Raw genomic sequence first — 72,089 nt, forward strand, 5'->3', positions numbered from 1 at the left:
ATTTTTTTGTTATTTTCTAATTATCATCATTTTTCTTCAAAACTAATTGACCTATTGGCTCGTGATTATTGGGTTTATTACCAGTCACGAGTACAAAACAAAATACCAAGTTGTACTCGGGTAAGGCCTACTCTGGGACCCAAAGTCGCCGTAACTTTGGGCGACTTAAGGCGACTTTAGCTTATTTTGTCCAAAATTACGGGCGATTTGGGGCGACTTTGGGCGATTTTAGGTCCCAGAGTAGGCCTAGGGTAAAATCAGGCCACGACACGTTTGCTTGTACGTACACAAAATGTGGGGTTGGTTTGTTAGTGTGATGATGTTCATATAACAAGCTCCCCCGGAAAATTTTAAATTTTTAGAGCATTAAAAACGCTATTTTAGGGAATTCTGGAGGAAATTTTCTGTCATTACAACACTGAATGGTGTTTTTTATAATAATTCCTTGACATTTTGTGAATTTAACTGGCTTTAACACGCCGACTTCAGGTTAAAATAGAAAATATCTATCTCTTGGAAAAAAAAAAACTTCTTTAGAAACTGGCTTTGCCCAAATTTCTATTGCTGCCCAAAAAATCCGAGTTGCCCAAAATTTGGGGGGGCTGCAGCCCCCCCCTGCCCCCCCGGCCCGTACGCCTATGCACTTAGATGGTTTGTTGTATGTGTTGTGCTACAGATTTATTTTAACAAGGTACATGTGTATAGAATTTTGAATTAATTTACAGATTCGCCAAAACAATATCCTGCAATACAGCACATCACTGAACTCTGCATGAGGCTAGGCTGTCAAGAGGTGTGGGCTGGAATGAACATCCTGCAGTAACTTGTATGAAACACATGATCAGAAAAAGAATTTTATTTCAAATTTACTCTCATTTCACAAACAGTGAATATTGCTCTCTATAAATTGACTTTTAGCAGACCAGTTGTACAGCTTGAAAAATAAAATATTTGGAAGTTATTGTTATTGACTGCTGAAAAACAAAGAGTAAAAGATAAACAAGCTTTAAGGTTCAGATCCTTTAATCCAACATGGCCACCAAATCTATGCAGGATGGCTGGCAATGTATAGAGATTATTTAAAAACGAATTAATAAGGCTGATTGATGATTTTTGTGGAATGTAAAGGGGTAAAGACTTTTTGGTTGCAAGTAAAGATACCAGAAAAGGAAATAAGCAGCAGTTTTCATTTGTTACATGTATCAGGCCTCTAAATTGATAATAAATTATGTTGACTTTACTGTTTCCTGCCAATTTCAATTCTTAGAAGTCACATGTATGAGGCATCTGTTAGTTTCTTTTAATTATTTGCCTTCTGTCACAGTGTCTGCCATTCTTTAACAGAGAAAAATGTATGTCGAATAATACCACTGTCCTGTATAAAATGGCTGAGTTACCTGGTTATTAATTAAAGAACCCTTTAGCAAATGTGAAACAGCTTGGTGAAAAAAAAATTCCCTAGCTTCTTTCCATTACCAGCTTCTCAGCATCTTAAGGTACCTCATATCTTGTTACCACTATACGTGTCTCTCTCAGGGGTTATTTATCACTTACCAGCTAGAATTTTAAACATGACTCAACTATGACGTACGTTTAACAGATTTCATAGACAATTACAAAAATTGTCGTTTGTCAGCAGACATTTAAAATTTATTTTGGCTAATTCTGGGCTATCAGTTTATAATATACTACATTCACGACTTTGCTCATAGAGCCTTTGATTTATTTTTTGCTCCCAGACTACTTCTTGAAGTTATGGTTTGGGCCGACAGAATCCATGGGAGCGCTTAGTGGATTATTTTGCGAAGGGGAGAGAGAGAGAGAGGGGGGGGGGGGGGAGGGTAATAAACAAATGGTTTGTCGTAACGCCGAGAGAAACCCCGAAAATATATGCCAGGTTAGGTGACAACAAAATAGCTGACTGCTTTTTTTGATATTATATTTCTTCAATTACTTTTATCCTATTTCATCGAGTGTGTATGATGTACAATAAACCAGACTACCAACGTAACAATTAACTTTTTTTGTTTTATTTGCAAGCAAAACACAGAATGTTCACATGTCCCAGTCCTCTGAGCCATGACAGCGATCACTAGTAACGCTGTTGTTTAACTTTGTACAATTACAACAAAAATGTTACATATAGTACCTGTGCGTGAGTCAAACATGGCGGCAAGGGAAGAAAATGTTAGTGATGATCAAAACGCTACGCTTAGTCGATTTATTTACAATGACAATGGACACTTTTAAATTTTCCTTATTTTGCATATTTAAGCTTAGATAGTTAACACACCCTTAGCTGACAGTCATCCATGCTTATATTTCACATAGAAACTCCAGTCAACACGTTATTAAGCAAGCGACCTCATTCCAATATGTCAACCGCGTCGTATTAAATAAAAAGCGCATCAAAGCAGTTTGCAATCGTTTCACGGAGCTTTGAAGATGAAGCAATCCATCACGTTTATATACAACTGCTTTGTGTATATATAAAAGTTTTTGTAATATATATATATATTACAAACAAAGCGATATTCTATCAATGTTAATCTTACGCGAACGCATATAAAGAGAATAATAAGAAAAGTAACAACAGCTTTGGAAGAAAACGAAAAAAAGGAAAGAATGATATAAAATGAAGTTTTTGGTCTGCGCAATACTGCAATAAGGTCTTTTTATTACTACTGCTAGCATTAACACCATTGACTTGAGATGTCCTCACTAATGTATTTTTCTATTACAAACGTAACCAAACGTAACACAGCATTGTGAAAGGATCCGAACATCTATGACATATAGCAAAATTTGATATTAAGAACTTAGAGGTACCTTAACATAAATATTTTTTTAGCGAACTAGATTTAGCAATGGTTTATTCAAGATTAAGCAGGCTGTTTCAGGCGTACGGTTAATTGAGGGAAGCGCAAATAACGGTGAGTGAAAAAAGACAAGGGTTAGTTGGGGAGACGGGCCCCTCTCCCTAAGCCCCTTGCCTTTTTGTTCATGCGGCACCCCAACTAACGAAACGCCTGGAAGAAGCTAAGATTGAGCTACTATTACCTATTGTTTGATTTAGCGGATTCTTCGATTGATTTTCGTGATCGTCTATCGTATTATCTAAGCAAATTCTAGCAAGCAGTAAATGCTAAAAACTGTAACTTTAAAATAATCATCTTCGGTTGTTGATGTAAATGGAGCACACTGCAGCCTCAAGACAAGTGGAATGAGCGCTGTCCCTCCAAAGCTGCCAGTTTGAGTTTACTGGCCATGATGTCTTTACTGGAGTAGTCTGGCAGCTTCAAGTAGTTAACACAGGTCATGACGGACGGCAAGTAGCTGTCAGCACACAGAGGAGGCTCAAACGACTTGCGAACTATGGTCAGTGGTGGGTTAAGACTGCGCAGGCCTATCACAAACATAAATCAAACATACTGTTAATCAGGATTCTAAGCGACAACCCAGACACGAGCGTTTGCAGACGATTACGATTGAAACGAATAAATCCCTTTAGATGATGATTCCCCTATCCTGAAAATACGCCCACCTTAAAAGCTTTTTAAACAGACCAGGGCTTATCAGTGGAATTTTACAGTATTGTAAGGATCTTTTACAAGCAACAAACATCAAATTCCTTATCCAGTTGGTCAACACTTTTAAAGAGAAAAACGTAATACAGCTGAAAACGAATTCATTTATTTATCACCTCCTACAGGTAACCTTGGGCTGCCTGTGACAAACTGTAAAAACAGTCTCTGCTCTTCCTGTGTGTAACAGCTGAGAATTTCAAACAGAATCTTCACGGCACGGCTGAAAAGATAACAAGTTAGCAAGGCACTTTGTTAATTTTTCTAGTTTTCAGAGAGCCAATGACAGCTAAGCTGATGTGTGTTACTGTGCCAAGTGTAAGTTAGCAAACGTGTTCATCGTGTGAATTCTCACTAAAATATCAACGCAGTGATAAACAGAATAAAGCAAGGGATCAGGTTGGAAATATGGTTGAAAAGGAATTTATCTAGACGCAAATAGAAATTCAAAACGTGATAGAAGAAGAATCGTCTCACCTATCATGGGTGTAGCCATGGTCAGGTCGACAGCTCTCCACGAGACCTGAAGTAGCGAATGTTTCATTAGAATACAGGCACAGACATTACCCTGTAAAATGCCCCCGTCAAAACTCGATGAAATTCTCAGTTATGAAGCACCAATGCAAGTGCAGTTATTGACGGCACTCAGCAAATATTGGCCAAAAAGTCAACCAAAGCGAGGCAGTAACTAACTACTGCTGATGGTTCAATACGCTAACTTGACACACAGGTACAAGATTTTTTAAATCTGTGACTGTAGAACAACAGCCAATGAAATAAATACGCGTCATTATCGGACGTACTAGTGATACAGTCAACTCTCTCTAAAACGGACACCGTCAGGACCGGCTCCAACTGTCCTTTTAAGAGAGGTTTCCGTCTTATAGGGAGTTTAGTTACAGTAAAATGACTGAAAAACGGCAGGGACGAGGCCAACACCAGGTGTCCGTCATAAATAGGTGTCCGTCTTATAGAGGTGTCCGTTAAGAGAGAGTTGACTGTACTATAAACGGTCGCTTCTGTGTCAAGGGTCCTCTCCTTAACTCACACAAGTCATTGCATGTCACATTAAAAGCAGAGAAACATATCTCCAATTTGTTCATAATATGAACTGTCTGCATAGTCTAGTACAAAACACGAAAGTATTGAGCTCACTACGTACATAGTGATTAGTAATAGTAATTATATAGCTGTCAGTAAATCCTATATTGTCAGCGCAGCTATTTTTCCTTAATTTCTGAGAACTGTCCAATTTGGGATTAAATTTGGATAGTTTCGGATAGGACTTTCAGGTAAAATGCACAAACTGTCCAATTTAAGAAAAATTGGACAGTTTTGTCTCAGCCAATCAAATCGAAGGAAAAGCGACATGTGACGGATATCAGCCAATTAGCATTAAGCATAGCGTCAGCCCGGTAAACTTGTCGCATTGTTAGTCGACAATGGCGGAATTTTTAAGGCAAGTTTGCTACGTTTTTCCATTCCTTTTGAGCTTTCCAGCAATAGTAACAACAAAGAGAAATTTTCTACGTTGTCAGAGGAGGAGCTAGCTACACTAAGAAGCAAAAACTGAGAGCAAAATGCCTCTAATAGTACAAAACTTGGGTGAACGTAAGTGCAGCGAAGGGAAGCAAGAAATCTGTCAGATATTCATCGCCACGAGCTGGATGTAATTCTTTGTCGTTTATGCTGAAATTCGAAAAGAAAACACGGCCATGAAGTATGAACGAAATAGTGGAAAGGAGTATGTTAGATTCAAGAAGTTGTAAAGCTCTTCGGACACTTTAACCCCATTTACACGCGCAAAAAAATCGGCACGGCACGGCAAATTTTTGGCACCGTGACCAAACCATTTCGGCACGGCACTACCCATTTACACGACCAAAACAAGAAGGTTTTCTCCCGCTAGGCACGGTACCAATTTTTATATCGGCACCCCTACTTTCCATCGGTTTTCTTCCCGAGAAATGGCAGGAAAATGTTTTGCTGTGATTGTTCATCGTGCTTTCAGTGCAAAACGCGAATTTTATCGGAAAGGAACGAGTTGTCGACCATTCAACATATCGAAGAGTGTTCAGGGGCAAAACAAATCGACATCTGAAAGGAGTTGACGAAATCAGAAGAAGAAGATTGAAAAATAAATAAATGCAGTGATGGTGGAAGTAGCTTTCACACGGCGATTTTTTTAGAGCGGGAGCTTTCTCTTACCATCTGCCTCGGTGGCATTCTCATCTCATCAGAACTTCTCTTTTTTGTACTCTTTTCGCCGACCACGTGACTAAAAGAAACGAAGTCTCTTGGGGCGAGAATGACGCAGTGGCCGCCATTTTCGTGGAAACAACGCATGCGTCACACTTGTTTTCGGCACGGTGCCTCGATTTACCCGTGCCGAGACTACCTCCTTGAGGTAGTCTCGGCACCCCCAAAAAATTGGGCACTGGTGCCACATTTTTTTTGGGACCGGTACGTTTACACGTCGATAATTAGGAGTGCCGTGCCCAAAAATTGTCAGCACGGTGCCAAACATTTGCCGTGCCGTGCCGATTTTTTTGCGCGTGTAAATGGGGTTTTTGTTTACGACTTTCGTTGATTGATGCAGTGTTTTCACTCACTTTGTAGCAAGCTTCGCAAACTCAGGTGAATAAAATTGCACTGTTTTGTTTAATTTTTATTCGTGAAGACAATGCTTTGAGTGAGTTGCATGTGCTGTGTTATGCCTACTATTGTTGAATGTTTTTCCCGCTCTGGACATATAAAAAAGTTTATTATTTACGCTGGATTGACTGACTAAAAGCTATATAATTAATATGTAACCGGACTACATGCTTGTCCAATTTGGAAATAATTAGATTCATAAAATTCCTCTGACAGCCAAATTGGACTCGGCCGTGCCCTCGGAATTTTTTTCATCAAATTATTTCCAAACTGGACAGCATGTAGTCCAATTACGTATACGAATTGTACGACACGAGGTCCAATTACTAATTAATCGTATCAATAACAAAATTCGAGGTTAAGAAGTCGTCGAGAACCTTTGTTGTGAAAAAAAGTCAATTGGTTGTGCAAAAAGCAGGAAAACAGCAAGAAAGAACCCATTCAAATGCGCGTGATTGACGCGCGAATGGCGTAGGTGTTCAATTACAGGTATCCAATTTGAAGTTGCTCAAATTGGATAACTGTAATTGGACTAATTAATCGTATCAATAACAAAATTCGAGGTTAAGAAGTCGTTGAGAACCTTTGTTGTGAAAAAAAAGTCAATTGGTTGTGCAAAAAGCAGGAAAACAGCAAGAAAGAACCCATTCAAATGCGCGTGATTGACGCGCGAATGGCGTAGGTGTTCAATTACAGGTATCCAATTTGAAGTTGCTCAAATTGGATAACTGTAATTGGACATCCACGTGATCGCGCGCCGATTACGCGACAAATAGGCGCGCGCAGAACCAATCAAAATCGAGAATTTTGTTATAGATACGATTAGGTATGGGTAATCAAATGGTGACGAGTGAAATTAGGAAATAATTTCACGCGCGTTTTGTCAAAATTCTTATAATTTCCCGAGCCTTTAGGCGAGGAAAATTATTAGAATTTTAACAAAATGCAAGTGAAATTATTTTCTAATTTCACGAGTATACCATTTGATAACATTTTAATATCATAGGTGACAAATTACGTTTGCAATCTTAGATGTTTTTGACTGGCACATTGCATCGCGAACTCTAAGCTTTGAAAAGTTGAAAGCATACATTCTGCCTAAGTTCGCAAGGTTTTTAGTCTTTGAATAAAACCTTTCAGAGATTCCTTTTTGCCGTTGACAAAAAGTTTCAAAGATGAATCAACTGTCAATTATTTCTCACATTATGACCATAGTTCGTCTTGAATGAACTGAAAACGGCGCCCGTGTAAAACGCTCAAAAATCCGCTCGATGCCATTTATGTACTTGGCTTAAGTCTTGAAGTCGTTTGACGTTTTGAAATATAAAATATCATCAAAAGTTTTAGTACATGGCCAAGGCTAGCTGGCTAAGATAAAATTCAAGCGAAAATGTACAAATTTTAAGCCTTAAAACATCTTTTATTCCGGACGCCATCTTGCCGCTAACTACGTTGCCATGGCAATTTTATAATTTCACATGTGAAATTATAAATTAACGTTGAAATTTCGCGCCAAAATTAAGGAGTAATTTGTCACCTATGATATTATCATATAATAATTGATAGTTGTATATAAAAAAATCAACCTACATTTGATGTCCCATTTCTCAGCCACATTACCACAAAGGACCAGCTCCATCTGTAAACAACATTAATAACAATCACACACAAACACCGCAAATCATTAACTTATTATCAACTTGAAGTCAATATAGAACAATATAACTTAACGTTAACGTTTCCAGCGTTAGCTCTTTGTGGATGAAAATAAATTGGGTTTATTTAAACGTTAGCTCCGACAAAAGGTTAATACTCGAAACTTCAGCCTTCCAACAAAGTGTTTATTTGCCCGCCGATACAGTACAAAAGTTTGTTCTGATTTAAAGTTAATTCTCCTCAAGAGAGTTATATAAAATAGACTAAGACAGTAAAGAGAACTTTCAAGTGAATGTGGGAATTTAAAGAGTTAATAAAGACACATTACCTCAGTGTAAGAAAAGCTAGTTAGGTTTGATAGAGGCAGCACGGAGTTAAAGCCTTCAAGGAGAGCATCCATTTGACGTCTGACACCGGTAACAAGAGTCCACTGTACAACCAGCTAAAAACAAGTTATATTGTATAAACAGTAAGAGAAACTACGCGACTCATTGGCTTACATCAACCTTTTGCTTTGACACTATACTAAAATTTACAGCAACTCGGCATCAAAATTTAATGTTCTTTTCATGACTTTCAATGACTTTAAAAGTGGAATAAAACTTTTGAGTATTACCGCAAAAACAACAACATTATTTTACTATCAATAAGCAGAAAACAACGGTTAACGCTATACTGACAAGAATGATCAGTAAAATTTAACCAAGCCATCATTACCTTGATGTATTCTTCTAAATCATGAATAGTGACCGTGATGTCCTTTCCGCCGCGCTGAAATAAAGAACAACAACTAAGCTAAAATATTAAATTGCTTTTTTTGGTTTATCTATATGCGTTTAGCGTTTCTGCTATGGTCTAAAATACAATGCTTTTAAATTCTGATTTCAAATTAAGAACCCGAGACATTTATGATAAATTAATTGGTATTGTCTTTTCTGCTACGAAGCAAGCATATCGTTTTTGTCTCTCTCTTAGTAAAAGAGAACTCGCGAGCACATGGTATCATTTGTTTTTCACATTAAGACATGTCACATGGTACTTGTTAGTGGGTGTTTGTACCTTTAGTTCAATATCTGGATGACCAGGCAGTGCAAATGACAGTCCCAGATCCTCGATAGGTGTTCCATCCAGTGTAAGACTTTCCACAGCTAGTTGTCTGCTGTCTGCCGTGTGAGAGGAGTCCTGCTCCAGCTGCCGCTTCCTCTGTACCACCTGCTGCAGCTGAGTCAGTGACTGCGCCAGTACCGGGTCCACAGCAGCTAGATCACCCAGGTCTAATGTTCCTTCTTGATTCAGCAGCCATTTGTACAGTATCTGACAGAACGGGATGTCCAGGACTCTAAAGTCCATTATGGCGCGTGCCAGAAATTTGCCAAGGAACTGAAACTTGGAGCACAGCTTGGTCATGCTCGCCACTTTAGCGTTGCGTGATACTGGGGCTGAGTGAATAATGACCCCACTATTAGTTCAAGGAACAAAAACAAACTAAATAAAACACTGTCCGTGCCTTACATTAATTCGTTGTCCTCCAACGAACAAGGCACAAACGTTGTGGAGTAAATGACTTATGAAGTTCAAACATGCATTCATCATGTTCTAAGCTAGTTGCAAAACAAATGCTATTTCTGAAAACTACAATGCCATATACAAGTTATACGCATTTTGTATTTAAAATCATTTGGGTTACCTGGATAAAGACCAGATGGGGAGTAAACATACGAAACGTCATCTCCAAATCCTGCAAAACAAAGAAATAATCAATAATATTCCTATAAAGAATTACCAACGTTGGTCCAGCTGTTAATTTGTATAAGTTTCGTTCAGTTGTTCATGGATTTATAAACGGGTAGTTAGATTTGCTGTATGTAACGAATAAAAAATGAAAATGCTATAAATTGTGAGCGACTTGGCAGAGGCCCTCACATCAATAACGTGTTCGAGGCGTTCAGTTAGTTCAGAGCACCATGGACGACAACGAGTGAGGATGAATAACAGTTAACCTTACGAAGCCATGAATTTAAATACGCGGTCAGATTGTATGTGAGTTACTAAACCTATGGGGTACGGCCGATAACTCGGACAGCCTATCTTTTGGCTTACGATTATCTCACCTATTATTTTGCGGAAAATTATACATGCCAAAATCAACAGTTCCTTTAGGTGGGAGACTCAGATGATTCAAGTTTGAGCTGTGCTATCGACTAAGCATTGGTGTGATTGATGGACGAAACGTGACAAAAAGCCGAGAACAACAAGTTGTAACTCTACTGCAAGTTGCATAATTCAGACATAATACTATATTGAAACCAATGTAGTGATCTTGGTGATACTTTTACTGAATTGCTATAAAACCATCACTGAAAATCCAAATCCAAATGAACAGTTTGCAAAGAAACATACATATAAAGGTCTGCTAAAAATACCAAGGATGAAAATAGAATTACATAGAATAGATTACAATAAATTTTTATATAACTGCAGTCCTTACCCGTTCTTCCAGGAGGCAGCATGTGTTCTCCTCTCCACATCTCCAGGTCAGCACGTTGAAATTCTTGTGAAATCAGAGCATAAAATTCCAGTGTGGGGCCAAGTCCGGTCCCAACCTAAAAACGACAATTATACCTCAATATTCTTTTTTTAAAAAACAAAAAACAAACAAATGCTCCTCTGTGTAGGCTAGGAATATGCTGCTTAAAAATAATGGAAAAGTTGGATGTTTCAGCATCGAGTGGGAGTGCACTTGTCTGACTTACAATGTAGTCTTCCAACTGCACGCATAACAACTGGTGCAAACTATCTACTGTCAACCATCCGTTTATCAAACCGCCTGAACTGATAAAACATTTACGAGAGTGCAGCAAAGCTTACGTTATCTCTAAATACTTAAGTTTAACTAAACAACCAGTAACTGACCTCGCCCTCGTATTGTATTTCCAGTACAGACTGTGAGCTACCAAGTTCACCGATAAGCTTCTCAGCCTGATCTAACAGTCCCACACGAGAAACAGTGTGCTGCAAGAGTAAAGCCGGTAATCATATCACTCACAACAGATTAAAAACAATTTATATTCATTATCATCCCCCCCCCCCCCCCCCCACCGTTACAAGTGGAGCTCGTGTGGCTACAGCTGTTTGAGGCTCAACATAACGATAGTGGAGAGGACTGGAGAGACAAGAGTTTATTTTCCAATACCTTTCTCTTTGACTGTATTAAGTGAATGAAGAGTCAGCTTTATCAACCTCTGGATCCACAGTTTTCCACTTACACTATTGTAATCATCTACTATTGCTGTAAAACAAACCTTTTTTCTGTCAAATCTCGGTGCTACACGATCCGATGCGTCTGTATTCATAAGCTCTGGTAATGTCTCCTGTGGATAGAAAAATTCCCAATATAAATATAAGCTACATGTAAAGATCCTGAGAACAGGCTGCAAGACAGTAGAATAGATGTATACCTGTAGTTTACTGAGAGCCCTGTCTCTATCCATCGCAGTGCAGTAAAACAACTGTTGTCGACATTCAAAAGGAAACAGGAATGGACTGTAAAGAAACAACATGGAATACGTCAACATCATATACTAGAAATAGCTGACACTAGGTTGCCCCCGAAGTTTCGATGATGTTTATCGGTTTTCTCTGCTGTTCATTCTTTTCTACAATTCAGACATTTTATTAGAAATTAATTTTCTATTTTGGATGATTATTAATTATGATACGGTAAATCATTTAATTACAAGAACGCAACAGCATCTTGACATCATTTTGTCATGTTTTGCGTGGCTCGTTTTCGCGACTTCGTCGCTTTGAATGGGCCGCTTCGCGGGCTCGAATCTAACACGCCTGCCGCGAGTTTTAAATAATCACAATGCATCTCGAGATCTCTTTTGAATTTCTTTTCTTGATACCGCATAAGTTTTCTCCATTCAAGCAAAGTTAATAGAGTAGTTTGTGCCTGGTAAATAACGGTCAGTTAAACAAAGGCTTTCTTATCGTAAATCACGCTTCATGACAACGATCAACTTTTTAAAAGGAAAGGATACCGAAAGAATTTCTCACCTTTGACAATGAAAACGCTTGACTTTCTAAAAGTCGCTCGCTTCTGGTTTCCGGTTTCGCCTGCCGCGAGTCTTAAACAATTATCTCGAGATCTTTTTTTTAAGTTTCTTGTAAATCTCGTCCGGAGATAGACTGATCAAGGCTTTTCTCCGTTCAAGTAGTTTGCGCTTGGTAAATCATGGTTTTGGACTAAGGCTTGCTTATCGTAAATCGCAGACAAATTTGAAGATATGGCTTGATATGTTCGTACGTGTTCCTAGACATTTCTTCTTCGGCCACTCAGATGTAAAAAATGTGGACTTTCTTACTTCTCTGCGAGTTACTTAGTTAATTATCGCGAAGTCTTTTCAACAATTGCATTGCTTTCGGCCTTTAGACATTGTGAAATGAATAGGCCTCGAATAAAACCTCAAATTATCTTTTTCAAAATTCTGCCCAACTGCAATCAACGTTTACAAGCGTCGTTTGTTTGCTTGTTGTCATCCGTGCACGTGCTCATGCTTGGGCTGTCATCATTACCCAATCATCGTTTACTTGCGTCATCATTGACCAATCACTGTATGTCGGCATTTTACAACTCCCGATACCTACTTGCGGGCTTTCAGCTTCGGCATTTTACAACTCCCGAGACTACTTGCGGGCAAAAGTTGATCAAATCGAGATTTTTCCCGTATATACTATATATATACTATATATTCGCGCGGATTACAATGATGCCTCCTCGGGTTTTGGCCTCTGGGCCAAAACCCTGCGGGGGCAATAAAACACAGGCATGAGTGGAAGGGTTATTGAGATTCTCTCTGACAAGGGTGACAATAACAACGACAACAATGTTCAGGCTTTGCTTCCAAATAAAAAACATGGCAAAAAAAAAAAACCATCATGTGTAGCTCCGCCTGAAAAAGCCAGGGTCAGGTGGAGAAAAAACAGTAGAGATATAGAGATGACTGATAAGTAAATTGGCATTATAAACAATCTAGAACATACAGCAGACCAGAAAAACTTCAAAGTCTGTCCACTGTAAAAGTATTTTGACTGATCCCGATCGTTTTGTTTTCCCTCAAAATCGTCTCCGATAGAAACAAATAGAACTAGTTTCCCGATAATAAAAGCTTGCTTACCATTTCCGGGGTAGTTCTTCTACCCATGCAGGGAAATTGCCTGTTATTACTGTGATGGGATCTGATAGGAACAAAAAAGAATAATGTTACATTTACATGTATACAACTGCACCCAAGAGCTTCACATAAGAGTCTGTATCTTATACTGAACGCAAACAAAACAAGAACAATACCTTGCAATTGCCGGGTAATTTTTGCCGCAAGCTTATTGTTTATAAATTCATTAGAAGATAAAAACGCTCTGCGGCTTTGTCCCTGAAAAACAGACAAAAGAAAAATTTATATCAAGATATCGTTTTACTATTTAAAGGACTTGAATCATTTTAAACAATAATGACATTGAGAATACTCAAAAGTTACTTTTCCCAGAGACCACAACATTCAAAACGTTGGGCTAACTGAAATAGGCATTTGGAAATGTAACGAAACACTCTCGAGTGATTAATGTATTGCCTCAATCGAAACTAAGCTAAGGAGTACACGAGGAATAAGTAAGTTATCCAATCAGATATCAAAACCATCGTCACCATCACGAGTTTGAGATTGTGAGGCAGATCAGCCTCAAGGTCAGATTTTACAGCACATTAGAACTTTCTGTTCTATTTGGCAACACCATTTGACCTTACAGACAGTAGAGAAGCCTATCATATAAACTTGAGGAACATTTCCACAAAACAAAGTCACGCTCACCTCATAAAGTGTTGTCCAGTGGAGGTTAAGAGCATGCAAAGCTTTCATAAGACTAATCACTTCAATACTTGGATCACTGGTGGCTAAAAATAGAACAAAATGGCAGTAGTAAGTAACATGTTACAGGTAGTATTTGTATACCTATAATAATAATAAAGTATTTTTCGTTGGTCTCACGACGTAGTCACTTGTGATGTAGACTGCACACTTTATGTTTTTGATCAAACTTACTAAAGCTCTGAGGTTCACAATCCAAAAGGAGCTGACTTATGGACACTTCTGAATCTGAAAGAGAAAGAGATCAATGTGAGTGGGTACATCTATTTACCATTTCTATTAATTTTTAAAGCACTATGAAAGCTAGAGGCAGGGGGGATGCAGCAGGTGTCATTTTTTTGGTGTATTTTACAGTGATTGTCTAGAAATGGTACTTATTCCCAAACGTTATCAAAATGCTTACCATCTTCCTTCCATGTCTTCCTGGAGGCTTTTGAAGCAGCACTTGTGGTACCACACCTGGGTTTACTGCTATTAACACTTTGCTGTTCCTTTTGGTTTTGACTCAGAGGCCGAAACCTAAAACATTACCATGGCAACTGTTATGAAAACAACAACGGAAACACAAATAGCAGCAAAAACTACATACAACCTCAGCAACAACAACAACAACCACATCAACAACAATCACAACAATAATCACAACCTCAGCAACAAACACTAGGTTGTTAAACAAGGCAGATTTAGTGTGTGATAACTTTGTGGTTATACTGCCGATAACACTTTACTCAAAGACAAAATCAGCAAGTGTCCCACAAGAGGTAACGTCTATTTGATGTGAATGAATAACAAATGAAAATGGGTGTTAGAAATATATGGGAATTTGCAATAGCATTTTCACAGAGTGGCTCTTCATCCATGGCTCCTGATCATATTGCAATTTAGAAGTGTTGGGTTTTTGTGGAGGAAGGAAAGACAAATATATTCTAGACTTTTATTTAGGAAAGCGTTGGACGATTTTTACTTGTAACATTTTTACGGTTTTTAACTTTTAAGGTTTTTAACTTAGTGCATGATCCGCTTTTTATACAATTTTCATTATATATTATATATTTAGTAATTTTAGTAATTTTAAATTTTTAATTAGCAGGACCCCGTTGCTAACAGTACACATGTACTGAAGGGTTATCCTGGATAAACATTTGATTATTATTATTATTATTATTATTATTATTATTATTACATGTAGGTAGAGAGAGTAGCTTGTGTAGCAATTGTCTTACCATATTGTATGTGTTGAGACCCAGATACTAGGTCTGCCAAGGATGCCCCCATGATCATCATCAAAGTCTTTGTCGTCGTCACACTACATGAAAAACATGTAAAGATACATTTGCAATACAGTATTAGTCCGGCGGCTTAGCTCGAAATTTAAGTTGAATTGTGCACTTTTTGATACAAGCATGAAACTTGGCACAATGAAAGTGGTCACCAACAGAAGTTTTTTCAGATATAGTGCCAAGTCCAAAAACCACCGGTTACCATGGAAACAGTAATTTAATAAAATCAATGAAATTTCGTGAAATATTTGTTGTCTATCAACTTTATTGATCTCAAAATTAACAAAAATAATTTTAAAAAAAGAAAAGGACCAAAAAGGAATTGCGCGAGCGGGAAAATAATGTTACCCATGCGAGGCGCAACCCTAAAAACTAGTAAGAATGGCGATAAAAATCTTAAATGTTTTAAAACTAGTAATACGTGACTCGCAGGGCCTCGCGAAGCTCCGGGTTGGGGAGGGGTGTTATAAATAAGGAGTGATATCCGGTATTAACTGTTGATTTGTTATTGTTGCCGAGTAACGGGCATGCCCGCGACACCCTCGTTCCCAGGTCACCCGGGGGGGGGGCGAGGCAACATCGACAATATGGATAGTGTATTTGGACATTTATTTGAGGGCATTAAAAAAAAAAGAAGAACGAACGGCAGGAGGATTCGAACCCTCCGCCCGCGGGCCCCTGATGGCCCCTGAATATAGGCGTTGAGGGAGTATTATGTGGAAATCAGTGTTATTTTAATCCGAAAAGAAAAACGGTAAAAATGAAAGGCTCAGGATTCGAACCCACAAAAGAAAAGAAAAAAAGAAAAAAAAAAAAAAAACCTAGCCGGATTCGAACCCCCGGCCTCAGTCCCGAAGATCTGATTTCAAGTTCGACGCCTTACCATTGGGCCACCAGGCGCGGCCGGTGACGCATCCGCCACACACCAAGCTCACAAATAAATAAATATATATGTATGAATACGGCCACCTCGCCACAGGGAGACCGCCACTAACCAACCGCCACCAAGCAAGACGCCCGCCCCAAAGAGACTAAGAAATAAATAAGTGAAGTCGAAGTGAACTAGCTGTGGATAAATAAAGAGGTCACGAGGAGAAGACCAGCGAACGCAAAGTCGAGGGCGAGCACCCGCGGGTCGATGTTGCTCCTAGGCCCCACCAAGTAAGCCAAACCAAAATCTTTATAACAATGAGGCGCAAAGTGAGCCAGGAGAAAGGCAGGTGAGTATCTCTGCGGGCAATACGAATAGAGGAGAGAGAGTGGGAAAGATGAGAGTCAGGCCCGTGAAGAGCAGGCACTGCGAGCACTCTAATAGCGAGCGAGACAAAATGCACGGAAGAAGTGAAGCGTAGCGAGGTGAGAGGAGTTGGTGGCGGGGTGGGGGAGGGGGTGGGGAGTGGGAGTGTGGAGAGACGCAGCCGTGAGTTGAGGGCGCTGGCCGGGGAGGAAAGTTAGACTAGAGCGGTGGGGAGGGGGGGCAAGGAGGAGAGAAGTGGGGATGGAGGAAAGGAGGGGGAGGGGGGAGCGAAGAGCAGGGGGAGAGAAGGAGAAGGTCAGGAGTGGGTGCCTTGGACTCTTTTAGGACGTTAGCACTAGCGGAGCAGGAAGGAGGGATGGACACAGCTGTTGCGAAGGTTCACCGATCGCTAGAACGGCCGCGCGACGCTGGACGCAGCGACAGACGAGGGAGCGGAGGGCGAGGAAGGAAAAAAGAGGGGTGGGGAGGGGCGGGGGGCAAGACGGGTGGCCAGGAGGCGGGATGGGGCGGGCCACGGGGGGGAAAAAGCAGCGAGATGAGTTTGACCGGAAGCCGAGTTGGGAGGAGGTTCCCGTTCGAAATCTTGTTTGTTTACGGCTCCTTGAAATTCTTGGATGCAGTTAAATTCGTATTTTATCCGAAAGCCCCAACCAAAAGAGCTAATTTTTTGCATGTGAAACGTAAAATAATTCAGCTTTCTGCTTAAGTTAACTTTTCGTTGATTCTTTGTATTTTTTTTGGTCTTAATTTACTTCAGAATTTTTCCGTGCGACTTTTGCGTATTTGCCAGTTCTCGGCCACCCTGCTCGCTATCACAGCTTAGCGCTTTGGTTTTTAATATAATTTCATCTACTGCAGCCAGAATAAAAGAAAGAAATGTTTTAAAAATAAAGTTCAATTAAATCTCTAAGTTTTGAGCTGACTCTTGTCTTGTTTATTATTTCCACAACACCTAACTCTTTCACGACCTTTCCATTGCAAAGTAAACCATCTAAATGCATTGGTCACACAACACAATTCTGCGGTTTTGCAAGAACCTGCAAATAGGCAAGCAACTAGGCACGTTAAAAACCTTCCTTTCTAAAGTAAAACAAAGCCTCATAAAAATAGTTTGGGATCGATATAACATAAATAAGTTTACAGAGTGATTTTATGACTGTGAAAATTAATTGAGCCTTTTTATACGGAAATTACGCATAAGCTTTTTGGTGGCCGAGAACTGGGCCCACAAAAGGAGATTTTATTTTTATTATTGTTCGGGATAATTAATTATTAACCGGTCGATAGCTTAACACCAAAAAGCTGAATAATGTGGAAAGCTCTGGGAGAAATTTCAAGTTTCTTTGGTTATTCTGAGGAAAGAAATACTAGTTTACGTCTAAAGTGGCCGAGAACTGGGCCCCATACTGTACAACTCCAGAAAACTAAAAGGAAAACAGAGCTGACAGACTTGATGATTAGCGTTCTGTCTTTTTTTCAAGATGATTTTTTGCTTCACGGTTTAACTTAAATTTCAGACATTTCAGATTAACAACGAAGAGTAACACTCATCTTTTGTGACTGAAATCCTAATCATAATAAAATTAAAATAAATTACGGTATTACGAGAGGAAGTCACATCATGCCCTAGCTGCTTTTCATCAGAGTGAAGCAAGAACTAACAACACACTTAAACCACATATGACAACTGGTCGGGAATTGAACACGGGCAACAATGGTGGGAAGTGAGAACTTTTACAACTGCACCATCCCTGCTCCCCAGCGATAGAAAAATGAGAGAAAATAACTGAGCACACAAGAAATTTGCAATTTATTTTTAAAAGTAAACTTCTGTATGAGTACTTGTTTGTAGTAATGTACCTGAGCAAACTGCTTGATAGCTTGATAGACTGTCATGTTGTAAGGAAGTATATGATCTCCTAATAAAATCTCCAATTGATGCCTACATCAAAACACACACATCTTGTTACATATGACAATCAGCTCACTTTTGTACTGCTACAGTTTAGTGAGTTACAAAATTACAACTTGAGAAAGTTAGTTACAAAACAACAGCACCACAGTGTTGACTTAATTCAGTATTACAGTGCAGCATGTCACACCATTGCCAGTTGACAAAGATTGTGAATTACTTTTGACAACTTTGTGATGGCTTTTGTTTCAACTGGCCAATCAAAATGCAGGAAGAGAGGGAGGCGGAGCTGATAGCTGTTGGAGAACAAACATGAAACTTGACAACTCTGCCTCTTACAATTCAAGTGGCAACGTTACAAAACAGCACTGTTCCTATCACTAACCTAAGCGTGAATTTAACTAAGGTCTAATCATAGCTTTATCTAGGCCTAATTTCATCTAATAATAGAACCTAGTCCAAGCCTAAACTAGATTTTGAAAAGCTTGGTTACCAACGATGGCATTGACCATTTAAATGGCATGGAGCATTTTTGAAAGGAAAAGCTGCTACAGCGCACAGGCCTGTAATATGAATGTGTCATAAAAGAAATATTATCAGCAAACCTTGAGTTATTTTGTCCTTGTAGTTCAGCTGCCTGTTGGGACAAGACAAAATTTGTTGATAGTTAAACATGAACAGCAGTACCACAGAGATATGATTTTTGTACTTAGGTAGTATTTCCACCAATGCGTCAGTAGTGTGTCGGCCGAGGCTTTGGTCAACGTGTTGTCAATGTGTCGGCAGGATCTTGGACTTGTTCCCTTTACCCAGATACATGTACATGTAACATATTTATTTTTTGAAAAAAAGAATCAACTACAATAAAAATGAGAACAGTTAACCATGCTTACCAAAGACTCATCAATGTCATCATCTGACCTGAAAGTAAGCACATGGTCAGTGTCTCACTCAATTACTCACATTTACTTTTTCATTATGGCACAAATACATCAAATGAGCCTAAGGTCGCGGGGGACACCTACAGCATGAATAAATTCATGAAGCAAAATTTTGCTTGACCTGCATCTTTTAAAACGCTTATTTCTCGGCCGTTATGGGTGCGATCAAGCTCAAATTTTACAGAGACATAAAGAAATGATAAAAGATTGTGTATGTCATCTTTTATATATTGGTAGATTGTACTTAACGGCGTGATGTAATAGCCACGTAAGTGCCAAATTGGGAAGAACATGATTTTGTGGCAGAGTTTGCGGAACGAGTAGGAGACAGCACACTGTGATCTTGTCAAAAACTAATCAGTCTTGAAATATCTCTAGAGTGTCATAACAGAAGCAGATTTTTTAATTTAAAATTTGCCAGCAAGTTATGGCGGTTTAAATGCGCAAATTTTAATTTAATGCCTTCTACCTCTTTCTAAAAGCCCTCTTTTAAAATTCCGCCTCTGTTATAACACACTACAATATCCATAGTTTACCTATCTGCAGTGGCAAGACATGAAGGTCTGTATCCGCGCTGTATTCTCTGCCACAAAATTGTCGGAAAAATCCAAACTTTGAGATTTCCGAAGGTGTCCCGACCAAAACATGATCAAAGGAGAGATGTAATTATGGTAATTATATTCCACGCTTATATGGTGAGAACAATGCGTTTTTATGAAGGACACGGTTGTTTATGCCGAATATTATTGTGATTACTCTGAGTTGCAGAAACATTCAAATTTGAATAAAAATTAGCTCATAGACTTCCTGCAATCTATATAAACGTATAACGCCAAGTGTTGTTTTAAATTGGTCAAAATATCAAAGAAACAGGAATTTTTAAAAAAAAAAAAAAAAAAATCACGCGCATGCACTCATATTTTTATCCAGTCATGAATATCTCGTAAATTTGTCGATGTCAGTCGTTGCACTTCGTGATACGCTTTAAATAAATGCATAATGATGAGCCTAAGGTGTCCCCCGCAACCTTAAATCTAAAAAGAAATTCCAAAACTATAGTCTAAGATCTGAAGTGTTTCTTCCCTGCTGATTTGTGCTGTTACTCTCATGTGCTCCTAATTGAAATTACCATAATTATTTCAATCATGTTACACAAAAGAAGCCCTCCGGCCCAGGGGGGGGGACTACTCCAGTCTGCTACCATTCAAGTTCAATTGCTTACCCATCATCTTCACTTCCATCATCATCTGGATTCTGTCAGAGAAAAAAACAACATCAAGAAACTGGTTGAAGAAACGTGTACAGAGCAGCTTATTTGGATTTTGGACTAGCTATGGTTCTAGTAGCAAAGGGATACATTCACACTAACCTCTCGCCTCTTTCCATAGCCTCGAACAACTAAATACCTTTCAATGGCCTACGAGTAAGGATAGGTGATCCAGGATTAGATAAGAATCTATGAAATACATTATAAGCACATAAGCACATAATAGGGTAAGTGAGGCTTAGTTTGCTCTTACCTGAACAAGTGCTAGAGGATCAATTTTAACTGGACCACGTTTCCACTGCCGCAAGCCCTCACAATCAGGGTGTCTTTGAAGAAGGCACTAATTAGCAATTTCAATAAATTAGTATGGCTTTCCATCCAGCTACAATAACATCTTTTGTTGCTACATAACAAATCACTTTCATTGTTCTTGTATACTTCTGTTTATGTCAAGGTAGTAATGTTGGTATGGTAGTATGTTATAATTAACCTTGAAAGAACCAATTCAAGATTTTCAGGCAAAAAAATAAGGTAGTGTTTTTGGCTTTCTATAGGGTTAATTAACCAAGAAGAAATAATACTGAAGTCACCAGGAAGGCAGTAATGAGAATGAGTTTATGACTAAAAAGTGAATTTATGAACAAACCTTGATTTGGTGAGAACTGAAGAATCTGAGAGCTTGTGATCCCCTGAAAAGAAACAATCATGAAAGTGAGATGGGAGCTGGTTCATTTTTTGACATTACAGTGGAACCCGGTTAATACGGCCACCAACGGGCCATGGAAATTTGGCCGTATTAACGGGTAGGGTCAAATTTCATGGCTAGTCTACTTCAAGTGACGTCTTGACAGATACATTGTACTTCTAAACAACTGTTCTTTAATAAACATCACGACTGCAAATTTTTAAGGGGGTAAAATTATAAAGGTTGTACAGGTTGGGTTTTCCGAATGTGACCGTTGGCCATATTAACAAGGTTTTATTATAAGAAAATGTAAGGGCATTTTGCCGGGACAAACAAAAGTGGCCGTAATAACGAGGTGGCCGTATTAACGAAGTGGCCATAAGGCGGGGTTCCACTGTATTATTGTTGGATAGAAAATTGACATGTACCTTGCCGCAACAGCTCCTCCTGGTGTGTCGTGAACTTTGACTGGAAGCTGGTGAAATAAAATTAATACACAATAATTATTAATTTTAGTGTTTAATTTTTAAATACTAAAATTGTCCAGAAGGATGTTCCAAATCAGGTGCTGAACAGACTTTGCTGTGAAATTGTGTTAATATACTGGTATCACTTTCCAACCAGCACCATTTCAATGGATGCAGAATAGTTCTTAAGGTACAAGTATTAGCTATCTATTCACCTGTTCTAGCTGGTTAATGCACAAATGTAGTTTCTGTATCAGCGCAGCCATGGAAGCTATGTTGGGTTCACTCTGCAAAATAAAGAACCAAATCAGCTGTCTTATTTCACACAGTGATTTTCCAGTCTCCTATTTCAATAATAAAGATGATAATTAGACAGGAAGGCTCCCTTTACATACTGCAAGTGGTTTTTAGGGATGAAATGTCCATAAAGCTGGTATTTCTAGGCATTACCCAGTATTTACCTTTAAAGCAACTCAATCTTATGATCAAGTATACTGTTTGGTTGTAAGATGGTTCAAACCAATAATTTCAATCATGCTCAGCTAAAATCCAGCCAGCAAAATATACAGCTTCTTGCAGAAATCACAAAAGACAGTAGTTATAATTAACAGTGTTAAAGAACAGTTCTGTACTTGGGGCGAAAAATGTTCAGTCTATACCGGTATTTGGTTCTGGAATAGCTCAACATTTTACAATTATTATAGAAGAAAAAAATACCTACCGTAATTTTCAAATCTTCAGTTGAACTTGTCTCCTGCGGTAGAGAAAAAAAAAATGATAAAGTTTACTGGTGTGGTAAAAAAATGACAAATGCTAGTTTTAACATTATACTAACCGGCAATCCCATAAAAACATGGAAAAATATTCTAAGTCTTTTTTCCTGAGAAAGAGCATCACTGCCTTCTGTAGAGGTTAGATATCTGAAAAAGAGGAGAAAACTATTGGTTGACCTAAGACCTACAATAACTATGACAAAACTAGCCCTGTTTTAACTTAACCTTTAGAAAATAGATTTTCAGATCTACTTAATCTAAGCAAACAACATACCTAAGGAGATTTGGTACCAGTCCACTGTGAAGGATCTCAAATGCACATGCACTGTTGTCTTCATTAGTCAGGACACCGGAAACTTCCTGGTCACATGATAAACAAACAAACAAGGGTCAACAGTGTTCTCCCTTATGATTAGAAATAGAGGATATTACATGGTTGGCGGAGATATGATTTATCTTCGATGTTCAAATCGATATCTCACGAGTGAGCGCAGCGAAGAGTGGGATCGATGAACACGAGAAGATAATTTCTATCTCCAAGCAACCATGTAATATTCTGTTTATTATATAAACCTACTAATTACGATTTTTTGACGATTTTCCGAAGATCGTCGACCATTTTCCGAATATTCCGAAGATGTGCAAAATGTTGTCCGAAGGTCGTAATCCGACATCCGAAGATACCGAAGATGCCGAGGAAGATCCGAAGATGTTCGATCATGATTCTTTGCCACAGCGACAGGGCAAACTTGCCAGAATTTCACGAACACATGTGAAAATAATTTTTTTCACGTGTGAAGATATGATTTTTCGTGCCAAAGATTTCCTGGTATTTCACTGATGTTTATATAATAATGTAAAATAATTACCCAGATATGTGCAAGTATTCAACTTCTCAAACAAATAAACCAAAGTGAAAATTGAACCACAACACTTATCAACTTAGGTAGTAGTTAAGACGAAATCCACCAGGAAGTTGAGTAATATTTATTTAAATTGGACAAAAATCGACTACCAAAACAATTTAAATCCTATTGCATTTATTTCCTACCCTTTATTAAAGGTAAATATGTAAGTAATTATCCGTGATAACACCAACAATAATTCCTTATCAGAGTATGAGAAAATGAATTTCAAAGTTCACAAATTATAGGCAAAATCTCATGTGTAGCTATTTTGTAAGTCGTCTTTAAGCGATTCAGTGGAACTTCGAAATTGGTTTTCAATGTTTGGTGATGTTAGAAAAGATTTATTTTGATAAGATATTTGAAGCAGTAACACAAAAGTTTTCAATCAGGTGTAAATGATTTTGGTACAACAATTTCTTATCAGAGTCTTAGAAAATGAAATTCAAAGTTCACAAGCTATAGGCAAAAGCTCACGTCTTTTAAGCGATTCAGTGGAATTCAGTGGAACTTCGAAATTGGTTTTCGATGTTTGGTGTTGTTAGAAAAGATTTCTTTTGATAAGATATTTGAAGCAGTATCACAAAAGCTTGCAATGAAGTGTAAATAATGTTGGTACATAATTTTGTCCAATAACTACTCGAAGTCCTGGCGGATTCCATCTTAATTTCTCAAACAAAAATACAACATTATTATTTACCTTGAGTGCTGATAGAAAATTTTGTTTCTGCAAAAGGAAGAAACAAACAAGAATTATTTAAAGTAAAGAATCACATTTTTTGTGGTAATAAATCTGGAACAAAGGAAATGGACAGTCATTAAACTAGTTGACCTGAAATTTCCTTTGAACTAAAACATATCTTTCACAATTATCATTAGATTTCCAACCATTTGATGGAAAATGCTTAAATTACTGGCTTCGTGACTTTTTTGCTCAGCTTTAAAAAGGGCATTTCTATAAGGCATATGCAAAAAATGGATGCAAAATTGCAAAGATATGTATCAGCAGTGCCTGTACTGTACACAGTAATCATGAAGCTCAGCCATTCAAATGAAACAAGTTACACACACTTACATCTAAAGTCAATTCTTCTGAAGCACTCTTTAACTGTCGCAGCACACTGAGTGCAGGGTGAGAATCTCCCTTTTGTTGATCAAAGTACTCAGCACAAAACTTTGATGCTGCAAGACAAAGCAATTTAGACTGAATTATTGCACACACATAATTATTTTCCTATGCATCATTGATGCTTGCAAACCAATTAATATGTTTTACCTTGGTCTTTGATCCAGTTCAAAATCTTTTCTCGGTTTTCTGAAATGCTGTTCCCAGCTGATGTCTCCATCTAAAAAATACACAATTACAATCATATATTACACAACATTACATTATTTTTAATATGTGCAAAGTTATTTTCCTAACAAATTCTCATCTGACAGGTGCTTAAAATTTCACATACAATGAACACTGCACCTTCGCTGGTCTCTCTGCGAGTAATGTGGATTTTGAATTCAATCTTGTTGATGACTGAGATGCCAGAAAAGCAACTCTGCTTTCATGGAGCATTGTCTTTGAAGACGGTCCGCCAATCTGCTGCCGATTAACTTCTACATGTGCTTCAGACGTGCCAGGAAAGCTTGTGGCCTTGCCTCTGCCAGGTCTTTTGGAATAACGCTTCCTCCGCAAGACATCTCCTAACCTCCTGCAATGCAGAAGTAGCAGATGTTAAAAATATCAAGACATTTCAGAAACACTTTTCAAGGATACACTGAAACATTTCTGCAGTTAAACACAATATCAATCATTAAAATTCATATGGAAATGTCAGTTACAAGCACTTGCAAGCACACTGAATGCTGTCATGACTTTGGTTCGGTATATTGTTTGGCATACACATCAGTGATGTTTTACTGAGGAAAATTTGCCAATAAGCCTACAGGATGATAGTTGAAAAGATGCGAAAAAGTCAAAGTGTGGTAGTTGAGGCCTTGGGAGAAAGATCTATACCTGGCACGTTTCTGGATAGACTTGAAGGGGTTGTGATTTTGGTTGTGCACAACGACCACAACCGGCATATTTTACGGCACAAGTTTTTCTGTGACGCCACATACTGAGCTGCAGAGATTTACTTACTCTGGAAACACTTATGAAACACTTAAAACCATGACAAAAACCCCCAGCTACCTCTAAAAGAAGTGAATTAAACACAGCACAACGCCCACAACAGCCACAACCAGCACAACCTCCACAACCAACACAACGCCCACAACCAGCACAACCTCCACAACCAACACAACGCCCACAACTAACACAACCAACACAACCAACACAACCTCCACAACCAACACAACCACCACAACCAACACAACCACCACAACCAGCACAGCCTCCACAACCAACACAACCTCCACAACCAGCACAACCTCCACAACCAGCACAACGCCCACAACCACCACAACCAACACAACCTTCACAACCAGCACAACCTCAACAACCAACACAACGACCACAACCAACACAACGCCCACAACCTCCACAACCAACACAACCTCCACAACCATCACAACGCCCACAACCAGCACAACCAACACAGCCTCCACAACCAACACAACCTCCACAACCAGCACAACCCCCACAACCAACACAACCTCCACAACCAACTTAACACCCACAACCAACACAACCAACACAACCCCCACAACCAACACAACCTCCACAACCAACACAACCTCCACAACCAACGTTAAGGCACAACCAACACAACCTCCACAACCAACACAACCTCCACAACCAACAACCAACAACGCCCACAACCAACACAACAGCCACAACCAACACAACCTCCACAATCAACACAACCCCCACAACAGCCACAACCGTACAACTCGGTCCAGGTAGATTTGGCAGAGTTTTGTCTTTTTGTGTTCTTTTGTACAGTATTTTAGTTTAACTTCCTCGGTTAGATTTTACAAGTGATTGGTTATACTGTACTATGGAAATAATGGTTTTAGAGTTGATATTAAGTTAGATAAACAAGGTAGCATACAGCTGTAGTAGCAGAAGATGTATACTTAGCAGCAGAGCAGAGTTTACAAATAACATTACCTGTAGTCGTCTTTTAAAGATTCAAGGATCTTTGAGTCTTTGAAGTGTAATCAGTCGTTTTCTCATAGCTTTCTCTGTTGGATAACTTCGTCAGAAAAAATGTAACTAGAGGCTACGTGTATAGCTACGTGGGCAAAGGTGTAAAAAAATGTAACCGAGGTATCTGTTTTAAAGATTCGATGATCTTTGATCTGTAATCAGTCGGTAATAAAGTTGCGATTAACAAAAATGGTGCCTACATTAGTACTACATTAATTGCGCTTTGGGATTTTATTATGGCAGACCTTTTGGCATATGACAATGCTATCAGGTAATAAAATACCACACCGAAGGAAAAACATAAAAAAGCTCGCTAAAAAAAGATCGCAGAAACAGAGCCTGCTGTCGTCACATCGCAAACAAACCCACTTTCACACTTAAGTAACACTTTATACAGACAAAAACGACTGTATGTAGTCTACTAAAAATACTGTGCATAAGAACACAAAAAGACAAAACTCGGCCAAATCTACCTGGACCGATTTTTTTCTGGTAGTGGGCGTTGTGTTGGTTGTGGCTGTTGTGGGCGTTGTGGAGGTTGTGTTGGTTGTGGAGGTTGTGCTGGTTGTGTTGGTTGTGGAGGTTGTGGGCGTTGTGTTGGTTGTTGAGGTTGTGCTGGTTGTGGAGGTTGTGTTGGTTGTGTTGGTTGTGGAGGTTGTGTTGGTTGTGGAGGTTGTGCTGGTTGTGTTGGTTGTGGAGGTTGTGGGCGTTGTGTTGGTTGTTGAGGTTGTGCTGGTTGTGGAGGTTGTGTTGGTTGTGGAGGTTGTGTTGGTTGTGTTGGTTGTGGAGGTTGTGCTGGTTGTGTTGGTTGTGGAGGTTGTAGGCGTTGTGTTGGTTGTTGAGGTTGTGCTGGTTGTTGAGGTTGTGCTGGTTGTTGAGGTTGTGCTGGTTGTGGGCGTTGTGTTGGTTGTGGGCGTTGTGTTGGTTGTTGAGGTTGTGTTGGTTGTTGAGGTTGTGCTGGTTGTGGAGGTTGTGTTGGTTGTGGGGGTTGTGCTGGTTGTGGAGGTTGTGCTGGTTGTGGAGGTTGTGTTGGTTGTGCTGGTTGTGCTGGTTGTGGAGGTTGTGCTGGTTGTGGAGGTTGTGCTGGTTGTGGAGGTTGTGTTGGTTGTGCTGGTTGTGCTGGTTGTGGAGGTTGTGCTGGTTGTGGAGGTTGTGTTGGTTGTGCTGGTTGTGCTGGTTGTGGAGGTTGTGCTGGTTGTGGAGGTTGTGTTGGTTGTGGAGGTTGTGTTGGTTGTTGGTTGTGTTGGTTGTGGGCGTTGTGGAGGTTGTGCTGGTTGTGGGCGTTGTGTTGGTTGTGGAGGTTGTGCTGGTTGTGGAGGTTGTGTTGGTTGTGGGCGTTGTGTTGGTTGTGGAGGTTGTGTTGGTTGTGGGCGTTGTGTTGGTTGTGAGAGTTGTGCTGTGTTTAATTCCATTCTTTTTTAGGTAGCTTGGGGGTGTTGTCAGGGTTTTAAATACATGTGTTTTATAAGAATCAGTGAGTCTAAGCATTGGAGTGTTTGCAGAGTGAGTAAATTTCTGCAGGGCGTCACAGAAAAATTTGTGCCATAAAATATGCCAGTTGTGGTCGTTGTGCACAACCAAAATCACAACCCCTCCAAGTCTATCCAGAAGCGTGCCACATTTGGAAAGATCAGCCCTAAATATAAAACCCAGCTTGCCACAGACACTGGTTAATAAGAAGAAAATTCCATCATGGAATGCTGATGATAGCAACTAATAGAGTTACAATTCACCGTATGAAGAAAGATGATGACTACTACATTCACCCACAATTTTCAACACACTAAAACCTTAAAAAAAACTATGAATTCAACACACATTACATCGACCATCTTTTCCATCAAGGTGGATTAAAGGTAAAAGGTAAAGTCTGTGTCCGAGTCAAGTGGCCCATACAGCCAAAGCTTATCTCGGTTTCCGTAGCATTAAGCGACTAGGAATGTTGCTCCCCCCCCCCCCTGGATGGGATGCTAGTCCATCGCAGGGTTACCCCCAAGCAGTAAATTCACCGGTACCCATTTATACACCTGGGTGGAGAGGGGCACTGTGAGAGTAAAGTGTCTTGCCCCAGAACACAACACGGCACCCCGGCCAGGGCTGAAACCTGGGCCGTTCGACTCATAGTCAAGCACACCTAGGCCACCGTGCCTCCTTGGATGAACCAAACAATCAAAGTGATTTATTACCAGTCCAAGATTTTTATGGCATTGGAGTTGGTAAGTCATGTAATAAATCTGTTATTAACCAAGGTTGCTTGGGACCATACTGGGAGAATATCAGCCCTCTCTTTTCTGTACAGACTATCCATGCTGTTAGCATCGAGGGCTGATATCTTGCTTAGTAGGGCCCATGTGCTTGGTTAACAAGATACATGTACATGCCAAAACAGAGATGTTATCCCAAACCTGGTCACTGGTAATGCTGATGCATTTTCAGTAGCTCTCTGTCCTGGGCTTTCATTTTCACTGCTGTTTGCCAAACACTCTGTTGAACAGTTCTTTTCTGATACATTTGCTTTACTTGCCAGCAAGCCATTGGCCAAGTCTCTAACTCTATGCATCACTCCTTCTCTTCTGAATGACACATGGAAAACATCAGGTAATTTCTGCATGACAATTTCTGCCATTTGAAGAGCATTAGTAATGACTCTCAAGTCTGTTGACTGAAGCATTCCACCTATCAAACTTGAGATTGGATGTCTTTTGAGCACCACACCTAAAAGTTCAGGAGGAGCATGATACAGCACCCTCAGAATAGCGTTCACACATTTGTGTCGGATGGCAGGTCCAACTGAAGAGCTGAATATCTTGTACAAAGCAGAAAACATTCCACAAGTATAAGATGAAGCTAATTCAGCTTCCTCGCATAAAATCACTAAGCGTTCATCATTCCTTGTGACTTTTGCTTCATCTGTCTTGGACGAGGCCGTAGATGTCTCTGTACCACCTGGACATCGCTGTATCTGCCTTGATGTTCCAGTATCTTCATTTGTCTACAGAGAAAAGTTTACAAGCTTTAGTTCACAAGCAACAGGATTGCTAAACAAGTTAGAGAACAGCACATATTGGTCAAAACGCAATGAAAAATTTATTATCAAATCTAGATTATTTTTTGAGACAAGAACATACACTATTGCAGTACTTAGGAAGCCCCGAAGCACCTCATTGTTGTCAACACATTTGGCAACCCCACACTTTGTTCCTGTTACATTAGGTGCAGCAATATGTTGTTATAATGGACAAGACAAAAATTAACGAAACAATAAATGAGAGGACAGGTTTTGCTGGAAAGAGTAATCTGTCTCAGTAAATCTGTCTTCGCCATCCTTGTTCCTTTATGGTGAATGAATCACCATCTCTTCATTGCTCACTTGGTTTGTCTGGCAAGTGCTTAGTGTTTTGAGGTTTTCTTCGGCCTTAATTCAAGTTTATAGCATACAAGCCTCGTGGCACATCTGGCTGTAGCTTAATCCCGGTTTCCATAGCATGAACGACTACAATCATGTAGGAGTCTTTCTACTCCCACCTGGATGGGATGTTAGTTCATTGCAGGGTTACCCCCCCCCCATGTTAAAGTCCAGGGCTGGTACCCATTAATAAATTATTTTATACACCTAGGTGGAGAGAGGCACTGCGAGAGTATCTTGGCCAGTCCAGCACACTAACCATTAGGCCATCATATAATTATATAAAAAGAGAAAAAAAAATCTCAAGATACCTGCTGCATACTGTTGAAGTCCACTGTGTATGTTCTACCAAGGGTGGTGAGAGTTAGCTCATCCTCACCACTCTGATATGCAGCCTCAATAATCTTGCTGTCAATCCAGGAATACGTGTGCCACAGCCCTCTGTCGTCTCTCCACTGCCACAGACCCTGCTCTGACTTCTGTTGTGGCTTGCACAGCAAGACATCTACTGTGAATATACCTGAAAACACAGCTGCATCATCACAAGCATTGTAATGACCTTTGTCATCCAAACATTTTCCAACCCATTTTCCCCAGTTTTTGTTTGTGTGTTGCTGTATTTTGTTATCTAAGTCCTAAGTACCTGACCCCTTTTATAGAAATTATTGTCAGTATTACATTCCTTCTTATAAAAGAGTGAACACTAAAAAATATGTCTGGAATGTTTGTGTTTAGCCAATCACATGCGAGAACTTCAGACCGCAGAAACCACAAACAGTAAATGGGTTTCCATCGGTCACGGAGCAACTTTAGTTCTTATTTTGTTTCAGGATACACGCTCTGTCTTTTTTAAGAATTTAAAGAACTGCTATTCTTTCGTATCGAGGGCCAACGATTTCAACCCTTAGGCAATTAGAGGTTCCGTGATCGTAAGACTGCAAACTGCAAAGGCTCCAGACGAAAATTATTCAAAATGTTGGTATGATTGGTGCAAAGTAAACACCTCAATCGCTCAATCGTTTGATTTTCGCTTTTCCTTCCCGCTATCGTTTCGCTGTTATCGAAGAAACAAACCTTCCTTCTATCAGTGTTTAGGTCCGCTACAATAGTTGGGGTGAGATAAAAACCGGAAAATGCAAGCTTATCTCAGTACAAATTGTAACATGCCATCAGGCGAACGGTAACTGCAGATACAAATTCGTTACAATTTTTGAAAATTGGCGGCAACTGGGGCAAATCGTAGCGTCGGGCGCATCGGTTTTTCAATTTTTTCTATAAAAAAAATCACTCAAACCTATTCTTCAGTGGAGCAGTGAATGTTCTCAAAAAGGAAGGAATTACAATTAGTGTGTTTACTTGTAAATTGGAGCGAAACGAGAACCAAATATTGTTCCGTGACCGATGGAAACCCATGTGGTTTCTGCGGTCTGAAGTTCTCGCATGTGATTGGTTAAAAGACAAAGAACATTCCAGACATATTTTAAGTGTTCACGCTTTAATAAGAAGTGGTGTAAATGCTAAGGATGGCTGGCCAATCTCATAGCCATGCACTTAATTTCTTTTTCTTTTTCTTGTATTGTAAATTTAATTTAATTTAGGGTGCAAATAAAGTGTTGTTGTTGTTGTTGTCAATACCCACATATGGTCAGGTCAAAAAGTCCTTGTTACCTGTCATTCATACATAACAGATATACTGTGATATCATTGTATGCCAAGATTTGTACCCAACATGCAGGTTGCATAACCACAGTTGTTCTAGGTGTTATATGCTCTTCGTTGACAATTGTTTTGAAATGAATACAGTGCAACCTCGATTTAACAAAGGGCCAAGGGACTGGCAAAATGTGTTCGCTATATCGAGGTTTCATTATACTGAGGTTCTTTTCCATATATTTTGCTATATCGAGGACTTCGTTATACAGAGGTTCGTTAAATCAAGGTTCCACTGTATATGTATATAACTTTTTTTCAAGGCTTGCTTTTCTCAACTACTTAAGTTGAGTACATTACTGCGATGATCTTTCATTTGCTTAAAATGACAATTGTTTTGTTGAATAATAAAACAGTTATCCCACTTCAATCTTGCAGAACATTGTCAGATTTTAGCTGACTTGGTTTAGCCTTTTCAGCTAAGTATCTGGGGATATGCTGGAGCATTTTAAAGGTAAACATTGGACATTAAATGGCAGCTTATTGTATGTTATATTTACAAGTTTATTCCATTATAACTACAAATTTTCCAAATCAATATAAAATTAATGTATGTTGCAAATCTTAGTTTACTGTACTACAAAAACAAACTTACCACTTGATGGCAATTTTGGTAGAAGTTCACTGTTAGAAATAAGAAGTAGCATTATTAAACCATTATTTTTGTTAGATCGAACAATTGTAAATTGTTAATTGTAAATAACTTGTAAAGCGCTATTGGTTAGAAAATAGAAATGGCGCTTAATATAAATAAAGTATTATAATTATTATTATTATTATTATTATTATTAAACAGAGACCTTTTTATGTCAGAGATGCCTTTGTAGAGTTGTAACCTGCGATCAGGCGTTCTTTTTTCTCTTTTTGAAAGGGAGAGGAAAAAAGAATGCCTGATACATTTATTTAACCAGCCGCTAACCGCCCCCTAATTTAAATAAACTAAGATGTCTTCGAACTGTCAAACCACTCCTTGTAGTTGGCGGCAAATTTGAGACTCGGATTTCCAGGAGGCGTGAAAAATAATTGTACATGAACAGCCTGTATTATTATAAAAACTTCGCAAGCTAAAATAAAAATGCTTTTAGAACATACAATTATCAGCTGTAGAAACGCAATGGAAGAACTGCGAAAACATCTTCACAAAACCAAATAACCCATTGTCGCTCCCTCTATCTGTTATGCCTTCAGAGAATTACATAGGAAATTTGTCAGGGCTTCAGCTAACATAGAAAACTCGTCCTCGCAATAAACACGTTTCACCGTAGGCCATTACCACTAGCTTTTGACCCGAGTCTCGTTGAAATACGACAGCTAATCAGTCCACACCGCTTCATTGAGTATTGTTTCTCGACCAATCAGCAGAAAAAAACAGAATCCAGTTTTTTACATACGATTTGACAAGTAAATGTATCATGCCCTCCTTCCCCGGAGTGATAAGTAGGGAGAAAGGGCATGATCTCAGGTTATTTTATTTTAGGAGTGCTTTGTCAAGTTTAACACAGAAGGCACAGCCAAGTGTTTTAGACTTGATAATGCACCAACTGTGAGTTTATTGAACAGCTTCAAAAACCTCTGATGTAGATCTTTCCATTCTTGCAGTGATATTTAGATATTGGGTTATTTTGGCCAAGAAAATTGGTCACAAAATTAAGCCAGGACTTATTCAGGTATAAAGACTCTCATTACGCATTAATTTCCTTTGTACAGTTTTTTTAATAAATTATTTATGAGTTTTTTAAGTACTGATACAGAACAGATCAGTTGAAAACAAAGCGAAAAGAGAAAATATCAAGGTTGATGTTTAGCAGCTACGAAGCTTCAACTAAGGCTTGATTTCTGAAGCACTTTTGATAAAACTGAACAACCATGAATAATAATAATAAAGAAAAATAATAATAAATAAACAAACCTGATGAAGCAAGTTATTTCAAAGAATTCTTGGGGACTTCGTGATAACAACTATAACAAGAGATAAGACAAACATTAAAAAAGTGTTTTTTGTAAATTCCAAACATCAGTTTTGTTAACAAAAGCTCCTACGGGAAATAAGAAATATTAAACACATTGATTTCAAAAATGTGTTTAGGGAGACGGTGTTGAAATACCACTAATTGTCATCTAGTTAACCCAGAAAAGAAAGAAAATGACTGAAAAGTTATTACCGGTATTAATAATTAAAAAATAAACACAAGCCTGTACCTCAGCATTTTCTATCTCTGCAGGCTCTGTGGTACCCAGCAACAAATATAGAATTGTATCTGACACATCTGAAAAATATTACCAGCCATTAATAAATTAAATTTACTGTGGCCCACATGTCAATGGTGAATATGGAAGGTGTAAGGACTTCTTGGAAATGAAACACATACTGTGACATTAGTACAAGGTTAGTATATTTTCACTCCAGCCTGTTACATGAATTTCCACTGCATCAGCCAATGTTGCATTCAAGACACTTTCTTGACCGTAATGATATGCATATCTGCCATAAGTTAACATAAACTACACTTACTTTGTCTCAGGAGTTGTACAGCAATTGCTGGACTGTTGGAACATAGCACGGCCAGCATGCGAACCACCATCACAAACGTACTGGTACTAATAACTGGTGGAGCCATCATCAGCTATAAGATGAAAAGAAAGTTGTATGAATTATAACTTCAAAGATAAAAAACAAGCCCTCTCGTCAGGTTGCCTAACAATTTGTTGATGAAAGCTTTCATCAACAAATTTGTGTTAAGAGAAAACCTACAGCAGAAATAAGAATGTACCGTAGTTACAACACAAGACAAATTTATATTTAATTACTGTTTATGGAAGCGATTCATACCAGCTGTTGTAGGTTATTGAGAAGTCCATGAGCAGCAAGCTCTTCAAGATGTTTCTAAAATGATTTAACAAACCATAAAAAAATAATTTATCTGTTTTCTAGCAATGTGGTTTCTCATTGTAAATGTTAGCATTCAAGCAGAATTATATACTGGCTACCTTATCTAAAAATTTGTTTATAAAAATGTCAACTTAATTTGAACTGTAAACTTCTTGCTGACTAACTACCAGCTCCTATTTGTCATAGTTATACCTATTCCTGTGACTGATTGGCCAGAGATCCAATCTTTGTCAGTAAACTGGATGTAGTAGGCATGTAGAATGGGCCTCTTTAAGGAGTTAGGGTATGGAAAGGCATGGAAATGCAATTTTGAGCATTCTGGGCATCACATTGTGTTTTTTATGATTATTGTTTATTACATGTGCATTTTATAAAGAAGAATTTAAATTTTTTCCAGCAGAATGTTTTGCGATTTAAGGATGGCCACTGGATTGGAGAGATAAATGCTGCTTCAATTTATTTATTACGAATCATTAATTTTGTTTGTCCTTGTTTTAACCCATATGAACATTAAGTGTACAGTGTAAGATATACAGCTATCTTTATAACGATGGTTTAACTCTAAACATAAAAAGATGCAATTAATAATTATAATGATAATATTAATATTTATGAAATTCAGGGTCATTTTAAGAGAACTGACCTCATTAGTATGAAAGCTATCCACTAGTCTTGCAAATGCCACACAACAGCTTTCTACAGACTTTTTATCCTGCAAAATTAATATGTAAGGAGGAAAAGAGCATTCTGTTTAAAATGTGTGAATTCGTGGTTGCAGATATTAATTTCTTCAACTTTACAACAACCTGTGCAGAGCCAGCCCTACCACAAAATTTTTATACCGGTACATACAGAATAATTATTATTAGTAGAAACTCAGCTGTGTTCTATTGGAAATCCGCGAATCTGATTGGTTCTCCCACTGTTTTCTATTCGCCGATAGCAAACAGTCGCGCACGCGTAGCTCTTTAAGCGGTAAATTTTCTTGATTTTTGTCTTCAAAGTGCACAATATTGTAGGTTTTGGACTGCAATCCTTTAGAGTTTCTACTAAAACAATTAGACTACTCGCCCTCGTTTTCTACGAGGGATAGTCAACTTGGCTGCGCCTCGTTGACTATTCACTCATAGAAAACTCGGGCTCGTAGTCTACGTGTTAATTAATGGTAAGGTAAGGTAAGGTAGAAAACTCGGGCTCGTAGTCTACGTGTTAATTAATGGTAAGGTAAGGTAAGGTAAAACTTTATTTACCTTATTATGGTAAATTAACGATACATGTTATTAACACGAATTTCAAAAATTCGCGTTTATGTTAACTCTTTTACTATAAGGATTTAACCAGAACTTTTCTTAAATTTGCGTTAATTTCATAACGCGTAAATTTTGTTCGCGTTGTTAGAATGCTTCGTTATATTCTTATAATAAGGTATGCAGGGTGGCCCATTCAGCACAGTGGCTGGTATCCAGAGGGGCCCTGCTAAATACAATTTCTAAAAATATAAAATATCTAATAGTTTAAAATAGTTATTAAAATAGAGTTAAAAGCTAATGTTTAGTAATTGAAATAGTTATAAATATAAAAAGAGTTTAAAAACTAAAACAAATTACAAGCATGAACTGGTATAAAAAATTAAATATCATAAATTAGGTGCTATGAATAAAGTGGGCTTTGACAACATTTTTAAAAAAGGAGAGTGATACGGCCATGTGCATGCTGTTGGTGGGCAGTTGTCAAGTGCCGATTTCAATAACATTTTATGCAAGTTTCGTTTTATCCCAAGAGACAAGATTTTGCTCACAGCACAATAACAACTAGATCTTTCCATCCCAATAAAAAAAATGGCCTTTGAGGTGTCAGTTTGAGATATTCAGTCGAAAAGAAGGCCAAAATTGTGTATTTTACATCTTGCAACAGTATTGATTAAAATGCCGGGCCCGGCGTCAATAAAATGCAAGTAGTTTACATTTTCACGGATCATTTCAGATCTTGTCCTTCCAGGGCGAACATTTTGAGAGCCTAAAGCATATCTTGCAAATATAATTGAGCCAAAACAAACTGAACTAGCACAACATGTGGCAGAGTACAGATTTAGAGGTGTCATTCAACTCTACAAACGGAAACCACGCAGCGCGGACTAATGACCTCTACACACTTAAATGGCCACAATCTTACGGCTCTATTCAATACATAAAGCCTCCAAATAATAACAGTACCCTCAGAAAGAAGTCAGAAGCAAAAAAGGTCGAAAGACCGAACTCAACATAAAACGGCAAAGGTTACAAATGTCACGAACGTAGGAGTCGTGTAGGCCCGTCACCTTTATTTACCATTGATGCATTATACACGATACTTTCTTTAGCCACACACGGTGTACGATGCACTATACACGATTTTTTATTTGGATGCACGATGTACGATACTAAATACACGATGTTACGTGTTTGCTAACCAACAGCGTGCACTTGGCCATACAGCTTGTTGGATTTTATAAGGTAGTGAATTAAAAATGGCTGTGCCAGAAAATCTAAAAGTACGCTTGCCAAGGCTAAGCTTGGGTTTGGGTAGATTGAGGTCTTCCTTCAAGTGTTGTAACCATGTACATTGTAGTTTCTAACGAAATAGTTACTTAAATACTGAGGAACTAAGTTATGCAAACATTTATAAACTAAAACACATTTGTGTATTTTACGGTTTGTTTCTAAGTCAGCCCACTGGCCTAAAACATTAAAAGTATCTCTAGAAGAGTCACGCTTAAGAATGATACGGGCAGCACAGTTTTGCAACCGCTGCAGACTTTTGCGGGAGCCAACAGACAGTTCTCACCAAGCAGTGTCAGTATAACTTAAGATTGGGTCAATGCAACTCATTATTAATAATAATAATGTCAAAATTACATAATGTCAAAAGACCTATACCTGATGTTGCAATCTTCCACTTAAGATCGGGATCGAATCTGCAACAAGATGAAAGTCACCCACACCAATGCTGTGACAACAGTTAGCAGCCACAGACAGTGCTGACCTCTGAAAATAGATACAGAATTATTGTGTGTTAATATGAAGTCATCTTAGAGATTGTTAAAGCTTAAAACATGTCAGAACTTCCCTCAAATAAAGTTAAGGTCATTACCCTGAAACAGAACTGAACACAGATTTTTAACCAAGGGAACTTAAATTTTAAAATAAAAAAGGGGGTCACCATATTCGTTTAGGAGCAGGCTGGAAGACCTTGTAGATTCCATATAATTCCTTTATAATTCCTCTGCGAGTACTGGCAAAGTACACTTTTTTAGCGATAATTTATTTTTCAAACATAGGAATTCATCTGTTTTCATTTTACAGAAAGAAAATTTTTGATCGCCACACCCAAAATATGAGAAAAAATTGATAGGTTACCATACTCATTTACGAGAATGCAACAATTTACTTCTCTCATGGACTAAGCCACATATAAAAAAGCTGCCATTAAATAATTATTGTTTATGTGCACATGCTTATGCACGCAACACGTAACACATAACATTCTGCGCAGTAAGGATGCGCAATGCAATACAGGGCAATGATCTTTAGTACTCAAAATTATTGGAACAACAAAAACACAATTTGTAATCACAATCACCAGCTCAAATACAGTTGTTTGATTGGTCTCTATACAAAACTTACTATCTTTTGGTTGTTTCCACTTCCTATTACCGGTAATTTCATTTTAATAATTTCACTTGCCATCTTTATTGTCCTTAAGCAGAAAAACAATAAATGTGGCCACAAAATAAATGTTACTGGTGATGTTAGTGTTTTTTTTTTTCTTTTCTAAAATTAATGTAGGCAGTTATGAAACTTGTAATAGCTGGAGAAAAACCCCAACCCCAGGCCCTTTGTGAAAGCCCTGTAGGCGCATATGTTAAATTGGTTACTTTACAATAAACTTGTTCACTTGTGTTGCTGCACTCTCTAAAGGCGATGTACAAAGAGGTGACGTGCAGAAAACAGAAGAGACTCTCCAGTCATACTGTACCTGAGCAGATATTGAAAAGAAATCCAAGAACAAAAGACAAGCAGACATTCCTCCCTGAGACAAGAAAATGCAAACCAAATTACACAGTCATTGTAGTCAGTGGCTGCTGCAGTAACTATGTCATTTTAATAAGTTGCTTTTTCAATGATCTTTAAAATTTAAAATAAATCTTGGAACATTGTCTGGCAAACTTCTGCAACTGCCAAGATCATCAAGCAAGGTTTATTGGTGGAGATTGTTCAAATTATTTGGAGAACTTCTGCTAACAATCAGAAGTAACTGAATTAAATTGTGTTCTCATTAAAATAATTATAATTGAAGTTGTTAATGACCAAGCATGAAATCCAGAAGAACAAATGAAGAGCTGCGGGAAAGAACGGCCCCTGGAATTTCTGGCTAAATCGAACATTATCCAAACAGCTCCAAATCGCGCATGCAGGTTGGTTTACGTGTGCTTAACACTGCCCTGTCTTTCATTTCGCTGGTCTTTCGTTCGTTTTCGAAAAATAACACATGCAAAAAGACAAGGTTTTTTTTGCTGGCGGCGTCTTTAGGACTTTCTTACACAAACGATAAACAAAGGAAACCTTTTGTTCCTCAAAACAATAAATCCAGCTAAAGTCTTGGGATTACAGGCCTAGCCCTAACCCTTGGGGTTAGGGTTAAGGTTTGATGCTTGGGTTTCATTTTAAATTTAGGGTTAAAAAGCTATACCCAAGGATAAGGGTCTAAAGGGTTAGCGTTTAAACTAAGTTTAAGTCCCATCTGTGAACTCAGAATTTTTTTCTGAGTTCATTCTCTCCACACATCAATCCATTATTATTATTTAGGATGAGAGTCAGCCTTAACCTTTAAATCGCACTTTTCGTGCAGTAAGCTTTCACGCCAGTTTGTTGGCGCTAGCTTTCACTGCAGTCTGCTTGCGGTGAGCTGCTTTTTGTCGTTTCGGGCAAGACTATTTTAATCTGTTACCGTTAGCTGTAATTTGAGGTGAAAGTGAAATACAATGTAAAGACTGATTGCTTTCAGTTAAATGCCGCCGGCTTGCTCTCACTTCTATCTCCACTCCTTACATCATCACACATCTACAAAATCCCGCTAAAACAAGATAAACTAAGGCACGAATCGATTGATTGATTGATTTATGGATTGATGAATATTTAATGAGGCACAGAAAAAAATTTTACGTGCGAATGTCCCCTGCGAAACCTCTAAAGAATTTTTTTAAAGTCTAAAACCAGGTCACTTCTCGGCAACTTTGTCGCGGCAGCACCCAAGCGGACCCTGCAAAACTTGCGTTGACAAAGTTCCCGGCAAGAAACCTCTTGTTTGAGGCTTTTTATGCGGCCAGGCTCAAAACTACCTTGGTTTGTGCAATGTTTTTTCCGAAGCGCTAAACAGCGCTGTTGTACAAAACAAAGGCAGAAACATCCCTCAGTTCTTCGAGCGATGCTGTAAACTTACGGGTATTCAGACTTAATGATATCCTTCAACCACCTGGCAGCCGCACTTGAGCTAAAACTATAAACTTCTATGTTTTACTTTCAAAGGCGCCATTTTGCTCAATTCAAACTCTTCTGCCTCTAACATGTCCTACTCTACTCAAATCAACAAGAAACATGGCAGCAGCGAGTCGAGGACATGCTTGTAAAATGGTTTCTCGCCTTCCGTAGATGCTTAAAAAACCCTGCAGGGAAAGATGTACATGCGATGCGTTGGAAAACTCAGACTGCTAGCTGACTGGGAGAACATAAGCTTGCAAAATGCCTTTTTTTGCATACATTATTTCTGAAAAACGAAGAAAAGACCAGCCAAATGCAACACAGGACAGTGTTTAGCACATGTAAACAAACCTGCATTCGCAATTTGGAGCTGTTTTGATAATGTTCAAATTAGCCAGAAATTCCAGGGGCCGTTCTTCTATTGACCAAGTTCTTTAATTTTCTTTATCACACGAATGAAAATGCAGTCAAGATACATTGTATTGATCAGTATATTATTTAAATAGATTCATATAGCATTGAGAACTTCCATGATAATATTTTACAGTGTTAGAAAAATTTCTTACAGCTTGCAAGATAGCTTTTCCATGTCTTCTTGACAACATTGCTAAAGCCGTCAGTGCTTGCTCTGCGACATCCATACACTGTATAACTTGTAGCTATACAGTTTAAAAACAAAATCAGTCATGCAACAACAAATCAACTAGATTAAATATTATTGTCAATGCATTGCTGAACACTATTAACAGCTAGAATACTTACTTGGACAGACACATAAACAAACTAGTGTCATATATACATTTCGGCGATAAAAGGTTAAAAATAAAACCTAAGGTAAAAGCTGTTAAAATTGATTCTTAACGTTTTCGATCTGTTTGATCATCATCCGAGTGATGAATCATCACTCTGATGATGATCGAACAGATCGAAAACGTTAAGAATCAATTTTAACAGCTTTTACCTTAAGTTTTATTTTTAAAATAGTGTCAGTAATTACATGAAACTACACCTAGCAAACAACTTGTCCATCACATCAACAATAAAACCGGCAAAACTAGAATAACCCATGGGTCTAGATGTTACATGTATGTAAATCAGCTTTTGAGGATGTTTTTGAGACGAGTCTCGTTTCTCGCGAGACGGTGGTAACTTACATTTGAGCGGTACTGTATACTACAACAATACATAACCACAAGACTAAGACACTGAACAACTCTAGGTTTACCTTTTCTATAAACACAGGTACTGCTTCCACTACTACAGCTGTTGACCTGGGAAGAGCTTCCATCAGATACGTCAGGGCACGGCAGCCATGATTCATCTACAGGAAAATAAAATTAAGTATTTACCCAACTTACCCATAAGACTTTATTAAGACATTACATTTAACAATGCATGAGAAATGTCTGATCATGAAATAGGTTTGTGACCTGTGTATATGGTTTTATCCTTGGTACAAATTATCTGGTATTTTGCTTTGTTTTATATTCATTATGAGATCATGTTTTACCAAGGGTAAAATTGAACTACAACATATACTTCAAATTCATAAATGGCTGCCACAAGTATTAGGCTGTCTGTACGCAACTGTTTTTAAAATGTAGTGAATCAAAGTGCCAACAGTAAAATAAATGAAGGGCAGAGGAAACTACATTTTATACTTACCATATCAAAGTTATGTTCCATTGAAAGCAAGTTTACCTACAGAAGAAACAACCGTCACTCATGAAATGCAATTTGTTTGACTGATTGATTGATTGATTGATTGCTTAATTGATTGAGTGTTTGATTGTGTAATACAGGAAACTGTTTCAACTTGTTGGTGGCCTTGTGTAAACACATGGTAAGACATGGTGTTGATTTGTTATTAGCTGCCCAATCCTGCACAGACTTTCCCAGGCCATGAAAATGTTTTGAACTAAAGCTTACATGTACAGTATGCATGGTTTATTCTTGTTGACTTTACTAGCTGTTTACATCCAGTTGTGTCTACTCACAAGTGCTGGCACAACTTGTTTCACAGGAAAACCAACGAGGCTCTCTTCATTCCCCATGACTAGGAACTATAAAAAAAGAGAGCAAAAACAATAACATTTAGCACATTAAGGAAGTTAAAGGAAAATAAAATAAATGCAAAGTCATTTTAAGAAGTAGGGTGGTCACCATAGCACGGCTCTTGGGGCACGCGCTCAGTTTTTCCCTGAATTTTATCGTTTAAAAAACTTCAATAAATCATTTCTAGCCATATTTTGTGTTAAATAGATCAGTCAGTGGGTTATGCTAAAATTCTCACTCTCAGTTTCGATTGACTCTGATAGTTGACGAGTGTCAGCAGATAAAAAAGTAGCATGCATCAAAATTTAACTTGTTCATTTTCAAAACTTAATGATTAGCGCCTGGGGCACTTATTTACTTTTGGCACCTTAAGGGAGGGCGTTTATACGAGACAGGGCGCTTATTCGGGACAGGGCGCTTATTTATTTTTTTGCAAAACAACCAAATGTTCAAAGCAAAACTTTAATATATTTTAAAATAACTAGTAATAACATAAACTGTGCATGTAACAGTAACAAATTGTTGAAAGTTGAGTTACTTTTACAAGCATTGTTCTTTTTAGAATGTTCATGAGTTTATCTTTTCGACTTTAACGACTTCAGTGGGGTCAGTTAGCCACAATAGGAGCACTTTTAAGAACAGGGGCGCTTATAAGAATGGGGGCGCTTATTGGAATAGGGGCGCTTAATCGAATTATTACGGTAATGTATATAATGATCTACATTACAACATTACATGTTTTAGCTGCACTGACCTGGCACATTTCAATAACAGACTGAAGCTGTTGTCCCTCATCAGACGACTGGATCCCTGTTAACATCTGTTGCACTTTACCACCTGCACATTCAACAAAACACATTTAACATTACTCTATGGAAGGCTTGTGACAGCAAACACAAAGAAAGCAATGCTGTGGACATTAGTTGGTCACGGGGAGATGGCTTCTTTTAACTTTCAACTTGTGGGATTGTTATGTTAACTTAGCATGTGAGCAAATTCTTGACCTACATGCTAAGTTGGTATGTGATGAAAGTCGCACATGATTTTTACGAGACGAACAGCACATGCTGCAAAAATCACATGCAACAAAGTTTGATCATTTATATCGGCCCTTACAGAACTGTCCTGAACGGAGTTATTTACCTGAGCCGGAACTTATTGTTCGATGCAGTAGTTGATGCATACGGGGTCCTAGTGAGCCAATCAGATGAGAAGGAACACCTCGTGCCTCCAGAAGAGCTGTGATTCAATTGATAAATAGGAGAAAATAAGGGTATTACAAAAATACATGTGTTTAAATGCACATTTATTTTTTATTTAATAGCACATAAGTCACCACCAGTCATTTAATTTAGCTTCCCGTGAGAATCACTGGGTCTGCAGTTTCGGAATATACAGTGTATTACTCACTGAAATTCTGAAATCTACAGTATGTTCTGATCCATGATTGGTTGCCCATCTGGCAAGAATGTGATAACTTAAATTCCAGGGGTACTGTAAAACAGTGTACATGCCAGTGTACCTTTGTATTAGTTATAATAACTGGGTATATGTTTATTCATCTCTCCTCTCTTTTTGTGAAATATCACATTCTGATTGACTTGACCATACCTGTACTGTTTTATACCCGGTTTGATTCTGACTTTCGCTGAATCAACTTGAGCGACTTAATGCTACAATGCTATGATTATGACCAAAACTCCATAGCAAAAGGGAAAAAATGCAGCATTGCTGGGTATGTGAAACACCTACCATGTACCCAGGGTCTTCGTTCCCATGGGCCAGTGGTTGGAAAATGAGCGACCCTTGAAAGTTCTGATTGGAAGTATGATCATATCGGACTTGAGGTACAACTTGAGGTACAAAACACTCACAAAAAGACATTGGGTGGGCTTAAGACAAGAAGACACCTTCTCCTTGGTGATTAGTTTTTTATTATTAGAATAATTACTGTTGTAGTCACATCTACTCTGGTGAGTTAATGACAACGTATCCATTCAAAGAGGTCTGACCTTGTAATCTTGATAACTCGCCATCTTTCAGCTCCATATCTTCAAGGCTGCCAGAACCCTCCAGTTCACTTCTTGAGGCCTCACCTGAAGTGCAAACGCTGTTGTCATGCAGTGCAAACTACACTTCATGTTTAAACTACAGTACCCTCCTCCTTCACCCTTCCCCATTTCCAAAAAACATATTTGTCTTCTCAGAGGTCTTTAAGGATAGTTTTAAGTGTGATAAAAGTCCTAGTAACACACACCACCTGATTACCCAAAGTCTTCCAAATAGTAATCAGCTAAAGAATTTCTCAGATTGTTTAAAGTAACTACAAGTAGTTTTTTGCAAGAATTGGGTATGGAGAATAGAGTAAAGAACTAAGTCTTGTCATTTAAGATGTGAATATTGTTCATCGTGGTGTAAGATAGGTAATGAACGTTTATTTGTTTGTCTCACAATAGAATCGCTTTGAGATGTTGAAACGTTGCGATCAACATCTCAAAGCGATTCTATCGTGAGACAAACGAATAAACAATCATTACCGAACTAAGTCTTGTAAGTATCAAGAAAATAATGAGCTTGTCCCTTACCACTAGCAGAAGGAACAGAATCTTCAACACTACCATGAGCTGAAAAGAAATAACAACAATTATCAGTCTCTGATTCCAGATACATTACATTTATGAAATGAATATATGAAATTCATATATTTGTACTGCGAATATACATTTTAGTCAAATGAAAGATCATCGCAGTAATGTACTCAACTTAAGCAGTTGAGAAAAGCAAGCCTGAAAAAAATTCAGGCTTGAACGGGTATCGAACCCATGACCTCTGCGATACTAGTGCAGCGCTCTAACCAACTGAGCTATCAAGCCAACTGGGAGCTGATCACTTGTGAGTTCGTAATATACCCGTAGTATATTTGTACTGCGACTGAACTATCAAGCCCACTGGGAGCTGGTCACTTGTGAGTTCGTAATATACCTGTGGTATATTAAGTTGAGTACATTACTGCGATGATCTTTCATTAATTTTTGCTTAAAATGTATATCCACAGTACAAATATATACCACGGGTATATTACAAACTCACAAGTGACCAGCTCCCAGTTGGCTTGATAGCTCAGTTGGTTAGAGCGCTGCACTAGTATCGCAGAGGTCATGAGTTCGATTCCCATTCGAGCCTGAATTTTTTTCATGCTTGCTTTTCTCAACTGCTTAAGTTGAGTACATTACTGCGATGATCTTTCATTTGCTTAAAACATTACATTTAATTAACAACAAATAGTACCAGATGCTGTAGAGCATACTAGGATTTTATGGAATTTATATTAAAAGCAAAGGCTAAATTGGATACCACAAAAATGTTTTAACTATGTATAGTTAGAAAAAATAATTTAGCTAGAAAAAATTAACCAAAAACAAAAATGAACTACAACATACCAACAAAAACATTCATGAAGTTCAGCAAATTGTTTGAATTTCTAACAGGAAGAGTTATTTCAGTATTTACCTGCATCTGAAGAACCAGGGTCTTGAGGTCCACTGATAAAAACAAAGTTGCAATGTTAGCTATGTATGAGTTTCAAAAATGACAACATCTCTGTAACCATTGCATGATTTATCATTCATGATCTCCTGACAACCTTATCTACATATTTCATAGGGTGTATCTTGTGTCTTTTTTGTTGTAAACAATAGCCATTTATACTTCTTTTTTCTTTTCCCTATACTGCTGTATTTTTTTGTCACATTTTCTGGTTGCTTATAAACATCATTAAAAAAAATATATAGTAAATGGCATACTAACAGAAACAATGTAAGTGATGTGACAAATGGTAATTCAAATAAAAGTTTCATGTAGTTTCCCCATGACAAGATATCATGGTTATGTGTATGTTCCCTACCCGTGGAGCTGGAAATTTTTGAGTATTTAATGTGCCACTTACTTGTCAGCTGACATACTGGGTGACTGTCGGCGTGTCCACGACTGCTTCTTCCCCTGTGGTCCACGCCGACTGAAATTAAAAATATTTCTTATATATTACTTAGTGTCACAAACAACAGCAATATGTTCATGTACTGCAGGAAATATATAGAGGATATTACATGGTTGCTTGGAGATATGAAATTTATCTTCTCGTGTTCAAATCGATATCCCACCCGTTCGCGCAACCATGTAATATTCTGTTTATTATATAAACCTACTAATTACGATTTTTTTGACAATTTTGAGTCCCCCATTTTCCGAAGATTTCTGAAGATTTGCAAAATGTTGTCCGAAGGTCGTATGAATGTTTCCGAACATTTTCCGAACTTTTCCGAAAATTTCCGAAGATATTAGAAGATTGCCGAAGATTGCAGAGGAAGATCCGAAGATGTTTCGACTTAATATCGATTTACTTTGGCTCATTCAGCATTGAAACAGGGCAAACTTGTCAGAAAATTTTTCGAAATCGATATCTTCACATGTGAAAATAACATGTTATTTTCACGTGTGAAGATATGATTTTTTCGCGGGAAAGATTTCCTGGTATTTCACTGATGTTTATATTATAAATACAGTGTACACTCCGACAAAAATGAACAAGTGATTAGCTTCCAGTAAACAATGAAACTGTTGTGCTGTTTTGACAGGCAATAGAAACACAGAAGTTGATTATCAACCTGAAGTTAATACAGGGAAATTAACCATCACTGTTGTTGGAAATGCTTGTGTTTCAAGGGTCTAAGTATTTACATTTTTTCCTCCAACAAAACACTAAAGCTTGAAATATCAGCTTTTCCAAATTTGTTACAGTGGTTAATTTTTTATCATCCTTTGTAAAGTTGCTGATGATCCACTGACTGATTGGTACAACAACAAAAAAACAAGGCAACATATTCCAGCCTGAGGAATGAAAAGTTGCATAGTTAACATCCTGATGTATATGTTTACCTATTGCTAGCACAGGATCCCGTTGTCTCTTTGAGTCTCTGTGACCGCCTTAAGCCTGTGCTAGGCTCAGGCGGGTCACTTCTTCTCCAACTTCGTGATGGTGCACAGGTGGTCTGAGAAGTGGATTGATTTGCTGCCGTAGTCTTATCAGAGAGTGACGATGCTGACGCAGCACGTCTTCCACGGGAGGAAGACTTGGAGGTTGATGATAAGTTACCAATGGCTGATGAAGACGAACTGCTTAGATGAGGTGTGGAGAGTTGTGGAGTCACCAAATTACCAATGGCTGATAATGAGGCCGGCTGTGTTTGCTTTGACTTTGTGAAAGTTGAAGCAAATGAGGGCACAGTGACAGGTTTCCTTTTGGCTTCTTGCTTCTCTTGGGAGAGGGAGACTGGCTTACTACTTTAGGAAAGAAAAGAACAATAAAAACAATGGACATGTCTGTGTTGCAAAGTACGGTAAATAGACACAATACAGGGCCCGGTTGTTCAAAGCATGATTAAGCTAATCCAGGATTAGCGTGAAATTTGATTTCAATTTTATATAATTTCGTTGAGGTTTTGTCCCACAGTTTTGACATGGACCAATCTCAAACTTAACAAAATATTAGCTTTGGGAAACCCTTTAAAACAAGAGAAATTAAAATCTTGATCATCTTTTAATCCTGGGTTAGCGTTAATCGTCTTTCGAACAACCCGGCCCAGGTGTGCTAGCATAATAGAACCCATAAAATAACTTCAGTGGATGTTACAAGACTAGTGGCACACATAATTTATACACAGTACAACTCAAATACTACTCAAATACAACTTTCTGGGAAAACATAAGTTAACAAGAGCTCTTAGAGCTTACAACTGCGCTGGTCTCGTGAGCACTTTAGGGGAGCCATGTGAGGGGAACAAAAAATGCACCCCCTCCCCTTATCCCCTTTACCTGCGTCGAACAATGATAAGATAAGATAAGATAAGATAAGATAAGAACTTTAATAGTAATCTCCCCATAGGGCTTTTCAGAAACTATTTACAATAAAAAATAAATCTACTTAACACTAATATTTACAAATAAAATTGAAAACTAAATAAAATAATGATTAAAAGTTTAAAAGAAGATGATCCCTAAGCTTTGATTTAAAAGAGTACAGAGAGTTAGCGTTTTTGATTTCAATATCAAGGCTATTCCATAGGTTTACGGCTCTGTATGTAAATGTTCTTTGGCCTGCTGCGGTCCTGAACAATGGAATTTGCAAGCTCTGGTGTTGGCGGGTTTTTCGTCCATGAACATCAGACCTTTTACAAAACTTGTTGCTTAAATAACTGGGTGCTAAATTATTTAGACATTTGTACATTAATACTAAATCTCTAAAGGCTAGTTGTTCTTTTAAAGGCACCCAGTTTAGCTGACGGAGAAGTGGAGTCACGTGGTCGTACTTCCTTGAGTTGGTAACAATTTTGCAACCATAAGTTTTGGACATGCTGGAGTTTTTTTATGTTCGAGGATGACGTGTTTGCCCAAACAGTCAAGCAATATAGCATCTTGCTGAAAACTAGAGACTTAATGAGCATTTCCAAGGTAATGTTGCGACTGACAAACAAGATGGTAAGAAAACACCTTGCGTGACATTTCATGGTTGACTACTTCCATCCGAAATTAAATATTATTTTTTGTTATATGCTTATGGTGGCCAAATTTAATTTCCACGATCCTGATCAGTGAAACAAAAAATCTTTTAAATCAGCATCCAGTGTTGTATTGAATTACTGTTTAAAGATTGAATAACCAGCTTCGAAAATGGAATATTGGAGCAAATAATTAAATCTAATTTGAGAAGAACACTAGACCTGTGTTTTGCTGAATGGGAATTCCCCGGGGAATTAATTTACCAATGATGTAACCCTTGCAAGTCAGGGCATGTTTGTCTCAGTGGTTTTCCATCAGATTTCAGAAATCCCCTTGATTACACAGCTCCAAAAATAAATAACACTAAAAAGTCAAACAATTCACACTTAACATGTTTAGTTTTTTCCGTTTATAGCAGATTCAGTAAACCTTTCAGAGCATTGCGTGATTCTTGCCGATCAGTGCCTTATTGAAGTAAAAATTTCCTAATGCCAGCACTTTCCAGGACACAATCGTAATGTAAATAAATGTAAATCCTCGCCCGTTAAAGCGAATTTTTCTTTTAAAGCATCAAATTTTAGTACTTTCTTCGATTCAAACGCTTTAAAATACTTCGCACTGAATTTTTTTAAGTAAAGACCAAAGGATTCGCAAAGATTTCAAAGGTGGCTGGATAGCTTTGAAAAATTACGTGACTCGTGGTCTGGCCGATCGAAAGTAAAACTTGTCATGTCGGCACATTCTTTTTCACCAACGTAATGGTATTTATTCATAGATTCTGGCCCGCTAAATTATATTTCTCTTTGAAAGCGTGGAAATTTAGTATTTTCCATGAACCAAACGCTTCAAAATCGAATAGTTCACACTAAACATACTTTATAAAGACAAAAAAGAGAAAATTTTTCCATTTGTTACTGATTTGTAGCTTCTAAACATTGCGTGACTTCAAGCTCAACCGAGTGGAGGTCTGGGTCTGGTCATCGACAAAACGAAAAATCGTGCAGAGCAATCGTGCAGACCAAGAACTGCGCAGCGCAGTTAAAAAGGAGATGACCAAACTGACAAAATAAGTTTCATTAATATGCAGTCAAAACTGCATATTCCTGCAGGTCTATATAGTGGTCATAGCTTCATTTGCATTTAACTGCCATTTCTACAGCTCTATCCTTGTGTCAGTACTTCACTTGAACTATCAACTGTAGGCTTCTATAAAGCTTAACTTCATCTGAATTACAAACTACATAAAATCAGTACCACAGAATTTTGCAGTGTATATGATGATCAAAGTTACATGTAGAACTACATGTGACACATGGATATTCATGGCTAAAAGAGACAGCAACAGAATTATACAGAAAATGAGGGTAACAACAGTCAGAAGTGACTGAAAAGAGCTCACTTTACCTGGGGATTGTGCAATCACTGGTGCTGGAACGAGGGCTTGCTGATGAACTGCGAGATCTTAAACTAAACAAAACACAAAATAGATCAAAATCCTTCAGAGAAATATCATGCAAGTTCAAACGTTTGAACCAAAATGTCATTTAACATGGAACTCAATGGTATCAAGAATTCTTTCATCATCCTATAGGAAGCTTGAAGTTCAACAGCTTCAAAACTAAAAATCTATGGTAGTACACAAATCACAACTTTTTTATAAAAGTGAGTGAGTATGTGTACAGGGGAGAGCTAAATGCACAATGTATATAAGAGAAGCAATGAGTCATTTTGAAGAGCATCGTAATCAATAACCTGGATCCTCATTAAGAGACTAAACATTCAGTATCAATCATTGTTTGCATTAAAATGTAAACTAATAATTATAGGCGTAGTCTATAAATCCCTTAAAACGGTATGACTTACTTGTATGTACAGTTTACAGTAGGCTGGCTCTTGCTTGTTGAAGATGATCGCCTAGGCTGGCTAGGTTTAGATCTATTAAAAACAAATATTGACAAGCTTGAAACAACCTTAGTTTATTATTGTATGTATGTTACCACACAAGACTAAAAGCTGTGAACACTTTGATTTGATTTTGAAATATCAACTGACATCAAACCACAACAAAAGCAGACAGTCAGTAAATAGATGCTGTAGATCTGAAAACTACTTACACTTTACGTAAAATAAAAACATTGAATAATCGGGATTATTGCTAAACATAAAGAACTCCTCCATTAACCTTTTGTTGTCCACCTCGTTGGAAGAATTTTGATTTGCTGATCCCTTTCTTTTTCCTTGTAGTTTATTTCTGAATGTAAAAGAATATATTAACTTAGTATAATTTATTAAATTACTTACATGTACATACCTTGTTAACAGCAATATAGTTTAATATAAACTTATTGGCTAGTTAAGTTCTAAAGATTGTTTTTCACTAACAATAAACAGGTGAGGACAGCATCACCAAATTAAACATGTAGAAATTTGCACAAGCGAGAAAACAACAAACACACTCCTTCTTCTTATGTTGGCTTTGATTAAATGTAGAAATCACTATTCCTTTAGCATTATAACCACAAGCACTTCATGTAAGATGAACAGGATACCCTCATTAGATATACAGTATCACCATGGTATACAAAGACTGTAAGCATAAGCATTTATAGCATAATAACAATAACCCTTATTTTTCTTGCATTTGATGTCTTATTTCTTCGCGCAGGGCGGCGCAGGAAGGTTGGGGGGGGGGGGGAAGGGGGGGGGGGGGGGGGGGGGGGTCTGGGGGCATGCTTCCCCAAGAAAATTTGGATTTCAATTTCTCTAAGATACCAGAAAATGCATTTGAAATTAAAAATTTCAACATTGAACATTGAAAATATTATGGAAAGTAGTGCTTAAAATGACAAAAAGTTGCAGTAAGGAGACGTTGCTCCACAAAACGTTCGATACAACTACTCACTGACCCTATAAACTTTACATCAAGACACAAGCCTTTCTTGCCATTTTGAAGTACCAGCAACCGAGATGTTACCAGAACGAATGAAAACAGAAAAGACAATTTCACTTTCATTCTTACAAAATGAATTACCTAGCATGAGCTCGAAAACAAACCATATTGTCTTATAAACTTAACCCATTTGTTTGGATTGAAACTGAACAGTGATGAAACAGGCCTTTTTCATGGGAAGTCCACTCGCCCTTTAAAGGCCTTTTTAATAAAGGGCATGCTCCTGTAGTAGCCTACCATTTTTTGATTATAATTGTCCTCGTTTACTTGTTTTTTATGTATCTAAGTTGAAGGCGAGTTCATTCTGGCCATAATTACTGCCATTACGTTCGTCCTTTGCAAACTTAGTCAATAATATGCAGGAGCTCCTGATAATATGGCGTCCAGAAAGGTAATTTTTAGTTTGTTTTTTAGTTCATTATAATTATTTTTCTCTGACTTGTTACTTGAAAAAAGTGGGGGGCTAAAGCCCCCCTAGCCCCCTCCCTCTCCACGGTCCCTGGGCGAAGGAGAACACATTCCTAATTTGGTGTAGTGTCCTGTGCACATAGTGGGTGTCCTACATATACCAGGGGGAATTTTGGAGTTAGCTCATAAATGCCTCGCTTTCATGTTATCATCCTCGATTTAATGGCATACTTAGGTTGACTTACCGATCAACGCTTCACTGGTGCTATGTACTGTTGGTAAATTATACTGACTCTCTTTTTAATTTAGTTGTAATGTTGAAAATGGTTTATCAAAGTCTTACAAGGTGTGTGTGACGTCTGGTGAATACACAAACAGGAAATTATCGTTTCATGGTCAACCTTCTCGCCTTCGATGACTCTTATGATCACTGATTCACTAATTAATGTGTGTCCCAATCGGCCATTGTAATCAGCAGTCATTTTAAAAGCAACATGACCACGTCACAGCCTGTCTACCTGAAGTGAGGCCCTGCCAGAGGGGGGGGATCCGGCATGACGCTTGTCTAAATTTAAAAATGCCCCATGTTGCTGTTCTATCGCACTTCCTGTCGCTGTCCGTAGTTCAATTGAAGGAAAATTGCTTGTCCTTGTCGGAATTTAAGTTTTTTCAAAAGGGTTGTCGTTTGTCGCAATTTTATTTTATGTGCTATCGCTACTTTTTGGGCCGTATCGCTTGTCAGAATTTACCCTGGCAGGGCGTCTGAAGTGTGCCAAAAAAGAAATTTACCAAGTTTTTCTATGACTTGCCTACAAGTCGAGCTCTTAGAGTCTAGCAAGTTGTTTATATCAGCAGTAATCATGCCAGATTTACTGAGCTGATTAGTACAACGGCATGTGTCAGGATCCCGTAGTCAGGATGTGTGCCACACTGTAAATCTATCAAACTGTTTACATTCGGCTGTTGCACCATTCCATCATGTGTATTTTCAATAATTTTTGACACATTCAAGGAACACAAAATTGACGAGAACATACTCCACTAATCTGTGATTACTACTAACTAGTATGCTAAATGTTTCATGTATCCTGTGGTTGTTCCTTGTGACAACATAACAAGAATGACTTTCTCTAATTGTTGCTATGGCAATATTAGTACTAACATGCTCACTAGCTTAACATACAACTGTACAGTGAATCATGACTTCTCAATTTACCTGAACATAACATAAAAATAGAAAACACAACTTGTCCAGAAGTGTACCTTTGTTTTAGGGCAGAAATGTAACTTACATCAACGCTTAGTCACAGTAATTTCTATTTTTTTTTAGGTTTGACTTATCGTTGATCAATTTTTCCCACGGCAGCCAAAATTAGTTCCCATTTGCAGGAGTTTCGGTTAACTAAGGGTGAGAAATTAAGGGTAAAATTAGAGTGTTTGAGGGAAGCAAATCCAAGGGAAACAAGGTTTGGTTCGAGATATCAGGAAGTTTGAAAAACCAAGGGTTTGAAAAATCAAGATTCTGCTGTACTTATCTTTGTGCTTATGTTGTTAGACAGCGAAAACCAGCTTTTAGCTTTTCGAAGTACTTTTCAACTGTTGTCTGGGTTTCTTTTCTAACACTCAAGAACTTATTGTGGTTTTCAGTCATATGTGAACTCTGAAAATCATAATCCAACTTATGATTACGTTTTTTGCTGCCGTCAATCATAATTTTTGCAACAACCAACAAAGTACATAAAAAACAGAAACAAACAAAGTGGTTGAAAATCTTCCAATCACAACTAACAGATGTGTCCTTTTGACCTGATTGAAGTGAACTTTTGTTTCCCGGGAGACCCGCTAAGATGATTGACAGCAGCAAAATGCATAATCCATTGGTTGAGAATTGTAATTTTAGAGTTTGCATATCACTGAAAACCACAATAATGAGAAGCATTTCCCACCATTTGAGCTACAGTTAAATAACTAACTAGTAATCCCTTCATGTTTTTGAAACTAAAAATGTGTAAGTAATACTTCTTTCTTTTCTATACTTTACCTGTTTGCCCAAAGTCCTGACCTATTTCATTATCAACAGACCGAAAGGACAAATTAGCCTGCAAGCAGGCTTTCTATTTGGGGGCAACATGAATCTCTTTCTTTGAGCGCCAAAGGCGTGATACCACGAGCGCAGAGGGCACGATGCCGCAAGTGCCAAAGCCACGTGTTTCAGCGAGTGAAGCGAACCTGGGCATGCACAATTTTCATAGTATCTACAACTGTAACTGACACAAAACTGCTTGCTAATATTCAGAAGATAGTTCCCTATCAGTCCAGGAAATATACCAGAAAAAATGCAATTTCTTGTGCAAAAAATGCTTAGCAGAAAAGCCAGTCAATATAAGTGGGGATTTTTGCAAGCAGCCGGTACTTTTTTAGAGCTTACTATCAAAGAGATTTTTCATCTGTGATTTGTAGAGGGGACTTTTTTGAGGAAGGCTTATATTCAGGGAGGGAGATTATTATGGTATATGATATACATGTCTGAATTTATCAAAACCGGGTCAAAGAAAAGTGACTTCAGTATTCTTGAACAAGTACGTTACTGCGCGAATTGGCTTAAAACGCCCCAAGAAAGGACAAAAAAAAAAAGAAATACAGCGCTGCAAGGTGAAGAAAAGACTGACACTCCCTTTAGTTTTTATATCATCGAGTTTGGAGATAGTTTCTGGCGAGAAAAAAACGCGTTTACAGCGATTTCGCTTAAAACGGTGAAAATTTCCTTGACCTGGTTTTGATAAATTCAGACATATGATTCTATAGTATGACCGGAAAGGCGAAGAATGAGCTTCTCGAGTTACAATCAATCATTTTCTATGCATCTAGTGCGAAATCCAGGCTTTCCCTGCTGCAGTGTAACATTCACTAGCCTCTCCGGTCATACTATTGAATCAATTGATTCTATAGTATGACCGGAAAGGCCAAGAATGAGCTTCTCGAGTTACAATCAATCATTTTCTATGCATCTAGTGCGAAATCCAGGCTTTCCCTGCTGCAGTGTAACATTCACTAGCCTCTCCGGTCATACTATTGAATCAATTGATTCTATAGTATGACCGGAAAGGCCAAGAATGAGCTTCTCGAGTTACAATCAATCATTTTCTATGCATCTAGTGCAAAATCCAGGCTTTCCCTGCTGCAGTGTAACATTCACTAGCCTCTTCGGTCATACTATTGAATCATATGTCTGAATTTATCAAAACCGGGTCAAAGAAAAGTGACGTCAGTATTCTTGAACAAGTACGTTACTGCGCGAATTGGCTTAAAACGCCACAAGAAAGGAAAAAAAAGAAATACAGCGCTGCAAGGTGAAGAAGAGAGAGGAGAAGAGAAAAAAAGACTGACACTCCCTTTAGTTTTTATATCATCAAGTTTGGAGATAGTTTCTGGCGAGGAAAAAACGCGTTTACAGCGATTTCGCTTAAAACGGTGAAAATTTCCTTGACCTGGTTTTGATAAATTCAGACATATACAGTTTGTAGGTTTGGTTGTGCGTGTGCTCTGATTGGTTAAAATATCATGTTTTATCTGAGTATTTAACATATATAGAAAGCCATGTTTTGTTGTTTTGTGAGCTTTAGACCTTGATCACAAAGGAAATAAAGAAACCAGAGCCATGTCTTAAGGCTAGGCCAAATGAAGAGAGAGTTGATGAGAGTTGACCTTCGTGAGAGTTATCATAAATTATCATCAACTATCATAAATTTAAGCCAAATGAGAACAAGTCTGTCAAACCCTAACGGACTATCATCAATTCGGGCCAATTGAGAGAAAACTCTCATCGACTCTCATGAAAAATTTAAACCCCTTTAAAGTTGATGAGAGCGCACAAGAGTGGATAAGAGTGCATAAGAGTTCCATGCCAAACGAGAGTGAGAGTTTGAACTTTCATCAACTCTTATCCTCATTTAGTGTGATATCCCAATGGACTTTTAAATGTAGATGTAGATGTAGATGTAGCCCGGGCTTTACACTGTCATAAAACACTCTTGTAATCTGAGAACAATTGAAAAAACACTCACATATTGATATAGCTTGTGTTCTCAAAGTTCCATAGACTTTTATGAAAGTATAATACCTTTGTTATTTTTAAACACTTTGTCATTTGCAGTTTAATCACTAAACCTTAAGCTACACTATCTTTGTTTGTTTGTCACAGCAGGTACTAAACAATGGCAGTGAGAGTTCAATGTGCTATACATATCATGTTTCTAAAGGAGTTACTGCCACATCAGCATATTTCATATAAAGATGGTGCTTGATAGAAAATACTTTACAGGAAACCCCTTTCCAGCTTTTTTATCAGAGTGATTAATAATTATGATTACCACACCACACACTAATTATTCCACGTTCGGTAAATGTAAACTTATAGCTCACGTTGTTGAGAGGTCCAGGGTAAACATATATGCAGCGCTCAGTTCTTGTCTGAGAAAACGAAACTGTATTAGATATGTTGTTATAGGGAAGGTAGACGTCGTGTTGACTTGAGTACTTCAGAACTTTTCCATGAGCAATGTGTTATGATCCAGCGTGCCAGCTATTGTCCTTACCTACTCTCTTTACAGAGAAATTTTCTTCAAACGTAGAGCCATTGCGGGCTCAAAGCCAAGTAAGGAATACATCTGTTTTCACCGTTTTAACTTCAGTCCAATCACGAAATCACTTAAAAACTTTGAAAATAAACTCTATTTCTTCACTATTACTACTACAATAAAATAAAGCTAACCTTTTTGTACGGGTTACCCCTTGTCCTTCTTGTTCAGAGCAATCATCCATCCATGTAAGAACCTTACAAGACGTGATGAAAAGATTAGAAAGCGAAGGCGACGCAAAGCATGAAAGCGAAAGGGAAAACCGCTATTATTACGGATATTCAAAGACTAGATACCTGTTTGTTTGTGTTCCTTCTTTATGAATAGATTTCCGTTGCCCAAGATGTATTCAATCGCGAAAGAAACTCCGTTCTCACCTTTCCTGATGAAACACAAGACAAGGCAAAGATGACAACAGCGATAGCTCCTCTGATCAGCGGTACACTCACACCGTAAAAGAACACTTTGTTTACGGAGGCATAATGTGTCATCTGACATTTTCGATAGTTTAGCACGCGAAAATTCTAAGACACGAGAGACACGAGAGAATTCCATAGGAGAACGACACTTTCTTTATGCATTTATTATAACAGTTTACGTCCTTATAACTAATAAGCCTGCGTAACTGCTGCGACTCCGTTTGCCTTTATTGAGCTTTATGAGAGTACAAAGCACGAAGCTCAAAACGTAGTGAGAAACACGTGGTGGCTGCGGCTAGTGTACTTCCGCGTTAGGGATCTGTTGTATGGCAATTTGATTTTTGGATTTGTAGAAGTTCAACCACTGTTTCTTCGTGGAGAGTCAAAACATCTATCGAAATGAAATGTAAATAAGTCAAGAAAGATAAGCGAAAGCTAGCAGCTGAAAGAGTGGGAGGGATGGAGCAGCGCTAAACATCGGCTCCTGCGTGAAACAGAACGCCATGAAACTGCGCTGGAAACTAACTTTGCCGGTTTGTGATTGACATAGGGCCCGGACGCACTGGACTGACAAAATTTGTTTGGCTCTACCAAAAATCTCGACAAATTTTGTCTCTACCAAATTTTGAATTTGGCAATCGTGGACGCACTTGAAAACTCCAAATTATTTGTTAACCACAAAGTGTCAATCATGTTAAAACCGTAGACTTTCGATAACTTTCCGTTCGCTAATCCGGCCGATAAGAGCCGTATTTTTCGCATTTAGTACAATTCAATTGTCTTGAATCGCCGCGCTTTCATTTTGATCAGCAGCAGTACTTGTACTCGGGCGGTTTGAAAATTGTGCCATACCGGAGGTGTAATGGAAAGAAGATTTGCGAGCCATATATATATATTATAGTTGTTGTATGGAGTCGACTGTCATTATAGTCTTTGCCGTCCTCCATGTCGAACTGTCGAGAAAAAATAAAATATTTTGGCGGAAATCTGCCTTGAAAAGCGAGATAAAAAATACTTGTTTGACGTTTTCCTATAGATTAAGGCGTGTTAATTGAAGAATCTGTCAGATTTAACGCTTGACAAAAATTTGTCCTGCTCCGAGGCAGGTCGACGGCGCCTTTGAAGTTTGGTAAGGCTTGACAAAATTTGGTAGATCTAAAAATCACCGGGCGCACTTGTCTAACGGAACTGGTGACAGATTTTTTCGCAAAATAAACAAAAATTTGCCCAGTGCGTCCGGGCCCATAATCACAAATACTGAAAGGGGTCATTATTCCTTCGGTACAATTTCGTTATCACTGTCAGTGTATTTCGCATCAAGCTTTTATTTGAAAGACCGTGATGCTCGTGCTTGCTTCATCACGTGGTTTACCACATGGTAAACAGGTAACCAAATCTACCGGCGACATCTGACCTCAGTGAGGGTGGAAAGGAAGTAGGTAAAATAAAAGACAACGAAAAAAAGAAACAAAACTATACTTGCTTACTTACTCACTCACTCACTCAATTACCGTATTTACTCGAATAAACGCCGCGGCGCTTAGGGGGGACTGCACAAAAAATTTTATCTTTAGCAGTAATTGTAAAGAGCGTCTTTTGATTTTCAGTATTCGTCAACTATAGTGGCGTTAGCTGCCCTGGCAAAGTTTGCGGCGTTCACAATATTCACAGAACTACGTATTGTAAGAATGTTGAATAGAAAAACTAATGGGCCGTTATGGGCGAGCGGTAAAACAATCGTTTTGAACTGCAAAACATCGCTCTTGATGAAAAGAAATGTTCAAGAATGTTTTAGAGTTGCTTTATAGTTTATAGTGCCTATTTTTAGTTCAATGAAGTTCATCAAATAAGCCCCGCATCGGGACTGCGGCGCTTATTCGGGAGCGGCGCTTATTAACATTTCTGTCCCAAATGCGGCGCTTTTCGAGGGGGGGGGGGCGGCGCTTATTCGAGTAAATACGGTACTTACTCACTTGCAATTCTTTAGGTGTTTTTAGTAAAAAGGAATCGCGCTTGCTGAATTTCTCATATCCAACGCGCGCTTTTTTTTTTCGTTAAGGGGGGGGGGGCTTATTTTAACCTTTTTGATCGCAATTTTAAGATATTTTAGTCACAGGACTGTGAATATACGCTCCGCTGGAAGTTGATGCACCGAACACAGATCGCTAAGGGAGGGAGGGCGAGGCGCGACATTTGAACTGTAGTCGTGATGTTTTACCGTCGAAAGACCTAGAACTGAGGTGCATGCTGAAGGGAACGGTTAATATTGCACCGCTACACCAATGGGAGAGAGCCATGGGGATAATTAGCCATTTCCACGGGACCTATGACCTGCATGAATAGAACAAAGAGAAATATGGTAGAATTCCGACTATAAGCCCTGTCCGTATGTTTATTTGTTTTACGTCCTTTAAGGTGGGGTTTTTTTTTTTGGGGGGGGGGGGAGCTAGATAGATAGATAGATAGATAGATAGTTTATTGATATTCTTACATGACAGTATAAAAACTGAATTGCGTAAAAATTTACAGAGATAAATTATTAAAAATACAACTATTAAAATCAATTATAACTCATGATAACTATATTAAAAATACAACTATTAAAATCTATTATAACTATATTAAAAATTTGACATAGAAGGAAAAAAACTATGTTTAAAACGATTTGTTCGAGCCTTACATGCTTGAAAATGACGTTGACTTCTGAGGTTATACATATTTACATTTTCCTGTGGTATGTCAACAGACCTCGCATCATGTGACTCCAAATTCGAGCAATGATTGGATAACTGTTTGTTTTGATCTGCGGATCAAAACATTTCCAAAAGTGGACATTCGTCTGAACTGTGTACTTATGTAATTTGTGGCTACTATCGAGCATAATCTTATTAAAGAGTTTCTTGCACAGGATAGAACGTCGTTCCTTTAGGGTGCTTAGATTGCAACTTGATAGGATATCCTGATATGATGCTTGTGGATCGATAATAAATAGCGCGCGTTTCTGTACACGTTCTATATCGTCGCTAAGGTAAGCGGGAAGGCTATGGTGAAAAGCCGGCGCGCAATACTCTAGAACTGGTCTTATGCATGTACAATAGAAGTTAAGAATGACCTTTCTTGGGACACAAGCTCTTTTTAGTAATTTGATAAAATATAGTCTTATACTGTGTTGGAATTTTTTTAGCATACAAGAAAACCGTATACAAAAACGTTCTACAATGGAGGCTACATAGTAACTGGAAAATTATATCTTTCATTAAGAGTTATACATTTTTTTCCGAGTGGGTTGGTCTTATTTTATGAATTTTACGATATATTCCAAACTCACAAAAGAAGTTTAGAAAGTATAGAAATCTAGTCCAGAATTGATCATCATACATACATACATACATACATACATACATACATACATACATACATACATACATACATACATACATACATACATACATACATACATACATACATACATACATACATACATACATACATACATACATACATACATACATACATCTACACAGATTTGACAAAAGGTGGACTCCGCGAACCGTGCTTGAAAGCCGACGTTAGTCGGCCTTCAACCAGTCCCGCAAGAAAAATTGAGGGGGGGGGGGCAACGTCTTGGAAGGTTGTGCCGGGTAGCTGAGTGGTGGGGCTAGCAGCCCTAGGGAGCCCAGGGTCAGAGATTAAATTGCTGGCTTTCTAGAGGGGTGGGCATAGTGGTGCTTTTGTGTCATTTTCACCAGACCTAGCCAGACACAGCAAGGTCATGGTGTTTTAATGAGTATTTTCTTGTGACTGTCAGGCAGCTGCAGTCCTGTAGCAGCTTGGCTGTCACCGGGCTGGACTAGGCACTCTGCTCGCCCTCCCTGATCCTGGTCTAGCCAGGGGACTTCAGGGGGAGGGAGGGTGGCTGTTGGTGAATTTCAAGCCTCTTTCTCAGCCGGCCGGGCACCTTTTGTTGAAACAAGTTAGATTATGCCAGCGTAAAATAACCGGGACGTCCCAAAGGCCTGCAGGCCTTGCTAACCAGCCGGGGACCGAGAGTCTGGCACAGACCGGTTGCGCCTGTGGCCTTTCCAGGTCCATGTTGTGTCACAATCTACACAGATTTGACAAAAGGTGGACTCCGCGAACCGTGCTTGAAGGCCGACGTTAGTCGGCCTTCAAGCCAGTCCCGCAAGAAAAAATTGAGGGGGGGGCAACGTCTTGGAAGGTTGTGCCGGGTAGTTGAGTGGTAGGGCTAGCAGCCCTAGGGAGCCCAGGGTCAGGGGTTAAATTGCTGGCTTTCTAGAGGGGTGGGCATAGTTGGTGAATTTCAAGCCTCTTTCTCAGCCGGCCGGGCACCTTTTGTTGAAACAAGTTAGACATACATACATACATACATACATACATACATACATACATACATACATACATACATACATACATACATACATACATACATACATACATACATACATACATACATACATACATACATACATACATACATACATACATAATTTCTTGTTGCTCTACTCAGAACTTGAGGTCATGGATGTTAATACAGTTCTGTTTCATAGGCCAACATTAGTTGGGCACAACAAGGCCATTTTGAGAACAAACACATCACCGCCACAAGATCAAGCGGCAAGAACTGGGTGCAACTGTAGGAAAAAGGATGAGTGTCCCCTCAACGGAGAGTGTCTCTCTAAAGAAATTGTGTACCAAGCAGTCGTCACATCAAGTGATAAATCTGAATCGTACGTGGGGCTTACAGCAACAGAATTTAAAACGAGGTGGAGAAACCACCAGACGACATTCAAAAACGAACAAAGAAGAAATGACACAGAACTTAAGCAAGTACGTCTGGGAACTAAAAAGCAAAAGAGAAAATTTTGTAATCAATTGGAAAATTCTGGCAAGAGCGAAATCTTACACGAACATTGTGAAGCGTTGCAACCTGTGCACAACAGAGAAGTTTATTATTATTACGAAGCCAAATTTAGCAACGCTAAATAAGCGTAATGAACTGGTGTCAACGTGCAGACACCGACGAAAGTTTATTTTGAAGCACAGCTTAAAATAGTGAAGTGTCTACACAGCGCGTGCAAGTTTGTTTAGAAAATTTTATTGCTCAGCACAAAGTAACAAAGCGCGCGCATTTATAACGATTATCTAACGGTTTTTTCTACGCTTCGAAGTCGCGTATAACAACATTGATGTGTAACGTAGTTAACGTAGCTCCAGATAATGGATATTAACTGATGAGTGGGCCAACTAATGTTGGCCTATGAAACAGAACTGTATTAACATCCAAGTTCTGAGTAGAGCAACAAGAAATTATACACAGCTCCTTCAATGTAGAGCACTATTCTGGATCAAACGGTGATCAGCACTTGTATTACATACATACATACATACATACATACATACATACATACATACATACATACATACATACATACATACATACATACATACATACATACATACATACATACATACATACATACATACATACATACATACATACATACATACATACATACAACCTTTATTTATACACGATGAGAGATAAAAGCTACAAGCTTGTGGGGTCGTGTACAAAATTAAAATGGAAAAAAGATAAAAAAAAGTTAAAAAATCGTTTTAAAAAGGCGCACTATCTACGTATTAAAAACTATAAATTATTATGAATTCGAATGAGTGAGAATAAAAAGTTAAAAATATGTAAAATCCTTAAACCGATTGTTGATTGTTTGTGGCTCTAAAACGTTGAAGTTAAAATCCCTAAAAGTGTAACAATTCGCCACATTTTTCAGGAAAGATTTGATGTCAAGGTATTCGATACGATCAATTAATGATGGACGAGACCGTCCTATTGCATTCCAGAGGACGGCCCCTCTGTATTTAATGGAGTTCTGCATACATTTCGATCTCAAACTCGGTGCTGTAAGCCCGTGTCTTAGTCTAGAAGCTGATCTGGTGTTGTAATTTATTAATTGTTCAACAAGGGCACGCGGGAGTGCGCCGATGTATCCTTTATAGTCGATTTATAGAGAAGTTTAATCAAGGAGAATTTATATATATGAGTTAATGAATTCCACTTGGTGGAAGATAAGACTTCTGTCGTGGGCTTGTCTGACGAAAATCCAAAAATGATCCTAGCAGCACGGCACTGTTGTCTTTCTAATGCTCTAAACAATTCCGTTTGAATTACTCCACCCCAGACTGGCATTGCGTACGTTATGGATGGTTGAATAACTTTTCAGTTAGATAAAAAGACTCACACACATGCCTGAGCAAAAACTGGGACTTCTTTAAAAGACTTATTTTGTTTGCGAAACTTTTAATAACTTCTTGCAGATGAGGTATCCAACTCAAGTTTTGATCCAAGGTGACACCCAGCAGCCTGGTGTTCGTCTTGTAATCTATAACAGATTCGCCAATGTAGATGGCAGCAGGCAGCGGTCTTATGAGACTAGCTTTAGGGAGAATCATGGCCTCGCATTTGCTGGGATGTGGAGGTAGGCGGTTGATAACACACCAAGTGAAAAGTTCTTTGAGGGCACAGTTTAGCAAGCTACATGCTGCGTCTTAACCGACTAGAAACGTCAATGTCCCTCTTGTGCCACGTCACGCGTAGCCTTTATTGGCTAGGGTTTGTAATGCAACGCTTGTCGAAGACGAACAGACGTTTCCGCCTCCAAGAGCACCCGGGCCATATGATATAACCCGTTCCAAAGTTATTCCAGTTATACATCTTTTTTAGTTTTAGACAGTTTGTTTAATCCATGAATGAACCTTAGAATAAACTATTAGGTAGGAAGCAAACTCAGTAATTGGACTATAAGGTTGCGTCATGTTCCTGTCAAGTTTGCCAGTTTTGTACTGTTTCCTGAAGTGAAATAATACCGAAATACCAAGAAATAAATGGTCAGACTAATGTCAGACTTCAAATAAACTAATCAAGTTTTCTTTAATAATTGAGATCGTTAAGCCGTTTAATTGTTTAATAAGTTTCAATATTCTGTTAGTTTGCGTAATAAGTTTACGAACGTTTTTCTACGATAGCCGCTTGCTGTTTTCACTTGGGAAGGGAATGCTCGTGGATTCGCTGGTTTTAGCGTTCGCTGTTTAGACTTTTTACTCCCTGTTCATTCAAACACCTTAGATTATCAAGCGACGATAAAATAGTCTCTCCATGGAAATTATTCTCATTGGATCCTCTTTCAAATTTTTTCCGTATTATAGAATCTGGCTGGACGAGAATTTCAAACCCGAAAAAAGTACGGTTTGTAAAGGGAAGTTGGGAGGCGCGGTGGCCTAATGGTTAGTGCGCTGGACTCGAGTGGCCCGGGCACTGCGTTGTGTCTTTGCCTCAAGACACTTATTATTAACTCTCATAGTGCCTCTGTCCACCCCGATGTATAAGTGGAAACCGGGATACACTCCGACCTGGTGGGCCACTAGGTTCGTATGCAGTCTTAACCTTACCTTGTTAAGACAGCTGGGCATTTTTTTAAAGAAATCAATGAATTCGGTTGTGCACCGTAGACGTTCTCTAGTAGTTCCATTTTTTTAATAAAACCCCTCATAATTGAGCAACTCCCCTTTGTAAGATGGCCGATCATGACATTGTTTGTGAACGTTATAGACTGTCCACAGCCCTCTATTTTTTCGTGTTTTTCGATCGATAAGCGCGCGGTGAGAACGGCGAGAGAACAAGAGGGTGGGGGGCGGGGAGCCTCCCCCCGCGCGCTCGCGCTTTGCGCTCGCTTCCTTTGCTTTTTGCATTGAAAAATCGAGAGGCTGTGGACAGTCTATGACGTCTATGAACGTTACGTTTTAAAGTTCATTCACAGCGCTTACTTGTGATGAAACTATTTGGTGAAAATGTGTTGCTATATAACGCTGTAACATTTATACTAAAAAATTACACTAATATTTCTTTTGTACGAGTCGTACGAGTCTAACAGACATATGGTTTGAAATATGATACCCTCTCTTCACTGGGGTTAACGGATATGGAGCTTTCACTGTATTTCCTTCTGCGTAAAAACTGGCCCAATAGATCTTCGTGATCATGAAAAAACAAGCGCCAAACAAAGCAAAATTAAGACACGAGAAAATTCCCTTTGTGGTTATAATGGCGTCAAAAAATATCGGAAAACCCTAGGAAACACTAAGGAAAGGGAAATCTCTATCGATTGTCTAACGACAATATGTCAAAAGTGGGGCTTTGCCAAATTTCTAAATTTAGTCGGCGCGCGAGGCCTCGGGAAGGCCTCGCGTGTTGCACTTGCAGGGGAAGGATGGGAGAATCACGGAAACCCCGCCTGGTGTCCGCCCACTTGGCCCGCCAACAACCCCTAGTCCCTACCCCACTCCCCGCGAGGGCCTTATTGCATACAAAAAAGTTTTGTAGTCTGCGATAAAGAATGTCGAAATTAACCAGCATCGACAAGAGATGATTGGATTTTACATGGATTGATGTTATTGATGTGACCAGACATTGCAGCTGATTGACAGTCCCCGGATCACTAGCTACGTCAAGAGTTTCACACATATCAGTTTCGCACGTTTGCGTATCAGCCGTGAAGGGTTTCCTGCAATACGAAAAAGATCCTCGTTATACAGTCGATTTGACGAGAATATTATTACTTCAGCAAGGTAAGTTATCTCTGACAATATGTTCAAGGGAAATGTGTGAGTATAAAAGGTCAAGAATGATGTATAAATCACTCGCGTCTGAACTGAAGATTGAAGTAAGCTTACGAACACGTTAAAGATTAAAACGCGAAAACAAGCTAATTTTGAGTAAAAACGTGTGTTTAAGAGTTGAGTTTTATGTCCTATTTTGGCTAGGATTCTTCGCAACTGATCGCAGATGGCAGCAGTGAAAATATTTCATTGAATTGAATACAGCACGTCGCATGTAGCGAAGAAAGAAGTGCGAGTTATTAATCGGATTTCCGATCGTACGACAATTTCCTTGTCTGCTTTGTTTGATATCGCTTAAGATCTATTGTGCATCTTGGAATGACAGTTTTTTCTGAATTCAGAGTCGATAAGTAGTCCTCGCCTTTTTATCGGTTGCATTTCTTGACGCATACAAACGGCTCAGCATGCTATCAAATTATTGTTCGCGCTACAAACACCAATAATCAATTAAAATCTTATAACCATGCATGCTTTCTTCCCTATGTGAACGTGTTTTTCATTATTATAACTGAAGGATCTTGCTTTACAGTTTCCCTTTTAAATTTGTAAGTACTACTCTATCGTTGTTTACAAGATTTGAAACAATCCATGGTTTATAGAACGTAACTGGAGTCGGGTTTCGTCTTTAGATGTGTCGAGATGTGGCATTGAGCCAAAAGCAACCGCAAGCTGTCTGAACTTACAGACCAATTAACAGTGGGAACTAGGGATGATGTTCAAGGACTTAACCTATGCTATTTATAGTTTTTATTAATACTCAAAAGAATAAAAAACAAAACAAAACAAAAAATTGATCACATCAAAATATATTTTTAAATAAATTTAGCAAAAGAAAACATCCTATTTAGGATTAAGCTTATTTATCATGAATGAAACTGCATAAAACCAAATGAATGCATGATTTCAGCACAGTGAAAAGCAAATGGTGGGAATGCTATATTTTAGTTCCTACCATTCTCTGGCATGTAATAATATCCATCATACTGAACGATTTTGTTTCAATTTTTGCTGTAAACCATTGCAAACATGATGGTAAGGTAAGTCTGTCTCCGAGCCATGAGGCCCATACAGCCGGAGCTTATCCCGGTTTCTGTAGCATTAAGCCACTAGGAGTATTGCTACTCCCCCCTGGATGGGATGCTAGTCCATCGCAGGGTTACCCCCCAGCAGTAAATTCGCCGGTACCCATTTATACACCTGGGTGGAGAGAGGCACTGTGAGAGTAAAGTGTCTTGCCCAAGAACACAACGTAGCGCCCCGGCCAGGCCTCGAACCCGGGTCGTTCGACTCGGAGTCGAGCGCGCTAACCATTAGGCCACCGTGCCTCCCACACAAACATGATGATAGTACTGTAAAAACCAAAATATAGTGTTTCTTCAAACATCCCATTTGCGTTACATTGCATTGCTCAGAAAATCAGTCATTAAAATGCATTTCAGTTCATTTATTAGGCTCCTTTATTTTCAACCCTCCAAGTTAAGACCATTTTAGTCGCCATAGTGACTAAAATTTTGGAACTGGCAACTAACTTGGAACCAAAGTCACCAGTCTGGCCACTAAAATTGAGAAGAAGGATTAAAAGTGTAAGTGTAATTTAGTGACTAAAATTTTTCACTGGCAACCAAACTTGAGCAATCGGTGGTCAAATGGCCACTAAGGAAAAAAAATAAAGGAGGGTTGATTTTTAGATGTTTCGACTGTATTTTCAGTGAGGATACAGCTATTTCAATAAACGTTGTCGGGTCAAAGCTAAAACCTAAAAGGCAAGACCGTAGGGCGTTTTGGGTATTCACTTCAAATTTACATATATGCTTCATTAAATGCACAAATTTGTATTTCGCACGGGAAGAATTCACGAGTTTGTTTTTCATTTCAGGAAGCCTTTCTGTAGCTTTACTTTCACTGTCTCTTGCCTCTGAGTTTTTGAAAATTCTTCTTTAATTCAGTGTGGCTAAAAGCACCTCGTTTCACATGTTTGAAGAAAATGAAAACGTGGAAATTTGCGTTTCCCATGTCACTATATATTTTAGTATTCAACACGTGCAGTTACTCTCTTCTTCTACCCATACTGCCTTTCAGTCTTGTCTTTAAGCTTTCATCTGGACAACGTTAACTGAAATAGCTGTATACTCCAAATACCTAAATATTCAGGCTGGAGGTATACAAATGGGTAGGGATTCCACAATTTGAAGATAAAAAAACTATTGTTTAGGAATTTAAAAGGGCTTTTTAAAGTATCTTGAATAGGTGCGTATTACCAGTCAACCAGTGATTAATCTAAGTACCAGTATTTCAAGTGGTTACCAAGTGAAAGTGTTAGAAAAAGGATGAAGTATAGCGTTTAAGTGGTAGGTCCAATTTTCTGCAGAAGGTATATGAAAAAGTTACTTTTCCTCTAATAATGGTACATGTATAAAAATGGGTAAGGGTTTCCAACACGCTCAATCATGCAAAGTACAAATGGCAAAATACACTGACCCTACACGCTCGTATGGATACCGCTGACCGGAAGGACCAGCTACTCTTTGTCATTAACTTTGTTAAAAATTTGCATTTAACAGCGTTTATTACAAATGTTGTATATTTTTACTGTTTATTAAGGGGAAAAAGTGGTAAAACTCCCAAGCTTTAATAAGCTTTTTAATATTCCCTTTGGAACATATTTAAACAATTAATGGGAGGTAGTAAAACAACTTATGGCTGAGTATACAGGAGACATGATTTGATTTGGCTCATGAGACATTTGGCAAGTCATACAGGAGACAGAGGTGATAAGGTTTTTTTGACTTGTCCCCCATTTGACACCAGACATGATTGTCTAATTGGCTTTTCCAAACAAGTACTTAATTAATAATAGGTTTAACTTGAAAGAGGATTTCACATCTGGATCAATTAGTGATCCTGATTCAAACAGACTTTTTTAAATAACCTAATCTGATCACAACAGATATTCCTTTGTTGGCTTAAAGCAAATATAAGTATATTTGTAAGCAAGCAAATTAGCTCAAGTTACAAAATATATGGAATAAAACCTCTCTGGCCTGGCCTAACAGGGATGGGAAGGCAAAATGACAAACAAAGTATACTAGGTTTAATGACCATGACGTGATAGTCTGTTGACTGGGTTAACTTCATGTAGGGTTCAGATAAAGCATCTTAAGAGGATCCCAAAATACGCCAATGACATATTATAATTTTACTTTTTATCCATTTTAGAAGTCAGTGAAAATATCCACAATGTTAATTGGATTGCTGTTCATTGGAAGCTTTCTAGTGACGTTTTCTCCAGCCGTCTCTCTGTCATGTATTCCATGCTCATGGGTGCGGTGTACAGCTCCTGTGGATTGTAAGGGAGGCCTGGTAAAGTCCATTTGTGGGTGCTGTAGTGTTTGTGCCAAGGTGGAGGGAGAGGGATGTGGTGGGCAGTGGCAGACACTGGGACGCTGTGACTCTGGTCTCAAATGTGTGGTGAGGGATGGACGTCTAAAGGCTGGAGCAGGCACATGTGAACCTGGTAATTTTCTTGTATAATTTTACTTACAAGTTTTTATCGATAGTAGCAATTGTAACAGTCTGTATGAATAAAGATGGACCTATCCCAAATGTGTTGTTCCAGAAAATACCCATACCTCCCCCATGAAAGTTTTTTTCAGGTTGAAACCTCCCCCTCCCTCCGCCTGTCCATACTCTCTGGAAATTCCATTTGAGTGTCATGCTTTCTTTACGCCTACCCCCTCAAAGTTTTAAATTACTGTCTGTGGGGTGGTTATGGTTATTTTCTGGAACCTCAAAATATTGCAGCTGTATCTTACCCAATGAGACTGCACAGAAAATATATGTTTAAACTGGAGGAGACAGAATTACTTGCTTTGCATGTTTATCTTCCTTACCTAATTCTTTAATCATTATTTACTATTCTGCATGATAATTAGAACAAAAGAACATTCTTTGAACAATTTCAAGTCGGCTCATTGCTGTCAGCGATATTGCTTCATGTAAAGTGATATGAAGTGTCCTTCAAAAACGTTTTGCTTTTGGCGACCAAAATTTTTCTAGTGACGACCATTTTACAAAAGGAAATCGCCAAAAGGCGACTTCTGAAAAACTTGAGCTTGGAGCACTGCATGACATGCTGGCATAGTGGTATTTTGTGTAAACAAAGTGCTATTTCGATAATATTTGCTTTTATTAATATTTATTGCACATTGCACAATAACTTAATAGGTTGGTTAAGTTTAGTTGGGGAATAAATTGCAGCTAAATTAATAAGAGAGTAGTGTGACTGTTCAGTTTTCATCACATGGAAAACGCATTTACTCTGCAGCTGTTTGCAAGGGGAAAAAGTGTGGTTTTCGTGAGGTTTGCACTCTAGGGAATGATGGATTTCCTATGTGCACCTGTCCTCAAGCTTGTAATGGCTACAAGCACAAGCCAGTATGTGGATACACTAATGGCAAGCAGTACAACAATGAATGTGAATTGCACAAAGAGGAGTGTGATTCTGCTAAAACCATAGGAGTTATGGCAGGACCTTGTAAAAGTAAGATGAAAGTTCTTGTGATTTTTATTGTGTGAATTATGATTAAATTGACATTATAGTTGAACCTTTTTACTAAGTTAGGATAATATGCGACCCAGCAAAGCATGCGAGCCATGCGAGCCATAAATCCCAAATCCCATTAAAAGGTTAACTGCAAGCTACCTAAACTAACTGTAGGCTAACCACAGGCTTACCAACCTATGTTTGTGAGGTCACAGCATGCCCATATGAATATTCAAATTTCTTCACTAATTGCTATTGTAGATATTTAAGCTTTCTAAAATCGGCTTTTACGACTCGTATTTGTAGTAAAAAAGTAAAAACATTTTAACATTGTTTAGGTTTGTTTTAATGCCGTTTTCTTGGCGATTTGTAGCGCGCAACTTGTGTACTGAATACAAATATTTATACAAGGTGTGCAACTTCGACATCGAAGAATCCGGTACCGCCTCTGGAACGTAGCCAAAAAATAAAATTTCCTCAACTCGCTTTCATCGAAGATCCCAGTCCTCGAAAGAACAGTCTTCGAACTATAGTCTGGCCTAATTTGAGTGCGATCGGTTCGCCCCGTTGCTCTTTTAAACTAGCTGGAATATCAAATTAGATCGTAAATTTGCCGATTTACGATGATCTGTACCACCTGCTTGGACAATTTATGCAATATTTGCTTAAATTGGTCAAAATTACTACCTATGCTCTCCCCAGAAAGCAAAACATGTTTCACTGCAAAAGTCCTCTGGGGTACCCCAAAGAAATATTGCTCGGAAATCACGACGGCGAGGTAATGCAAATGCTAAAAACACCTCACGTACATGTTTTATGTCACCAGTGTGAACAACATGACATAACAACATAGTTGGAACATAATGACATAAGCATAATGACACAAGGTAAGAACTGAACTTTTCCTTATGTCATTGTGTCCATGTTGTTATGTTGCTAGTGTTAACCAGGCCTAAGTTGCCAGCCTGGTAACTAAAATTGAGAAGAAGGATTGAAAGGGTGAATTTAATTAAGTGACTAAAAATTTTCACTGGCGACGAAACTTGAGCAGTCGACTAAGGAAAAAAATAAACTTGGAGGGTTGTATTATTTTATTCAAGATTATGGTTAACTTATACATGAGGTGTTAAAGCCATAATCATGGTGATTCTGATACTTACTCGCTCCCCTGCAGAGTGTTTTGATGGTACAAAGACATATTTATTTGGTGAAACAAGAGCAGGAAAAAACCCATGTGAACAGTGGTAAGTTGATAGTAATCTCCTCCGTGGTTTGTAATGTGTCTGCATGAATTACCTTTTTTCTTATGAATTAATACTGTAAATAGGTTTCATATTTTTAAGAAAACTTGGCTAAAATGCTTGTCAGATATTAGGCAGTTTAAGATACGCTACGGCGAGGTGCTACTACGTCTACCGTAACCGAAAAGGTCTGGGGAGAGTACGTCTCGGTAGTCCGCCAAATTTAGTGTAAAAGCAAGGCGAAATACAAAGAAACGTAAGCTAAGGAGTTGAAAATCTCTTTTATTTAGTTTTCCACAGCCGAATGGCTTCGCTTAAAAAATATATAGTTGTTGTTTGCTTTGCTAGGACTAACAGAATAGTTCTGAGCGAGAGATTCTTTCTACAGCAGCAAATTATACACAACAACACAACAACAATTAAAATCGATGAAATGTTTAATTTTAAAAATACAAATATCGCAAAGAATACCGAGTTATGAACTGAAATATACCAGTACTTACTAAAGCAAAATGGTAGCAGATACTTGTATACAGCTATAGTACATCTCCACTAAACTGTGAAGGCAAAAAAATCGCACGCTCAACACGAG

General features: G+C 38.4%; 2 protein-coding genes across 5 annotated transcripts in view; one reads left to right on the forward strand and one right to left on the reverse strand.

Moving 5' to 3' along the window:
• Positions 1-2,220: 2,220 nt before the first annotated feature.
• On the reverse strand, positions 2,221-57,023 carry LOC144662700 (E3 ubiquitin-protein ligase TRIP12-like). Of its 2 annotated transcripts, none has more exons than XM_078523561.1 (60): positions 56,879-57,023; positions 56,717-56,778; positions 50,770-50,838; positions 50,451-50,522; positions 49,992-50,054; positions 46,968-47,369; positions 45,979-46,047; positions 45,543-45,574; positions 44,618-44,656; positions 44,045-44,128; positions 43,176-43,271; positions 42,787-42,869; positions 41,975-42,040; positions 41,643-41,678; positions 41,203-41,298; positions 40,544-40,636; positions 38,476-38,529; positions 37,377-37,484; positions 35,105-35,173; positions 34,402-34,455; positions 34,084-34,195; positions 33,771-33,838; positions 33,481-33,530; positions 32,167-32,195; positions 30,173-30,381; positions 28,861-29,447; positions 24,785-25,013; positions 24,587-24,656; positions 24,386-24,492; positions 24,011-24,037; positions 22,680-22,765; positions 22,468-22,552; positions 22,354-22,386; positions 21,848-21,919; positions 21,594-21,640; positions 21,127-21,169; positions 20,734-20,820; positions 20,583-20,630; positions 20,436-20,467; positions 19,166-19,193; positions 18,878-18,909; positions 18,221-18,302; positions 15,046-15,128; positions 14,226-14,341; positions 13,997-14,050; positions 13,766-13,848; positions 13,249-13,330; positions 13,076-13,136; positions 11,354-11,438; positions 11,198-11,266; positions 10,809-10,907; positions 10,384-10,498; positions 9,583-9,633; positions 8,955-9,334; positions 8,613-8,666; positions 8,224-8,337; positions 7,830-7,878; positions 4,062-4,107; positions 3,704-3,807; positions 2,221-3,406 (listed from the first exon to the last, which is right to left on the reverse strand). In XM_078523561.1, exons 2-60 carry the CDS (start codon positions 56,764-56,766, stop codon positions 3,210-3,212), a joined length of 5,640 nt encoding a protein of 1,879 aa, XP_078379687.1. In that variant the 5' UTR covers positions 56,767-56,778; positions 56,879-57,023; the 3' UTR covers positions 2,221-3,209. The 2 variants fall into 2 exon arrangements, with proteins under 2 accessions (XP_078379687.1, XP_078379686.1); XM_078523560.1 differs by having other exon boundaries at positions 46,968-47,372.
• Positions 57,024-65,385: 8,362 nt separating this feature from the next.
• Positions 65,386-72,089, forward strand: part of LOC144662710 (cysteine-rich motor neuron 1 protein-like) — a 49,255-nt gene continuing 42,551 nt past the window's right edge. Inside the window, exons 1-4 of one of the 3 annotated variants that reach the window (XM_078523582.1) lie at positions 65,386-65,662; positions 68,930-69,227; positions 70,038-70,253; positions 71,431-71,500. In XM_078523582.1, coding sequence (XP_078379708.1) covers positions 68,951-69,227; positions 70,038-70,253; positions 71,431-71,500 — 563 coding nt within the window. In that variant the 5' untranslated portion in view covers positions 65,386-65,662; positions 68,930-68,950. The remainder of the gene's footprint in view (positions 65,663-68,929; positions 69,228-70,037; positions 70,254-71,430; positions 71,501-72,089) is intronic. The other 2 variants (XM_078523584.1, XM_078523585.1) reach the window with 2 other exon arrangements.

This window comes from Oculina patagonica, chromosome 8, assembly GCF_052425735.1.
Source record: "Oculina patagonica isolate OP01 chromosome 8, crgOcupat, whole genome shotgun sequence".
In the NCBI taxonomy this organism is placed as follows: Eukaryota; Metazoa; Cnidaria; class Anthozoa; order Scleractinia; family Oculinidae; genus Oculina; species Oculina patagonica.

Bases quoted from the DNA above. Each gene is read 5' to 3' on its own strand.
- LOC144662700 (XM_078523560.1), bottom strand. From the start codon at position 56,766: ATGGATGATTGCTCTGAACAAGAAGGACAAGGGGTAACCCGTACAAAA. The intron at 21,641-21,847 runs GTGAATAGATAG...TTATTTCACCAG, and splicing joins GCATTAACCAGCTAGAACAG to CTTCCAGTCAAAGTTCACGA. The intron at 15,129-18,220 runs GTACATTACTAC...TTTTTCATGTAG, and splicing joins CTATCAAGCAGTTTGCTCAG to TGTGACGACGACAAAGACTT.